The sequence below is a fragment of the Spea bombifrons genome, chromosome 5 (genome assembly GCF_027358695.1).
Source record: "Spea bombifrons isolate aSpeBom1 chromosome 5, aSpeBom1.2.pri, whole genome shotgun sequence".
NCBI lineage: Eukaryota > Metazoa > Chordata > Amphibia > Anura > Pelobatidae > Spea > Spea bombifrons.
The window spans coordinates 3070823-3140178 of NC_071091.1; the positions used below are offsets into that span (position 1 = coordinate 3070823).

Sequence of the window (69356 nt, forward strand, 5' to 3'; positions counted from 1 at the left end):
ACGTTGGAAGCCTGTGTGAAACCGTCATTGCCGCCCCATGCGTGAGCTGTCCCCTACAATATATATATATATATATATATATATATATATATATATAGTGTATATGTACCGTTTTATAATTGGCCCCCCTACTTTGGTTCCTGGCCCCCCATGTGCCCCCCTAAATATGAAAGATGGAGACGCCACTGCTTGCGGATGATTTTGACCGCTACCATAGAGTCTCTTCTAGGTACAGAAGCCAATATGACTTTTCCAAACGCCCCTTCACCCAGCACTGAATGGAACAAAGAGAGTAGCAGTACTGAGGAAGAAAGAGGGAGAGTGAGGAAGAGGACCAAGCGTACTTCTAATGAGAGGGAGGAGAGCAGTCTGTGTCTCAGGGCAAGGAAGACAAAAAGACGCCCAAGAACCAACACATTCTCTCTCCCGCTCCTCCTCTCCCCCGGGCACCGCAGACCTAAGCTGACAGAGGGAGCCTCTTATTAAAGTCGACGGACGGAGTGCGAATCTATAAGTTTTATTACCAATTCGGATAAAATGAGGAAACACAAGGGTTAAGACTCCGTGGGCTCCTGGCCATTAAAGGGACATCCAGAACCTAAATTATTCCAACCCCCCAACTGGCCCAAAATGTCAAATAAACTGCATCAGCCCTGCGTTCTCCAAACCCGGGGCTCATCGGGGGACGGCAGATACGGGTTCTCTGCTCCTATTAATGGAGGAATTCGGAAAATCGGTGAATATCTCGGCAGATATCCGGTCGCAAAACAGAAAGAAAAACCAACATTATGGTTTAGATGCTGCCAAGTAGAGAGAGACATCGAGAAACAACTTCATTTTCTTTTGATAAAAGTATCGAAACTTTGAACGCTAGAAAATCTCAATAATCATTTTAAATCAGGGCTGGAAAAAGTTCTATTTTTCTCAATTTTGCATCCAGTTTTGAAAGCAAAGAGAATTCCGCAGAGATGGCCGATTCTCCGTGGCCGGAGCGCAGGGAAGTGCATAACATGATCCGTCTCCAGGCTGAGGAGACATCATAGAGACGGGGCGGCCAAAAGAAATTCCCAGTCTGCAGGAGACGGTAACCGGAACGTTACTTACAGAAGTATCCAGATCTAGGAAGTCATTTTTGTTACGTTGTTATATTGCGTGATAAGCGTTACTTCTGGTGCTGGGGTCCAAATCCACCGGGTCCTTTTCTGTTGTTGATGTGGAACCCTGTGACCCCTATTATTATAGCACTGAGTGTAAAGTGTATTAACCATTTGTGTACACAGTACATGCCTCACCTCGCCTGCCATATGTAGCAGGATAACGAGCACTAAGCCGTGTAGAAGCAATGGGAGCCTGGCCGCCAGGCTAGTAGCGTACCTAAAGGAGGGAGGTCCGCCCCGGGCGTCACTTATCAGGGGGGGCCGCAACGACCGCCTAACGTGGGCCTGGAACTCACTGCTGTGGCCCCCGCGCAGGGGCAGCAGGAACCTGTGCGGGGAAAGAGTTTCCCCAAACAGTGAATTAGGCTGCCGTCAGGCTGCATAGACGTCTGCGTGGCTCCAGTGATGATCAGCCGGCCCCCGGACCAGTGAAATCTGCAAGGGAGGTAAAGGGGGTGCAGGAAAGTGAATGAATGAATGAATGAAGTGAGTAAGTGTTTAGGGGCAGAAATGGGACAGGCAGGTTGCTTCACAGGCAGCGGTGGCACGGGGAGGCTGTTCTATTGGCAGCTATGGCACAGCCAGGCTGTTTTAGGGGCAACGGTGGCACAGACAGGCTGTTTAAAGGGGCAGCGGTGGCACAGTGGGGTTGTTTTATGGGCAGCTGTGGCACGGGGAGGCTGTTTTAGGGGCAGAGGCGTACCACTGCGTTACTGTCAATGTCTGGCTCAGTATATTGTAATGGGAGTTATGCTGTACCATATCTTTTCAGTTAATGTTATTTATTTTCTATATATTTATATATTTATATTTATATATTTTCTATCCCATGCATGTTTAATACACTCACTGTATTACTCTCTACCACTTCTGCTGGGAGGCAGTCCCACCTATATTCCACGCTCTCTCTTACATCAACTCTTCTGTGATAGATCGGATGTTTTGGAAGCTGGGACCAGGAGCTGAACCCAGAATTTCCAAACTTTTTGCAGCTTGGGAAACCCTTGAATGTTTTTGGCAAAAGCCTTAGCGATGCGTAAGGATCTCAGGGGCTCAGCGGCGGAGTCGCCCGGATTTATTTTAGTGAAAGACCTGAACTCATTATTCTAAGCGCGTGCCGGCGGCGAGCGATCGGCAACAGCACCAATGTTTAAAGCCAACGAGCCGGTGGGCATTGATTGCTAAACCCATATAGAGACTTCAATGCCTTTACAGTAGGGGCACCTATATATAAATGGCGCGTCGCTGCTCACCGTCACCGGGTGGCAATCCGTGCAAAGTTGTTTATCCCTCTAAATACAAAATGTCACCTCTTCGCTCCAATGTACAAAAATCTTTGTTTAAATTTAACCGACCTCTGAACCCCCGCAGAGAAACCGGATCTCTCTCTTTCTTTCTAAGCTCTACCGGCCCGTTTGCTTCTCTAAAATTTATAAAACCCAATTTCTGTTCGGAATTCTAGAACGGAACCGAGAAGGCGCTGAGACAATCGATTTGTCTTCTGATGTAAACCTCCCCACCTCACCTCTGCCATCAGCCAATGAAGTACACCTGTGGGCCAAGCTGGTGCCGTGCCCTTTAACCCCTGATGGCGAAGCTACGGATTTCCTCTTCCGTCAACCCCTGCGATGCTGCGTAGAGAAGGTAGGCTACATGGGGAAGGGACCAGGGAGATTAGGACAGGGCTTAACAAATTTGTTTTAAATCTAGGAGCCAGCTAAAAAAGTTAGTAGCCAGGATTTTTTTTACCCTGCACATTGTACTCGCACACCCCAGATATGCGCTCGCTCCAAGTAGCAGAAACATTTCTGCGGGCAGCTGACAAATACTTAGGCGCCAGGACAAAATTCTCAGTCGCCATGGCGACCTGGCGCCATGGTATTTGTCGAGCCCTGGATTATTAGACGAAGACGAACACGTGTTGCGTGTCTTCGTCTACGTGTTCGTTTTCATGTTCGCCCAAAAACGAATGCACAAGTCTACGAGTTACGGCCCCCGAAGCCATTTGTGTAATTAGCGGACTTTAAATGCCCGCGTTCAGCCTCTTTACTCTGCGTGTACTCAACACCCTCTACCCTCAGAAACGTGTGAATGCCCATAGAATCTGCAGCAACGGAAAAAGTCACTTATTCCCTGGATTTACCATTTCTGGTTTGTTTTTTGATACCATTTGCCCCCCCATGAATGACCAAACTGACCACAGAGGAATTGCCCTAACCCCTAACTTATCATTTATTTAAGAGCTGTTATAACAGCTTTTTTAACAACCAACTTAACAACTAACTTAGCAACTAACTTAGCAACTAACTTAGCAACTAACTTAACGTCTATCTTAATAGCTATTCCAATAGCTTTCTAAGAACAGTCTCTGTCTGTAACAGTCTGATTGCAGTCTCTTATCGAGCTGATTGTTCTTTAGCAGCCATGAGAATCTTCTGCAAAGCGTTTTTGGTCGGCCGCCCGTTAGATGTCATGGTTATGAACATCTGTTTCAGTTTGTCGATGGTGTTTGGTGGCGCGGCCGTCTTTGCAGGACGTGCGGGCTCCGTCTCACGCGCACGTTTCTCACGCTGCATTGGAATCGCACGCTGCGCCGGCCGCGTCCGCGGTCTCCGTTGCGCAGGCTGCGTGCCAGGTGTCCTCTGCGCAGGCATTGTCCATGTCGCCCGTTGCGCCGGCCGCGTCCGCGGTTTCCGTTGCGCAGGCTGCGTGCCAGGTGTCCTCTGCGCAGGCATTGTCCATGTCGCCCGTTGCGCCGGCCGCGTCCGCGGTCTCCGTTGCGCAGGCTGCGTGCCAGGTGTCCTCTGCGCAGGCATTGTCCATGTCGCCCGTTGCGCCGGCCGCGTCCGCGGTTTCCGTTGCGCAGGCTGCGTGCCAGGTGTCCTCTGCGCAGGCATTGTCCATGTCGCCCGTTGCGCCGGCCGCGTCCGCGGTCTCCGTTGCGCAGGCTGCGTGCCAGGTGTCCTCTGCGCAGGCATTGTCCATGTCGCCCGTTGCGCCGGCCGCGTCCGCGGTTTCCGTTGCGCAGGCTGCGTGCCAGGTGTCCTCTGCGCAGGCATTGTCCATGTCGCCCGTTGCGCCGGCCGCGTCCGCGGTTTCCGTTGCGCAGGCTGCGTGCCAGGTGTCCTCTGCGCAGGCATTGTCCATGTCGCCCGTAGCGCCGGCCGAGTCCGCGGTTTCCGTTGCGCAGGCTGCGTGCCAGGTGTTCTCTGTGCAGGCATTGTCCATGTCGCCCGTTGCGCCGGCCTCGTCCGCGGTTTCCGTTGCGCAGGCTGCGTGCCAGGTGTTCTCTGCGCAGGCATTGTCCATGTCGCCCGTTGCGCCGGCCGCGTCCGCGGTTTCCGTTGCGCAGGCTGCGTGCCAGGTGTCCAGGTGCCAGGTGTCCATGCCGCCTGTTGCGCAGGCTGTGTCTGCCGTGCCGGTCGCACGGTTGTTGTCTGAGGTGGAGGTCGCGTGGTCGCTGGCCGTGTTGGTTTTGGCCGCAGTGGAGGATATAGAGATGACAGCCGGAACGGTGGTCTTGTAGGTTTGCTTGTACCACTCAAGCTTGGGGTCCCAGCGGCTTCATTCAGCGCAGGAGATGGGGTTCCCATTGTTTTGAGGATCCACTCACGGTAGTATTGAGTGTTGGAATACACTCCTGGCTTTTTTGATTTGCCGCATCCCTCACCCCAGCTTGTCACTCCGATGACGTTATACGTGGAGCTGTCCGGGTCCCTGCACATAAATGGCCCTCCGCTGTCTCCCTACAGGAGTAAAGTATAGAGGAAGGTTAATTCTCCTTGGTTTGTAACAAACTGCAGCCTCAGCTGCGCATCCCCAGTAAAAGCTCTGCGGTTTATTCACTAAAGAGCGAGTTGCCCGAGGTGTGGATATAATGACCGTTCTGTGACACTGTGGCCTGAATCCCAGAAAAATCCCCAGAAGATGACATGGTGGCCCAGATTGTCTCTTTTTATCCATTTTTTTCTATTATATCCGAAAAATCCACAAATATTTGTATCCAGTCGGTGTAAGCGCGCTCCGACATCCCGGGGTATGGTCATAAACCTCCTGGGATCTCTTTGTCGGAGCCATGTGACTGGTTTAACCCGTCTCTGTACCAAGACATATAGCCTTCCTCGTCTTGGTGCCACAAACAGTTTCTACTATTGTCTTAGCGGCGCATGTTCGCAGGGAGAAGATGTGCGCAAAATACCATCTCCAGCAGACAGAATTGGTTTTAGAAACCGCACTTAAATAGAGATTTGTTTTCTTACCTGGCAGCTATCGATGCCTCCCTCCTCGTAGCCGGCACAGAGATTGTAGTCGTGGACTTCTCCGTTATACCACGCCGAGCCGTTGCACCTCTCCAGAGGAATCTGGTTTACTTTGGCCTCTTGGAGGATGTCGGCCGTTTGGACGGCTGCCGAGACATCAAAGATGAAATTAATTAATATCACCGGACGCACAGACGCCAGCGATGGATAGGAGAAGAGACTTAAATAAACTATTCATGGAGTCCATGTAAGAGTGATGTGTGTGCGGCTGAGTGTGGTGAGTGTGATTGGGAGCAGTTAGTGGGGTGAGTTTTGGTGAGGTCGGTGTGTTTGGGTTTACATCCGTTTGGCTAGACGCGCAACGACCCCCTTACGAAAAACATATTCCCCGTTTATAACCCGAGAGGAGGATTCTCCCCTGTGAAAGACACAGAATTTCGGGACGTGGGAGAGAAGCAGTGACACAGTTTGGTGTCTGTTTGCCGATAGCGAACTATCAGACCATCTAGGGGTATGTAAAAGTTATTGCCCCTAATGTCAAACCCAATCATAGATTTATCAGAGGCAGACTTGGTTTTGGCCCAAATAAAGCTGAGTAATGTTGGTCGTTGCCGTCAGATTGAAGTAGTCGGCACAGAAGGTTCCAAAGTCCCATTGCGGACATCCCGGAACACACCAGGAAAATGTCTGTGATGCATATCAGTCTGTAAGGGGTTAAACTACCATTCCCGGGGTGTCCGGGGGTCTAAGTTACTCACTTTTATCTTTAGTGACGCCCCAGCCGCTGATGTAGCAGTGATCCATGGCGTGAATGTCCGTGGTGGCGCTCGGCAGGCAGGCCGGCTGCACGAAGTCGGTGAATCTCACGGGCTGGTTGAGTTTGATCAGCGCCACGTCGTTCCGCTCAGTCCGGGGATTGTAATGCTCGTGCTGAACGTACGAGTCGATGGATCTGATCTGGACGTCACTTCGCGATGGATCCGACAGTTGGAATCCTCCGAGTATAATTTGCCATTTGGAAACGACCCTGGATAATGAGAGACAGACGTTAGCGGACATGCGGCTTAGCGGGAATCCATCCATTATCAATCTTATCAGAAACACGTTGAGCTCTATTTATACAGAGGAATCCCGGGGCAAAGATGTGAAATCGATACAAACAGGAGATGTAACATTAACCAGGCAGAGGTTTACAATGTAACGCGTGATGGCTTTGTCAGGTTATAATAGTGAGGGTAAAGCGAATGGTAACATTTCTGCCCCTCACAATCCCATTATGCACAGCCAGCATTCTTACCCCCCTCCCCCATCCTTACCTCTTCATGGTCTTGAAGCAGTGAGCCGCTGTTAGGACCCACTGCTCATCGATTAAAGTGCCTCCGCAGGAGTGGCGATGTCCGGCCCCGGAAGGCACTTGGATGCTGACCAGCCATGGCCAAGCACCAGGCTGCGCATCAACTCCTCCAACGATCCTTGAGCTGCCATATTCTGACATAAGCGGGCGTCTGCCGCAGCCTGAAAGAGAGGGGCAAGAGGGGCAAAAGGGGCAAAAATCAACAAACCGCGTCGGGCAGGAGACTGTTATGTAAGACAGCGACAATGTGTTTAATATATATAAAGACAGAAGAAAAACGGTTAAAACCAGTATGGGGCTCGGGGGGTTACAGGGCGATTCTCCCGTCAGGTACCTGTCTGCACTACACACAATAAAAGGATGGTTTAGTGGCAGCGATGTAGCAGGGCGGTGGATGGGAGTGATGGGTGTACTTACTGTTTGAGTCAGATGGATGCAGGGCGGTGAGGATCAGAATCATCAGAAGTTGGATGAGATTTATCTGTTTTGAAGCCATCGTTGCTCCTTCACTTCTACACTGAACTACTGCTGGAATGTCAGGGCCCTTTACAGCCTCCATGACATCATCACCTATTGTGATGTCACCTGTGTATTGTGACATCACAAAGGCAGCAGCTGTTAGGAGCAAGAGGCTGTACACTACTGGAATACTAATACTAATAATAATAATAATAATAATATATATAATAGGTATTTAGTGTCATATTAAAGAATATACAGCCTGTGCGGGTCTATATCTGCTTTATTAACCTTTTAAGGGTGAAAGCTATTTTTTTCTTTTTTACCCATTAGGGTTGAATGGTTTTGAGCCGTTTGCGATGTGTTTTTCAGCCGGATCTTCCCCGTCTCCCATTTATTTTCCCCACAAATGTTATATTAGGTTTTTCAGGACATGCAGGGCTTCTGAAAGCGTCCATATAAAGATCATTTAGTAACAACCAATAAAATGAGAATCCTAAAATAAACACTATTACATCACACATGGAGGGATTAGTGAGGTCATTAGGTGACTCGGATGTTAATGATAATGTTATCTATTTGCGTGAAATAAACTTAAATTCTGAATTAAATTCAAGACCGGATCCTGTCATTCAAATTTAAAACGGTTAAAACCAGTATGGGGCTCGGGGGGTTACAGGGCGATACTCCCGTCAGGTACCTGTCTGCACTACACACAATAAAAGGATGGTTTAGTGGCAGCGATGTAGCAGGGCGGTGATGGATGGGAGTGATGGGTGTACTTACTGTTTGAGTCAGATGGATGCAGGGCGGTGAGGATCAGAATCATCAGAAGTTGGATACGATTTATCTGTTTTGAAGCCATCGTTGCTCCTTCACTTCTACACTGAACTACTGCTGGAATGTCAGGGCCTTTTATAGCCTTCGTGACATCATCACTTATTGTGTATTGTGACATCACAAAGGCAGCAGGAGCAGGAGGCTGTACACTACTGGAATACCTACAAAACTCAATTATTTATGGATAATTTCTGTAGGTATTCCAGTAATATACAGTTTCTGACTTTCATGCGCCTATTGCCTTTGTCCCATTTGTTTACCCCACAGAAATGATGTCTTACGGTTTTTGAGGCGTGCAGGGCTTTTGGAACCATCCATGTACTCATGTACACCAGTTCTTATTAATGCCGCCTCCATGGACTTTTTCCAGACAGAAGGACCAAGATTGCCCTGCATTATTGTTACTTACAAAAGTATCTGGATGTAGGAAGTCATATTTGTTACATTGTTATATTGCGTGATAAGTGTTACTGTATGTTGTAGCTTTTGGGGGGAGGGGCAGTTGGAGTCCAGTATGTCTCTTGCCCTCCACGTTGATTTTGTGTGAATTGGAACCAATCCGGCTGAATGTCCCCCTTACATTTTCGGGTGATTCTTGTGTATCTGGAGGGACTTCAGCAGCAGGACATCTAATGCCGTGACAGTCTATCGATCGCGGCTCACAAGGTGAAGCTACGGCAGGAGAAGCCAACAGGCGACGGTCCGGGTGGTTTTGTTACGATGTTTCCCATGATGCCGAGATGGAAGATAAGAAACACTCAGCCCCTCTTTTCTGCCCATTTTTCCTATGTAATTAGCTTCCGATCATAGTCTAGTCATATCCCACGCATGCTTACATTCCCTTGCTGTATTGATCTACCACCTCTCAGTAAGGTAGAGGAAGAAGCCCCCCGGCTCCAGCTCCACAGGTGATGTTAACGATCTCTGGAAGACCCCAGCACTGCAGGTATGTATATGTGTGTGTGTGTACGGGCGGTGTATGTATATGTGTGTGTACGGGCAGTGTATGTATATGTGTGTGTGTACGGGCGGTGTATGTATATGTGTGTGTACGGGCAGTGTATGTATATGTGTGTGTGTACGGGCGGTGTATGTATGTGTGTGTGTACGGGCGGTGTACCTCCTTCAGTAGGTACAGGGGCTTTATGGCTTTCTTGCGGACAGTGGCGTCGGCAGGGGGGGGCCAGAGGGGGCCATGGCCCCCCCTACATCATGCTGTGCCCACCGGTGTGCCCCCCCAATTGAAACGCCGTCTTTTTTTTTTTTTAATAGACCCGGAGGAGAGAGAGAGGCGGCGAGCGGTCGCTGAGGAATAAGTTCTCAGCAACCGTTCGGCACCTCTCCCTCTTCTCTGCGACCGCGAGGCCTCTGCCTTAGTCGCAGTGCCGGCATTTCAAGCCGAGCGCTGGTATATGTCGTCATATCCGGCGCCCAGCAGTGAAGCCGCGCACACTGCGGCAGAACCAGGGATGCAGAGACCTCGCGATCTCACCGCTGGACTTCTACAAGCCCAAGGTAAGTGAACTTCAAAGGAGGAGGGGGGGTTAGAAAGTTAGGAGGGGGTTAGAGAGTGAGAAGAGGTAGATAGGAAGTGAGAAGAGGTAGAAAGGGATAGATTGGGAGGGAGAGGGGATAGATGGGATAGATTGGGAGGGAGAGGGGGTAGATGGGATAGATTGGGAGGGAGAGGGGGTAGATAAGTGTCGGGGTTCCACCCTACTAGCCCGGACCATGGATGATTTATTTTGCTGTAATGTCCTGCTGCTTCCACTAGTGGCCACCCTCCCCCTCCCTCTGGAGTGCTCAGGATCAGATTACCAGGTCAGCTGAGTCTGATCACCTGAGTGAAGCCCTGCCTTTATTAACCTGCCCTGCCCTTTAGTCAGGGCCTTTGCATTGAAGTGCATGGACTGCTCTGCTTTGGCCCTGTACCGTGAGCTACCCGTGTCTTGTTCCTGAGCTACCTGCCTGTACCTGAGCTAACCGCCTGCCCTGCCAGTGGGCTTCCTGTCGTCAGCCCTGCCAGTGGGCTTCCTGCCGTCAGCCCACCCAGTGGGCCTCCGTACCAGTCAGCCCACCCAGTGGGCCTGCATAACCGTCAGCCCACCCAGTGGGCCTGCGTACCCGTCAGCCCTGCCAGTGGGCTTCCTGCCGTCAGCCCACCCAGTGGGCCTTCGTACCCGTCAGCCCTGCCAGTGGGCTTCCTGCTGTCAGCCCACCCAGTGGGCCTGCGTGCCAGTCAGCCCTGCCAGTGGGCTTCCTGCCGTCACCTCACCCAGTGGGCCACCGTACCAGTCAGCCCTGCCAGTGGGCTTCCTGCCGTCAGCCCACCCAGTGGGCCTCCGTACCCGTCAGCCCACCCAGTGGGCATCCTGCATAGAGACTACTGCCTTTACTTGCTGGTGATATCCTACATCAATACAGTACCTTTCCTCGTATTCTGTTGTGCCGTGTGTTATTTCGCCTGTCCGTACCACATCACTTACCGTCATGCATCGTGGGGTGCAAACAGAACCCCTTGTATCCCCTGCTACTGGGCTCCTACCCGACCTGCTTACCAGGGTCCTGACAATAGGATAGATTGGGAGGGAGAGGGGGTAGATAGGATAGATTGGGAGGGAGAGGGGGTAGATAGGATAGATTGTGAGGGAGGGGGGTAGATAGGATAGATTGGGAGGGAGAGGGGGTAGATAGGATAGATTGGGAGGGAGGGGGGGGGTAGATAGGATAGATTGGGAGGGAGAGGGGGTAGATAGGGAGGGAGAGGGGGTAGATGGGATAGATTTTTCTCTCACCATCTCTCCCCTTTTTTTCCTAAAATTACATCTTATTCAAGTTTATAGTGTATGATTATATTTAATATAAAAAAAAATTGTTATTGTAAACATAAGTAGTTCAAACTACACACACACACACACTTACCCTTTTACTCAATAGTCTCTAGGGTAGGGTGACCACATTTTATTTCTATGAAGCGGTTGAGATCATACACACAGGTGTATATATATATATACTGATTCACATGCACACCATCACATTCACATAAAATACAATATATATCACATACACACTGATTCCTATATACTTTTATATTATATTCCTACCACTATGTGCAGCAAGATGAGCCCATGCAGGGTAGATAGGGAGGGGGAGGGGGGTAGATGGGATAGATTGGGAGGGAGATGGGATTGATTGGGAGGGAGAGGGGGTAGATAGGATTGATTGGGAGGGAGAGGGGGTAGATGGGATAGATTGGGAGGGAGAGGGGGTAGATAGGATTGATTGGGAGGGAGAGGGGGTAGATCGGATAGATTGGGAGGGAGAGGGGGTAGATGGGATTGATTGGGAGGGAGAGGGGGTAGATCGGATAGATTGGGAGGGAGAGGGGGTAGATGGGATTGATTGGGAGGGAGAGGGGGTAGATAGGATAGATTGGGAGGGAGAGGGGGTAGATATAATAGATTAGGAGGGAGAGGTGTTTATGGGACAAACATGGCGTACGTTCAGCTGTTTGGGGACAAAGTTGACACAATGTGTAATTTGGGTGCTGGTCAGGTTCTATGTGGGCAGTGTGGACGCCAGGGCTGGCTTTGGGGTGTGTGACCAGTGATCTATGTCTGTAATTTAGGGGTTTTTATCTATACCTTTAATGCAGAGTTTATATGTAATTTCCAATTGATTTATACCTGCAAAGCTGGGTTTTGTGTCATTCTGTTCATCTGTATCGGCTATATTTCCATACATTATTTATGTTTACCTGCAAATATAGGATTTGTATGTCTTATTCAGTTGATCAATACCTGCAGTGCTGTTTCCATGTGTTGATTATTTGATCTAAACCTTCAGTGCTGAGTGTACATGTGATTTCCAGTTGATATATACCTGCAATGCTAACCTAAATTATTCCATCCTCACCTGGCCCGAAATGTCAAATAAACTGCATCAGCCCTGCGTTCTCCAAACCCGGGGCTCATCGGGGGACGGCAGATACGGGTTCTCTGCTCCTATTAATGGAGGAATTCGGAAAATCGGTGAATATCTCGGCAGATATCCGGTCGCAAAACAGAAAGAAAAACCAACATTATGGTTTAGATGCTGCCAAGTATAGCGAGAGACATCGAGAAACAACTTCATTTTCTTTTAATAAAAGTATCGAAACTTTGAACGCTAGAAAATCTCAATAATCATTTTAAATCAGGCTGGAAAAAGTTCTATTTTTCTCAATTTTGCCTCCAGTTTTGAAAGCGAAGAGAATTCTGCAGAGATGGCCGATTCTCCGTGGCAGGAGCGCAGGGAAGTGCATAACATGATCCGTCTCCAGGCTGAGGAGACATCATAGAGACGGCGCGGCCAAAAGAAATTCCCAGTCTGCAGGAGACGGTAACCGGAACGTTACTTACAGAAGTATCCAGATCTAGGAAGTCATTTTTGTTACGTTGTTATATTGCGTGATAAGCGTTACTTCTGGTGCTGGGGTCCAAATCCACCGGGTCCTTTTCTGTTGTTGATGTGGAACCCTGTGACCCCTATTATTATAGCACTGAGTGTAAAGTGTATTAACCATTTGTGTACACAGTACATGCCTCACCTCGCCTGCCATATGTAGTAGGATAATAATTATTATTATTATTATCCTTTATTTATATAGCACCAACAGTTTACGCAGCGCTTAATACAATACATAAATTCAAGGGATATGACAAGACAAGAATTGACAGACTAAAACAAACCAATACATTTGGTGGAGAGAGCCCTGCTCGCAAGCATACAATCTAGAGGGAAAATGGGGTGATAAACATAAGGCATAGAGAAAGGGTGAGGGGTATTGTGGGGGTATCAATGACAAGGATGTTCTAGCAGCTAAGATGGTTCGGCTTCTCTGAAGAAGTGGGTTTTTAGATGTTTCTTGAATGTCGGGAGGGAGGGTGAATTCTGAAGGTTCCTTGGGAGCAGATTCCAGAGATATGGGGCAGCTCGAGTGAAATCTTGTAGACGGGAAAAGGAAGAGGTGACGAGTGTGGTGGAGAGCCTTAGCCCATGGGAGGAACGTAGGGATCGAGTAGTGGTTAGTAGGAGAGATAGTTGTGTTGTTAATGGTGATAGAGAATTCAGGTAGTGGAGTGGAGATGGAGGGAGGGAAGATAATGAGTTCCGTTTTAGAAAGATTAAGTTTCAGGTAGTGTTGTGACATCCATGAAGAAATAGCAGACAAGCAGCTGGTGATCCGGGACAGGAGAGATGGAGAGAGATCAGGAGAAGACAGGTAGATTTGGGTATCATCTGCATATAGATGATACTGGAGGCCAAATGAGTTGATTAGTTTGCCAAGAGAGGAAGTATAAAGAGAGAGAACAGCAGAGGGCCAAGGACTGAACCTTGGGGGACACCAACCGAAAGAGGAAGGGGCGATGATGTGTTGCCTGAGAAGTTGACAGAGAAGGAACGGTTAGACAGATATGAGGAGATCCAGGAGAGAGCTGTATCTCGAATGCCCATAGAAGCAAGTGAGTCAAGAAGAAGGTGGTGATCAACAGTATCGAAAGCAGCAGAGAGATCCAGTAGAATTAGAATAGAGTAGTGACCTTTAGCTTTGGCAGAGAGCGAGGCATTGGAGACTTTTGTTAGAGCTGTTTCAGTAGAGTGAAGGGGTTTGAAACCAGACTGTAGAGGGTCAAGGAGGGAATTAGAGGAGAGGAAGTTAGTGAGGCGATTGTACACAATCCGTTCAAGCAGCTTAGAGGTAAAAGGAAGCAGGGAGATAGGGCGGTAGTTAGTCAAACAGACGGGGTCTGAGGAAGGATTCTTTAGAATTGGTGTGATTAGCGCATGCTTGAAGGCAGATGGTACAGATCCAGATGATAGAGAGAGATTAAATAGGTGGGTAAGTGATGGACCAAGGGATGGACATAGAGACTTTGTGAGGTGTGAAGGGATGGGGTCAAGGGGACAGGTTGTTGGGTGAGAGGAAGAAAGAAGAGTGGCTATCTCTTCTTCGGTTGTAGGGGAAAAGGCAGTTAGTATAGTAGGAGTAGAGAGGGTGGTGTTGAGTGGTGTAGGAGGGAGTTGTAAGGAAGAGAGGTCTTTTCTAATAGTCTCGATCTTCTCTTTGAAGTGGGTAACAAGATCTTGGGCAGTGAGAGAGGTTTGTGGTGTGGGTGTGGAGGGACAGAGAAGGGAGTTGAAAGTAGAAAAAAGGCGTCGTGGGTTGGAAGAAAGAGAGGATATGAGAGTGGAGAAGTAGAGCTGTTTGGCGAGAGAGAGGGCAGAGTTGTAGGTGTGAAGCATGAATTTATAATGAGTAAAGTCTTCGCTGGATTTTGATTTTCTGAAGTAGCGCTCAGCTGTGAGGATCTCAGGGGCTCAGCGACGGAGTCGCCCGGATTTATTTTAGTGAAAGACCTGAACTCATTATTCTAAGCGCGTGCCGGCGGCGAGCGATCGGCAACAGCGCCAATGTTTAAAGCCAACGAGCCGGTGGGCATTGATTGCTAAACCCATATAGAGACTTCAATGCCTTTACAGTAGGGGCACCTATATATAAATGGCGCGTCGCTGCTCACCGTCACCGGGTGGCAATCCGTGCAAAGTTGTTTATCCCTCTAAATACAAAATGTCACCTCTTCTCTCCAATGTACAAAAATCTTTGTTTAAATTTAACCGACCTCTGAACCCCCGCAGAGAAACCGGATCTTTCTCTTTCTTTCTAAGCTCTGCCGGCCCGTTTGCTTCTCTAAAATTTATAAAACCCAATTTATGTTCGGAATTCTAGAACGGAACCGAGAAGGCGCTGAGACAATCGATTTGTCTTCTGATGTAAACCTCCCCATCTCACCTCTGCCATCAGCCAATGAAGTACACCTGTCGGCCAAGCTGGTGCCGTGCCCTTTAACCCCTGATGGCGAACCTACGGATTTCCTCTTCCGTCAACCCCTGCGATGCTGCGTAGAGAAGGTAGGATAGATGGGGAAGGGACCAGGGAGATTAGGACAGGGCTTAACAAATTTGTTTTAAATCTAGGAGCCAGCTAAAAAAGTTAGTAGCCAGGATTTTTTTTACCCTGCACATTGTACTCGCACACCCCAGATATGCGCTCGCTCCAAGTAGCAGAAACATTTCTGCGGGCAGCTGACAAATACTTAGGCGCCAGGACAAAATTCTCAGTCGCCATGGCGACCTGGCGCCATGGTATTTGTCGAGCCCTGGATTAGTAGACGAAGACGAACACGTGTTGCGTGTCTTCGTCTACGTGTTCGTTTTCATGTTCGCCCAAAAACGAATGCACAAGTCTACGAGTTACGACCCCCGAAGCCATTTGTGTAATTAGCGGACTTTAAATGCCCGCGTTCAGCCTCTTTACTCTGCGTGTACTCAACACCTTCTACCCTCAGAAACGTGTGAATGCCCATAGAATCTGCAGCACCGGAAAAAGTCACTTATTCCCTGGATTTACCATTTCTGGTTTGTTTTTTGATACCATTTGCCCCCCCCCATGAATGACCAAACTGACCACAGAGGAATTGCCCTAACCCCTAACTTATCATTTATTTAAGAGCTGTTATAACAGCTTTTTTAACAACCAACTTAACAACTAACTTAGCAACTAACTTAGCAACTAACTTAGCAACTAACTTAACGTCTATCTTAATAGCTATTCCAATAGCTTTCTAAGAACAGTCTCTGTCTGTAACAGTCTGATTGCAGTCTCTTATCGAGCTGATTGTTCTTTAGCAGCCATGAGAATCTTCTGCAAAGCGTTTTTGGTCGGCCGCCCGTTAGATGTCATGGTTATGAACATCTGTTTCAGTTTGTCGATGGTGTTTGGTGGCGCGGCCGTCTTTGCAGGAAGTGCGGGCTCCGTCTCACGCGCACGTTTCTCACGCTGCATTGGAATCGCACGCTGCGCCGGCCGCGTCCGCGGTCTCCGTTGCGCAGGCTGCGTGCCAGGTGTCCTCTGCGCAGGCATTGTCCATGTCGCCCATTGCGCCGGCCGCGTCCGCGGTTTCCGTTGCGCAGGCTGCGTGCCAGGTGTCCTCTGCGCAGGCATTGTCCATGTCGCCCGTTGCGCCGGCCGCGTCCGCGGTTTCCGTTGCGCAGGCTGCGTGCCAGGTGTCTTCTGCGCAGGCATTGTCCATGTCGCCCGTTGCGCCGGCCGCGTCCGCGGTCTCCGTTGCGCAGGCTGCGTGCCAGGTGTCCTCTGCGCAGGCATTGTCCATGTCGCCCGTTGCGCCGGCCGCGTCCGCGGTCTCCGTTGCGCAGGCTGCGTGCCAGGTGTCCTCTGCGCAGGCATTGTCCATGTCGCCCATTGCGCCGGCCGCGTCCGCGGTTTCCGTTGCGCAGGCTGCGTGCCAGGTGTCCTCTGCGCAGGCATTGTCCATGTCGCCCGTTGCGCCGGCCGCGTCCGCGGTCTCCGTTGCGCAGGCTGCGTGCCAGGTGTCCTCTGCGCAGGCATTGTCCATGTCGCCCGTTGCGCCGGCCGCGTCCGCGGTCTCCGTTGCGCAGGCTGCGTGCCAGGTGTCCTCTGCGCAGGCATTGTCCATGTCGCCCGTTGCGCCGGCCGCGTCCGCGGTTTCCGTTGCGCAGGCTGCGTGCCAGGTGTTCTCTGCGCAGGCATTGTCCATGTCGCCCGTTGCGCCGGCCGCGTCCGCGGTTTCCGTTGCGCAGGCTGCGTGCCAGGTGTCCTCTGCGCAGGCATTGTCCATGTCGCCCGTTGCGCCGGCCGCGTCCGCGGTTTCCGTTGCGCGGGCTGCGTGCCAGGTGTCCTCTGCGCAGGCATTGTCCATGCCGCCTGTTGCGCAGGCTGTGTCTGCCGTGCCGGTCGCACGGTTGTTGTCTGAGGTGGAGGTCGCGTGGTCGCTGGCCGTGTTGGTTTTGGCCGCAGTGGAGGATATAGAGATGACAGCCGGAACGGTGGTCTTGTAGGTTTGCTTGTACCACTCAAGCTTGGGGTGACAGCGGCTTCATTCAGCGCAGGAGATGGGGTTCCCATTGTCTTCAGGATCCACTCGCGGAAGTATTGAGTGTTGGAATACACTCCTGGCTTTTTGGATTTCCCACATCCCTCACCCCAGCTTGTCACTCCGATGACGTTATACGTGGAGCTGTCCGGGTCCCTGCACATAAATGGCCCTCCGCTGTCTCCCTACAGGAGTAAAGTATAGAGGAAGGTTAATTCTCCTTGGTTTGTAACAAACTGCAGCCTCAGCTGCGCATCCCCAGTAAAAGCTCTGCGGTTTATTCACTAAAGAGCGAGTTGCCCGATGTCTGGATATAATGACCGTTCTGTGACACTGTGGCCTGAATCCCAGAATAATCCCCAGAAGATGACATGGTGGCCCAGATTGTCTCTTTTTATCCATTTTTTTCTATTACATCCGAAAAATCCCCAAATATTTGTATCCAGTCGGTGTAAGCGCGCTCCGACATCCCAGGGTATGGTCATAAACCTCCTCGGGTCTCTTTGTCGGAGCCATGTGACTGGTTTAACCCGTCTCTGTACCAAGACATATAGCCTTCCTCGTCTTGGTGCCACAAACAGTTTCTACTATTGTCTTAGCGGCGCATGTTCACGGGGAGAAGATGTGCGCAAAATACCATCTCCAACAGACAGAATTGGTTTTAGAAACCGCACTTAAATAGAGATTTGTTTTCTTACCTGGCAGCTATCGATGCCTCCCTCCTCGTAGCCGGCACAGAGATTGTAGTCGTGGACTTCTCCGTTATACCACGCGGAGCCGTTGCACCTCTCCAGAGGAATCTGGTTTACTTTGGCCTCTTGGAGGATGTCGGCCGTTTGGATGGCTGCCGAGACATCAAAGATTAAATGAATTAATATCACCGGACGCACAGACGCCAGCGATGGATAGGAGAAGAGACTTAAATAAACTAATCATGGAGTCCATGTAATAGTGATGTGTGTGCGGCTGAGTGTGGTGAGTGTGACTGGGAGCAGTTAGTGGGGTGAGTTTTGGTGAGGTCGGTGTGTTTGGGTTTACATCCGTTTGGTTAGACGCGCAATGACCCCCTTCCGAAAAAACTATTCCCCGTTTATAACCCGAGAGGAGGATTCTCCCCTGTGAAAGACACAGAATTTCGGGACGTGGGAGAGAAGCAGTGACACAGTTTGGTCTCTGTGTCCTTTGCGGATACTGAAATATCAGACCATCTAGGGGTATGTAAAAGTTATTGCCCCTAATGTCAAACCCAATCATAGATTTATCAGGGGCAGACTTGGTTTTGGCCCAAATAAAGCTGAGTAATGCCGGTCCTTGCCGTCAGATTGAAGTAGTCGGCAGAGAAGGTTCCAAAGTCCCATTGCGGACATCCCGGAACACACCAGGAAAATGTCTGTGATGCATATCAGTCTGTAAGGGGTTAAACTACCATTCCCGGGGTGTCCGGGGGTCTAAGTTACTCACTTTTATCTTTGGTGACGCCCCAGCCGCTGATGAAGCAGTGATCCATGGCGTGAATGTCCGTGGTGGCGCTCGGCAGGCAGGCCGGCTGCACGAAGTCGGTGAATCTCACGGTCTGGTTGAGTTTGATCAGCGCCACGTCGTTCCGCTCAGTCCGGGGATTGTAATGCTCGTGCTGAACGTACGAGTCGATGGATCTGATCTGGACGTCACTTCGCGATGGATCCGACAGTTGGAATCCTCCGAGTATAATTTGCCATTTGGAAACGAGCCTGGATAATGAGAGACAGACGTTAGCGGACATGCGGCTTAGCGGGAATCCATCCATTATCAATCTTATCAGAAACACGTTGAGCTCTATTTATAAAGAGGAATTCCGGGGCAAAGATGTGAAATCGATTCACAAACAGGAGATGTAACATTAACCAGGCAGAGGATTACAATGTAACGCGTGATGGCTTTGTCAGGTTATAATAGTGAGGGTAAAGCGAATGGTAACATTTCTGCCCCTCACAATCCCATTATGCACAGCCAGCATTCTTACCCCTCCCCCATCCTTACCTCTTCATGGTCTTGAAGCAGTGAGCCGCTGTTAGGACCCACTGCTCATCGATTAAAGTCCCTCCGCAGGAGTGGCGATGTCCGGCCCCGGAAGGCACTTGGATGCTGACCAGCCATGGCCAAGCACCAGGCTGCGCATCAACTCCTCCAACAATCCGCGAGCTGGCATATTCTGACATGAGCGGGCGTCTGCCGCAGCCTGAAAGAGAGGGGCAAAAGGGGCAAAAATCAACAAACCGCGTGGCACAGAGACTGTTATGTAAGACAACGACAGAAAACGACAGAAGACAAAGGGTTAAAACCAGTATGGGGCGCGGGGGAGTTACAGGGCGATAATCCCGTCAGGCACCTGTCTGCACTACACACAATAAAAGGATGGTTTAGTGGCAGTGATGCAGCAGGGCGGTGGTGGATGGGAGTGATGGGTGTACTTACTGTTTGAGTCAGATGGATGCAGGGCGGTGAGGATCAGAATCATTAGAAGTTGGATACGATTTATCTGTTTTGAAGCCATCGTTGCTCCTTCACTTCTACACTGAACTACTGCTGGAATGTCAGGGCCCTGTATAGCCTCCGTGACATCATCACCTACTGTGATGTCACCTGTGTATTGTGACATCACAAAGGCAGCAGCTGTTAGGAGCAAGAGGCTGTACACTACTGGAATACTAATACTAATAATAATAATAATAATAATAATAATATATATAATAGGTATTTAGTGTCATATTAAAGAATATACAGCCTGTGCGGGTCTATATCTGCTTTATTAACCTTTTAAGGGTGAAAGCTATTTTTGTCTTTTTTACCCATTAGGGTTGAATGGTTTTGAGCCGTTTGCGATGTATTTTTCAGCCGGATCTTCCCCGTCTCCCATTTATTTTCCCCACAAATGTTATATTAGGTTTTTCAGGACATGCAGGGCTTCTGAAAGCATCCATATAACGATCATTTAGTAACAACCAATAAAATGAGAATCCTAAAATAAACACTCTTACATCACACATGGAGGGATTAGTGAGGTCATTAGGTGACTCGGATGTTAATGATACTGTTATCTATTTGCGTGAAATAAACTTAAATTCTGAATTAAATTCAAGACCGGATCCTGTCATTCAAATTAAAAAGGGTTAAAACCAGTATGGGGCTCGGGGGGTTACAGGGCGATACTCCCGTCAGGCACCTGTCTGCACTACACACAATAAAAGGATGGTTTAGTGGCAGTGGTGTAGCAGGGCGGTGATGGATGGGAGTGATGGGTGTACTTACTGTTTGAGTCAGATGGATGCAGGGCGGTGAGGATCAGAATCATTAGAAGTTGGATGAGATTTATCTGTTTTGAAGCCATCGTTGCTCCTTCACTTCTACACTGAACTACTGCTGGAATGTCAGGGCCCTGTATAGCCTTCGTGACATCATCACCTATTGTGCATTGTGACATCACAAAGGCAGCAGGTGCAAGGAGCAGGAGGCTGTACACTACTGGAATACCTACAAAACTCAATTATTTATCGATAATTTCTGTAGGTATTCCAGTAATATACAGTTTCTGACTTTCATGCGCCTATTGCCTTTGTCCCATTTATTTACCCCACAGAAATGATGTCTTACGGTTTTTGAGGCGTGCAGGGCTTTTGGAACCATCCATGTAGTCATGTGCACCAGGTCTTATCAATGCCGCCTTCATGGACTTTGTCCAGGCAGAAGGACCAAGATTGCCCTGCATTATTGTTACTTACAAAAGTATCTGGATGTAGGAAGTCATATTTGTTACATTGTTATATTGCGTGATAAGTGTTACTGTATGTTGTAGCTGTGGAGGAGGAGCGGCAGTTGGAGTCCAGTATGTCTCTTGCCCTCCACGTTGATTTTGTGTAAATTGGAACCAATCCGGCTGAATGTCCCCCTTACATTTTCGGGGTGATTCTTGTGTATCTGGAGGGACTTCAGCATCCGGACATCTAATGCCGTGACAGTCTATCGATCGCGGCTCACAAGGTGAAGCTGCGGCAGGAGAAGCCAAGAGGCGACGGCCCCGGTGGTTTTGTTACGATGGTTCCCACGATGCCGAGATGGAAGATAAGAAACACTCAGCCCCTCTTTTCTGCCCATTTTTCCTATGTAATTAGCTTCTGATCATAGTCTAGTCATATCCCACGCATGCTTACATCCCCTTGCTGTATTGATCTACCACCTCTCAGTAAGGTAGAGGAAGAAGCCCCCCGGCTCCAGCTCCACAGGTGATGTTAACGATCTCTGGAAGACCCCAGCACTGCAGGTATGTATATGTGTGTGTGTGTACGGGCGGTGTATGTATATGTGTGTGTACGGGCGGTGTATGTATATGTGTGTGTGTACGGGCGGTGTATGTATATGTGTGTGTGTACGGGCGGTGTACCTCCTTCAGTAGGTACAGGGGCTTTATGGCTTTTTTGCGGACAGTGGCGTCGGCAGGGGGGGGCAGAGGGGGCCATGGCCCCCCCTACATCATGCTGTGCCCCCCGGTGTGCCCCCCCAATTGAAACGCCGTCTTTTTTTATTTTTTAACAGACCCGGAGGAGAGAGAGAGGCAGCGAGCGGTCGCTGAGGAATAAGTTCTCAGCAACCGTTCGGCACCTCTCCCTCTTCTCTGCGACCGCGAGGCCTCTGCCTTAGTCGCAGTGCCGGCATTTCAAGCCGAGCGCTGGTATATGTCGTCATATCCGGCGCCCAGCAGTGAAGCCGCGCACACTGCGGCAGAACCAGGGATGCAGAGACCTCGCGATCTCACTGCTGGACTTCTACAAGCCCAGGGTAAGTGAACTTCAAAGGAGGAGGGGGGGTTAGAAAGATAGGAGGGGGTTAAAGAGTGAGAAGAGGTAGATAGGAAGTGAGAAGAGGTAGATAGGGATATATTGGGAGGGAGAGGGGGTAGATAGGATAGATTGGGAGGGGGGGTAGATAGGATAGATTGAGAGGGAGATGGGGTAGATAGGATAGATTGGGAGGGAGATGGGGTAGATGGGATAGATAGGGAGGGAGAGGGGGGTAGATAGGGAGGGAGAGGGGGGTAGATAGGGAGGGAGAGGGGGTAGATGGGATAGATTTTTCTCTCACCATCTCTCCCCCTTTTTTTCCTTAAATTACATCTTATTCAAGTTTATAGTGTATGATTATATTTAATATAAGAAAAATTGTTATTGTAAACATAAGTAGTTCAAACTACACACACACACACACTTACCCTTTTACTCAATAGTCTCTAGGGTAGGGTGACCACATTTTATTTCTATGAAGCGGTTGAGATCATACACACAGGTGTATATATATATATACTGATTCACATGCACACCATCACATTCACATAAAATACAATATATATCACATACACACTGATTCCTATATACTTTTATATTATATTCCTACCACTATGTGCAGCAAGATGAGCCCATGCAGGGTAGATAGGGAGGGGGAGGGGGTAGATAGGATAGATTGGGAGGGAGAGGGAGGTAGATAGGATAGATTAGGAGGGAGATGGGGTAGATAGGATAGATTAGGAGGGAGAGGGGGTAGATAGGATAGATTGGGAGGGAGAGGGGAGTAGATAGGATAGATTAGGAGGGAGATGGGGTAGATAGGATAGATTAGGAGGGGGAGGGGGTAGATAGGATAGATTGGGAGGGAGAGGGGGGTAGATAGGATAGATTAGGAGGGAGATGGGGTAGATAGGATAGATTAGGAGGGAGAGGGGGTAGATGGGATAGATTGGGAGGGAGAGGGGGTAGATGGGATAGATTGGGAGGGAGAGGGGGTAGATGGGATAGATTGGGAGGGAGAGGGCGTAGATGGGATTGATTGGGAGGGAGAGGGGGTAGATAGGATAGATTAGGAGGGAGAGGTGTTTATGGGACAAACATGGCGTACGTTCAGCTGTTTGGGGACAAAGTTGACACAATGTGTAATTTGGGTGCTGGTCAGGTTCTATGTGGGCAGTGAGGACGCCAGGGTTGGCTTTGGGGTGTGTGACGAGTGATCTATGCCTGTAATTTAGGGGTTTTTATCTATACCTTTAATGCAGAGTTTATATGTAATTTCCAATTGATATATACCTGCAAAGCTGGGTTTTGTGTCATTCTGTTCATCTGTATCGGCTATATTTCCATTAGGGCTGAAACAACTAATCGATAAAATCGATAATAATCGATAATGAAAATCGTTGGCAACGAATTTCATCATCGATTAATCGGATCGATTTTTATCGATTATAAAAAGAGGTTTTTTTCAGAGCAAATGCTCTGAAAAACTCCTCTCCTTATATAATCTGACCTCAAACAGAGATCGGATTATAACACCGGAATCCAGATCCCCCGCTACTGTCGGCCGGTCTCTCACTTCCGTTTTATCTCATTCAGTTGCATGTGCTGTTTCCATGTGTTGTTTATTTGATCTATACCTGAACTACAGGGTGTAAGTAAAATTCCTGGTATGGTTTAGTGAATGAGGGGATAAAGGGACTCTGGGGATGATTACAGGGGAGAGGACCACTCAATGTCATGGTGCAGGACTGACTCTCATGGTCTTCCCCTCATCTGCAGTCAGTGTGGCAGCGGATGGAGTGATTGCATGCAAGGAAGCGTTGAGCGGGGCCCAAGGAAATGCTTTGGTAGGGTCCAATTTTTTCACTATAAAATATATTGGCAGCAGGGTCTAATATTTATATATATATTGGCAGCAGGGGCAAATATTTATATATGTTTTGGCAGCAGGGGCTAATATTTATTTATATATTGGCAACAGGGTCTAATATTTATTTATATATTGACAGCAGTGTTTAATATTTATATATATTGGCAGCAGCGTCTAATATTAATATATATTGGCTGCAGGGGCTAATATTAATATATATAGGAAGCAGGGGCTAATATATATTGGCAGCAGGAGCTAATATTAATATTTATTGGCAGCAGGGTCTAGTATTTATATTCATATTGGCAGCAGGGGCTAGTATTTATATATATATCGGCAGCAGGGGCTAATATTAATATATATTGGCTGCAGGGGCTAATTTTATATATATTGGCAGTAGGGGCTAATATTAATATATACTGGTAGCAGGGTCAAATATTAATATATATCGGCAGCAGGGGTTAATATTAATATATATCAGAAGCAGGGTGTAATAAGTGCATATTATGTAGTTAAAAATGCACGTCTAACGTGTATATATATATATATATATATATATATATATATATAGTGTATATGTACCGTTTTATAATTGGCCCCCCTACTTTAGTTCCTGGCCCCCCATGTGCCCCCCTAAATATGAAAGATGGAGACGCCACTGCTTGCGGATGATTTTGACCGCTACCATAGAGTCTCTTCTAGGTACAGAAGCCAATATGACTTTTCCAAACGCCCCTTCACCCAGCACTGAATGGAAGAAAGAGAGTAGCAGTACTGAGGAAGAAAGAGGGAGAGTGAGGAAGAGGACCAAGCGTACTTCTAATGAGAGGGAGGAGAGCAGTCTGTGTCTCAGGGCAAGGAAGACAAAAAGACGCCCAAGAACCAACACATTCTCTCTCCCGCTCCTCCTCTCCCCCGGGCACCGCAGACCTAAGCTGACAGAGGGAGCCTCTTATTAAAGTCGACGGACGGAGTGCGAATCTATAAGTTTTATTACCAATTCGGATAAAATGAGGAAACACAAGGGTTAAGACTCCGTGGGCTCCTGGCCATTAAAGGGACATCCAGAACCTAAATTATTCCAACCCCCCAACTGGCCCAAAATGTCAAATAAACTGCATCAGCCCTGCGTTCCCCAAACCCGGGGCTCATCGGGGGACGGCAGATACGGGTTCTATTAATGGAGGAATTCGGAAAATCGGTGAATATCTCGGCAGATATCCGGTCGCAAAACAGAAAGAAAAACCAACATTATGGTTTAGATGCTGCCAAGTAGAGAGAGACATCGAGAAACAACTTCATTTTCTTTTAATAAAAGTATCGAAACTTTGAACGCTAGAAAATCTCAATAATCATTTTAAATCAGGGCTGGAAAAAGTTCTATTTTTCTCAATTTTGCCTCCAGTTTTGAAAGCGAAGAGATTTCCGCAGAGATGGCCGATTCTCCGTGGCAGGAGCGCAGGGAAGTGCATAACATGATCCGTCTCCAGGCTGAGGAGACATCATAGAGATGGCGCGGCCAAAAGAAATTCGCAGTCTGGAGGAGACGGTAACCGGAACGTTACTTACAGAAGTATCCAGATCTAGGAAGTCATTTTTGTTACGTTGTTATATTGCGTGATAAGCGTTACTTCTGGTGCTGGGGTCCAAACCCACCGGGTCCTTTTCTGTTGTTGATGTGGAACCCTGTGACCCCTATTATTATAGCACTGAGTGTAAAGTGTATTAACCATTTGTGTACACAGTACATGCCTCACCTCGCCTGCCATATGTAGCAGGATAACGAGCACTAAGCCGTGTAGAAGCAATGGGAGCCTGGCCGCCAGGCTAGTAGCGTACCTAAAGGAGGGAGGTCCGCCCCGGGCGTCACTTATCAGGGGGGGCCGCAACGACCGCCTAACGTGGGCCTGGAACTCACTGCTGTGGCCCCCGCGCAGGGGCAGCAGGAACTTGTGCGGGGAAAGAGTTTCCCCAAACAGTGAATTAGGCTGCCGTCAGGCTGCATAGACGTCTGCGTGGCTCCAGTGATCAACAGTGAAATCTGCAAGGGAGGTAAAGGGGGTGCAGGAAAGTGAATGAATGAATGAATGAAGTGAGTAAGTGTTTAGGGGCAAAAATGGGACAGGCAGGTTGCTTCACAGGCAGCGGTGGCACGGGGAGGCTGTTCTATTGGCAGCTATGGCACAGCCAGGCTGTTTTAGGGGCAACGGTGGCACAGACAGGCTGTTTAAAGGGGCAGCGGTGGCACAGTGGGGTTGTTTTATGGGCAGCTGTGGCACGGGGAGGCTGTTTTAGGGGCAGAGGCGTACCACTGCGTTACTGTCAATGTCTGGCTCGGTATATTGTAATGGGAGTTATGCTGTACCATATCTTTTCAGTTAATGTTATTTATTTTCTATATATTTATAAATTTATATTTATATATTTTCTATCCCATGCATGTTTAATACACTCACTGCATTACTCTCTACCACTTCTGCTGGGAGGCAGTCCCACCTATATTCCACGCTCTCTCTTGCATCAACTCTTCTGTGATAGATCGGATGTTTTGGAAGCTGGGACCAGGAGCTGAACCCAGAATTTCCAAACTTTTTGCAGCTTGGGAAACCCTTGAATGTTTTTGGCAAAAGCCTTAGCGATGCGTAAGGATCTCAGGGGCTCAGCGGCGGAGTCGCCCGGATTTATTTTAGTGAAAGACCTGAACTCATTATTCTAAGCGCGTGCCGGCGGCGAGCGATCGGCAACAGCACCAATGTTTAAAGCCAACGAGCCGGTGGGCATTGATTGCTAAACCCATATAGAGACTTCAATGCCTTTACAGTAGGGGCACCTATATATAAATGGCGCGTCGCTGCTCACCGTCACCGGGTGGCGATCCGTGCAAAGTTGTTTATCCCTCTAAATACAAAATGTCACCTCTTCTCTCCAATGTACAAAAATCTTTGTTTAAATTTAACCGACCTCTGAACCCCCGCAGAGAAACCGGATCTTTCTCTTTCTTTCTAAGCTCTACCGGCCCGTTTGCTTCTCTCAAATTTATAAAACCCAATTTATGTTCGGAATTCTAGAACGGAACCGAGAAGGCGCTGAGACAATCGATTTGTCTTCTGATGTAAACCTCCCCATCTCACCTCTGCCATCAGCCAATGAAGTACACCTGTCGGCCAAGCTGGTGCCGTGCCCTTTAACCCCTGATGGCGAAGCTACGGATTTCCTCTTCCGTCAACCCCTGCGATGCTGCGTAGAGAAGGTAGGCTACATGGGGAAGGGACCAGGGAGATTAGGACAGGGCTTAACAAATTTGTTTTAAATCTAGGAGCCAGCTAAAAAAGTTAGTAGCCAGGATTTTTTTTACCCTGCACATTGTACTCACACACCCCAGATATGCGCTCGCTCCAAGCAGCAGAAACATTTCTGCGGGCAGCTGACAAATACTTAGGCGCCAGGACAAAATTCTCAGTCGCCATGGCGACCTGGCGCCATGGTATTTGTCGAGCCCTGGATTATTAGACGAAGACTAACACGTGTTGCGTGTCTTCGTCTACGTGTTCGTTTTCATGTTCGCCCAAAAACGAATGCACAAGTCTACGAGTTACGGCCCCCGAAGCCATTTGTGTAATTAGCGGACTTTAAATGCCCGCGTTCAGCCTCTTTACTCTGCGTGTACTCAACACCTTCTACCCTCAGAAACGTGTGAATGCCCATAGAATCTGCATCACCGGAAAAAGTCACTTATTCCCTGGATTTACCATTTCTGGTTTGTTTTTTGATACCATTTGCCCCCCCATGAATGACCAAACTGACCACAGAGGAATTGCCCTAACCCCTAACTTATCATTTATTTAAGAGCTGTTATAACAGCTTTTTTAACAACCAACTTAACAACTAACTTAACAACTAACTTAGCAACTAACTTAGCAACTAACTTAGCAACTAACTTAACGTCTATCTTAATAGCTATTCCAATAGCTTTCTAAGAACAGTCTCTGTCTGTAACAGTCTGATTGCAGTCTCTTATCGAGCTGATTGTTCTGTAGCAGCCATGAGAATCTTCTGCAAAGCGTTTTTGGTCGGCCGCCCGTTAGATGTCATGGTTATGAACATCTGTTTCAGTTTGTCGATGGTGTTTGGTGGCGCGGCCGTCTTTGCAGGACGTGCGGGCTCCGTCTCACGCGCACGTTTCTCACGCTGCATTAGAATCGCACGCTGCGCCGGCCGCGTCCGCGGTTTCCGTTGCACAGGCTGCGTGCCAGGTGTCCTCTGCGCAGGCATTGTCCATGTCGCCCGTTGCGCCGGCCGCGTCCGCGGTTTCCGTTGCGCAGGCTGCGTGCCAGGTGTCCTCTGCGCAGGCATTGTCCATGTCGCCCGTTGCGCCGGCCGCGTCCGCGGTTTCCGTTGCGCAGGCTGCGTGCCAGGTGTCCTCTGCGCAGGCATTGTCCATGTCGCCCGTTGCGCCGGCCGCGTCCGCGGTTTCCGTTGCGCAGGCTGCGTGCCAGGTGTCCTCTGCGCAGGCATTGTCCATGTCGCCCGTTGCGCCGGCCGCGTCCGCGGTTTCCGTTGCGCAGGCTGCGTGCCAGGTGTCCTCTGCGCAGGCATTGTCCATGTCGCCCGTTGCGCCGGCCGCGTCCGCGGTTTCCGTTGCGCAGGCTGCGTGCCAGGTGTCCTCTGCGCAGGCATTGTCCATGTCGCCCGTTGCGCCGGCCGCGTCCGCGGTTTCCGTTGCGCAGGCTGCGTGCCAGGTGTCCTCTGCGCAGGCATTGTCCATGTCGCCCGTTGCGCCGGCCGCGTCCGCGGTTTCCGTTGCGCAGGCTGCGTGCCAGGTGTTCTCTGCGCAGGCATTGTCCATGTCGCCCGTTGCGCCGGCCGCGTCCGCGGTTTCCGTTGCGCAGGCTGCGTGCCAGGTGTCCAGGTGCCAGGTGTCCATGCCGCCTGTTGCGCAGACTGTGTCTGCCGTGCCGGTCGCACGGTTGTTGTCTGAGGTGGAGGTCGCGTGGTCGCTGGCCGTGTTGGTTTTGGCCGCAGTGGAGGATATAGAGATGACAGCCGGAACGGTGGTCTTGTAGCTTTGCTTGTACCACTCAAGCTTGGGGTGACAGCGGCTTCATTCAGCGCAGGAGATGGGGTTCCCATTGTTTTGAGGATCCACTCGCGGTAGTATTGAGTGTTGGAATACACTCCTGGCTTTTTGGATTTCCCGCATCCCTCACCCCAGCTTGTCACTCCGATGACGTTATACGTGGAGCTGTCCGGGTCCCTGCACATAAATGGCCCTCCGCTGTCTCCCTACAGGAGTAAAGTATAGAGGAAGGTTAATTCTCCTTGGTTTGTAGCAAACTGCAGCCTCAGCTGCGCATCCCCAGTAAAAGCTCTGCGGTTTATTCACTAAAGAGCGAGTTGCCCGAGGTGTGGATATAATGACCGTTCTGTGACACGGTGGCCTGAATCCCAGAAAAATCCCCAGAAGATGACATGGTGGCCCAGATTGTCTCTTTTTATCCATTTTTTTCTATTATATCCGAAAAATCCACAAATATTGGTATCCAGTCGGTGTAAGCGCGCTCCGACATCCCAGGGTATGGTCATAAACCTCCTGGGATCTCTTTGTCGGAGTCATGTGACTGGTTTAGGGCTGCAACTAACGATTATTTTAATAATCGATTAGTTGGCCGATTATTTTTTCGATTAATCGATTAATCGGATAAAAAAAATGAATGTAAATTTTTCATTTATTTAAAATAATTTACTAAACAAATGATGTTAAATACAAACAGCAGAATAAAAAAACTTTGATAATACATTTCTTGTCTTTATTTCCCAACCAGCCCCCCAATATATGCACATTTCAGCCCAGGCTTGCTACGCTGCCTCCCAGACATGCCATGCTGCCCCCCCCACATATGCCACGCTGCCTACCACAGCACTCCACACTGCCTCCCACATATACCACACCACGCTGCCTCCCACATATGCCACTCCACGCTGCCTTCCACATATACCACACCACGCTGCCTCCCACATCTGCCACTCCACGCTGCCTCCCACATCTGCCACTCCACGCTGCCTCCCACATCTGCCACTCCACGCTGCCTCCCACATCTGCCACTCCACGCTGCCTCCCACATCTGCCACTCCACGCTGCCTCCCACATATACCACTCCATGCTGCCTCCCACATCTGCCACTCCACGCTGCCTCCCACATCTGCCACTCCACGCTGCCTCCCACATCTGCCACTCCACGCTGCCTCCCACATCTGCCACTCCACGATGCCTCCCACATCTGCCACTCCACGATGCCTCCCACATCTGCCACTCCACTCTACCCCCCACATGCCACTGTGCCTGATACGCCTTATACCCCCTGAAACACCACTCCATCCTCCCCAGACATGCCACCCTGCCCTCCCCACATATGCCACGCCATGCTGCCTCCCACATCTGCCACTCCACGCTGCCTCCCACATATGCCACTCCACGCTGCCTCCCACATCTGCCACTCCACGCTGCCTCCCACATCTGCCACTCCACATCTGCCACTGTGCCTGATACGCCTTTTTTCCCCTGATACCCCACTCCATCCTCCCCAGACATGCCACCCTGCCTCCCAGACATGCCACTTCTCTACCCCCAGATATGCCTTATACACCCTGATACACCACTCCGTCCTCCCCAGACATGCCACACTGCCCTCCCCACATATGCCTTATATACTGTATATGCCTTATACCCCCAGATATGTCACTTCACTGCCCCCAGGATTTAGATTCCCCTAAATTAACCCTAAACTCCCCATTAACCATAACTGCCCCTAAATTAACCCTTAACACCCCCTTAACCACAGCATCCCCTAAATTAACCCTAAAGACCCCATCAACCACAGCATCCCCTAAATTAACCCTAAACACACCATTAACCACAACTGCCTCAAATTAACCCCAAACACCCCATTAACCACAGCTGCTCCTAAATTAACCCTAAACACCCTATTAACATAACTGCCCCTAAATTAACCCTAAACACCCAATTAACCATAACTGCCCCTAAATTAACCCTAAACACCCCACTAACCATAACTGCCCCTAAATTAACCCCTAACTTTCAGTAGCCCAAATATATATATATATATCTTACATACATATATACACACACACATACATACATACATATATATATACATATACTTACAGTTAGATGAGTGTCACAGCCATGTGGTTCTGGCCTGGAGAAGGAAGGGGCGGGGCCAGTTGTCACAGTGATTACAGGGAGGGGGAGTAAGTAGGAGCTGCTGCAGTGAGACGGTGAGTCAGACTAAACGGATTATATAATGAGGGGGATTTTTCAGAGCGTTTGCTCTGAAAAAACCCTCATTTTATAATCGATAACAATCGATTCAACTAATCGATAATGAAATTCGTTGGCAACGAATTTCATTATCGATTATTATCGATTTTATCGATTAGTTGTTTCAGCCCTAGACTGGTTTAACCCGTCTCTGTACCAAGACATATAGCCTTCCTCGTCTTGGTGCCACAAACAGTTTCTACTATTGTCTTAGCGGCGCATGTTCACGGGGAGAAGATGTGCGCAAAATACCATCTCCAACAGACAGAATTGGTTTTAGAAACCGCACTTAAATAGAGATTTGTTTTCTTACCTGGCAGCTATCGATGCCTCCCTCCTCGTAGCCGGCACAGAGATTGTAGTCGTGGACTTCTCCGTTATACCACGCCGAGCCGTTGCACCTCTCCAGAGGAATCTGGTTTACTTTGGCCTCTTGGAGGATGTCGGCCGTTTGGACGGCTGTCGAGACATCAAAGATGAAATTAATTAATATCACCGGACGCACAGACGCCAGCGATGGATAGGAGAAGAGACTTAAATAAACTAATCATGGAGTCCATGTAAGAGTGGTGTGTGTGCGGCTGAGTGTGGCGAGTGTGACTGGGAGCAGTTAGTGGGGTGAGTTTTGGTGAGGTCGGTGTGTTTGGGTTTACATCCGTTTGGTTAGACGCGCAACGACCCCCTTACGAAAAACATATTCCCCGTTTATAACCCGAGAGGAGGATTCTCCCCTGTGAAAGACACAGAATTTCGGGACGTGGGAGAGAAGCAGTGACACAGTTTGGTCTCTGTGTCCTTTGCGGATACTGAAATATCAGACCATCTAGGGGTATGTAAAAGTTATTGCCCCTAATGTCAAACCCAATCATAGATTTATCAGGGGCAGACTTGGTTTTGTCCCAAATAAAGCTGAGTAATGCCGGTCCTTGCCGTCAGATTGAAGTAGTCGGCAGAGAAGGTTCCAAAGTCCCATTGCGGACATCCCGGAACACACCAGGAAAATGTCTGTGATGCATATCAGTCTGTAAGGGGTTAAACTACCATTCCCGGGGTGTCCGGGGGTCTAAGTTACTCACTTTTATCTTTGGTGACGCCCCAGCCGCTGATGAAGCAGTGATCCATGGCGTGAATGTCCGTGGTGGCGCTCGGCAGGCAGGCCGGCTGCACGAAGTCGGTGAATCTCACGGTCTGGTTGAGTTTGATCAGCGCCACGTCGTTCCGCTCAGTCCGGGGATTGTAATGCTCGTGCTGAACGTACGAGTCGATGGATCTGATCTGGACGTCACTTCGCGATGGATCCGACAGTTGGAATCCTCCGAGTATAATTTGCCATTTGGAAACGACCCTGGATAATGAGAGACAGACGTTAGCGGACATGCGGCTTAGCGGGAATCCATCCATTATCAATCTTATCAGAAACACGTTGAGCTCTATTTATAAAGAGGAATTCCGGGGCAAAGATGTGAAATCGATTCACAAACAGGAGATGTAACATTAACCAGGCAGAGGTTTACAATGTAACGCGTGATGGCTTTGTCAGGTTATAATAGTGAGGGTAAAGCGAATGGTAACATTTCTGCCCCTCCCAATCCCATAATGCACAGCCAGCATTCTCACCCCCCCCATCCTTACCTCTTCATGGTCTTGAAGCAGTGAGCCGCTGTTAGGACCCACTGCTCATCGATTAAAGTCCCTCCGCAGGAGTGGCGATGTCCGGCCCCGGAAGGCACTTGGATGCTGACCAGCCATGGCCAAGCACCAGGCTGCGCATCAACTCCTCCAACAATCCGCGAGCTGCCATATTCTGACATGAGCGGGCGTCTGCCGCAGCCTGAAAGAGAGGGGCAAAAGGGGCAAAAATCAACAAACCGCGTCGGGCAGGAGACTGTTATGTAAGACAACGACAATGTGTTTAATATATATAAAGACAGAAGAAAAACGGTTAAAACCAGTATGGGGCTCGGGGGGTTACAGGGCGATTCTCCCGTCAGGCACCTGTCTGCACTACACACAATAAAAGGATGGTTTAGTGGCAGCGATGTAGCAGGGCGGTGATGGATGGGAGTGATGGGTGTACTTACTGTTTGAGTCAGATGGATGCAGGGCGGTGAGGATCAGAATCATTAGAAGTTGGATGCGATTTATCTGTTTTGAAGCCATCGTTGCTCCTTCACTTCTACACTGAACTACTGCTGGAATGTCAGGGCCCTGTATAGCCTCCGTGACATCATCACCTACTGTGATGTCACCTGTGTATTGTGACATCACAAAGGCAGCAGCTGTTAGGAGCAAGAGGCTGTACACTACTGGAATACTAATACTACTACTACTAATAATAATAATAATAATATATATAATAGGTATTTAGTGTCATATTAAAGAATATACAGCCTGTGCGGGCCTATATCTGCTTTATTAACCTTTTAAGGGTGAAAGCTATTTTTTTCTTTTTTACCCATTAGGGTTGAATGGTTTTGAGCCGTTTGCGATGTGTTTTTCAGCCGGATCTTCCCCGTCTCCCATTTATTTTCCCCACAAATGTTATATTAGGTTTTTCAGGACATGCAGGGCTTCTGAAAGCGTCCATATAAAGATCATTTAGTAACAACCAATAAAATGAGAATCCTAAAATAAACACTATTACATCACACATGGAGGGATTAGTGAGGTCATTAGGTGACTCGGATGTTAATGATAATGTTATCTATTTGCGTGAAATAAACTCAAATACTGAATTAAATTCAAGACCGGATCCTGTCATTCAAATTAAAAAGGGTTAAAACCAGTATGGGGCTCGGGGGGTTACAGGGCGATTCTCCCGTCAGGCACCTGTCTGCACTACACACAATAAAAGGATGATTTAGTGGCAGTGGTGTAGCAGGGCGGTGATGGATGGGAGTGATGGGTGTACTTACTGTTTGTGTCAGATGGATGCAGGGCGGTGAGGATCAGAATCATCAGAAGTTGGATGAGATTTATCTGTTTTGAAGCCATCGTTGCTCCTTCACTTCTACACTGAACTACTGCCGGAATGTCAGGGCCCTGTATAGCCTTCGTGACATCATCACCTATTGTGCATTGTGACATCACAAAGGCAGCAGGTGCAAGGAGCAGGAGGCTGTACACTACTGGAATACCTACAAAACTCAATTATTTATGGATACTTTCTGTAGGTATTCCAGTAATATACAGTTTCTGACTTTCATGCGCCTATTGCCTTTGTCCCATTTATTTACCCCACAGAAATGATGTCTTACGGTTTTTAAGTCATGCGGGGCTTTTGGAGCCATCCATGTAGTCATGTACACCAGGTCTTATCAATGCCGCCTTCATGGACTTTGTCCAGGCAGAAGGACCAAGATTGCCCTGCATTATTGTTACTTACAAAAGTATCTGGATGTAGGAAGTCATATTTGTTACATTGTTATATTGCGTGATAAGTGTTACTGTATGTTGTAGCTGTGGAGGAGGAGCGGCAGTTGGAGTCCAGTATGTCTCTTGCCCTCCACGTTGATTTTGTGTAAATTGGAACCAATCCGGCTGAATGTCCCCCGTACATTTTCGGGGTGATTCTTGTGTATCTGGAGGGACTTCAGCATCTGGACATCTAATGCCGTGACAGTCTATCGATCGCGGCTCACAAGGTGAAGCTGCGGCAGGAGAAGCCAAGAGGCGACGGCCCCGGTGGTTTTGTTACGATGGTTCCCGCGATGCCGAGATGGAAGATAAGAAACACTCAGCCCCTCTTTTCTGCCCGTTTTTCCTATGTAATTAGCTTCCGATCATAGTCTAGTCATATCCCACGCATGCTTACATTCCCTTGCTGTATTGATCTACCACCTCTCAGTAAGGTAGAGGAAGAAGCCCCCCGGCTCCAGCTCCACAGGTGATGTTAACGATCTCTGGAAGACCCCAGCACTGCAGGTATGTATATGTGTGTGTGTGTACGGGCGGTGTATGTATATGTGTGTGTACGGGCGGTGTATGTATATGTGTGTGTGTACGGGCGGTGTATGTATATGTGTGTTTGTACGGGCGGTGTACCTCCTTCAGTAGGTACAGGGGCTTTATGGCTTTTTTGCGGACAGTGGCGTCGGCAGGGGGGGGCAGAGGGGGCCATGGCCCCCCCTACATCATGCTGTGCCCCCCGGTGTGCCCCCCCAATTGAAACGCCGTCTTTTTTTATTTTTTAACAGACCCGGAGGAGAGAGAGAGGCGGCGAGCGGTCGCTGAGGAATAAGTTCTCAGCAACCGTTCGGCACCTCTCCCTCTTCTCTGCGACCGCGAGGCCTCTGCCTTAGTCGCAGTGCCGGCATTTCAAGCCGAGCGCTGGTATATGTCGTCATATCCGGCGCCCAGCAGTGAAGCCGCGCACACTGCGGCAGAACCAGGGATGCAGAGACCTCGCGATCTCACTGCTGGACTGCTACAAGCCCAGGGTAAGTGAACTTCAAAGGAGGAGGGGGGGTTAGAAAGATAGGAGGGGGTTAAAGAGTGAGAAGAGGTAGATAGGAAGTGAGAAGAGGTAGAAAGGGATAGATTGGGAGGGAGAGGGGGTAGATAGGATAGATTGGGAGGGGGGGTAGATAGGATAGATTGAGAGGGAGATGGGGTAGATAGGATAGATTGGGAGGGAGATGGGGTAGATGGGATAGATTGGGAGGGAGAGGGGGTAGATAGGGAGGGAGAGGGGGGTAGATAGGGAGGGAGAGGGGGTAGATGGGATAGATTTTTCTCTCACCATCTCTCCCCCTTTTTTTCCTTAAATTACATCTTATTCAAGTTTATAGTGTATGATTATATTTAATATAAGAAAAATTGTTATTGTAAACATAAGTAGTTCAAACTACACACACACACACACTTACCCTTTTACTCAATAGTCTCTAGGGTAGGGTGACCACATTTTATTTCTATGAAGCGGTTGAGATCATACACACAGGTGTATATATATATATACTGATTCACATGCACACCATCACATTCACATAAAATACAATATATATCACATACACACTGATTCCTATATACTTTTATATTATATTCCTACCACTATGTGCAGCAAGATGAGCCCATGCAGGGTAGATAGGGAGGGGGAGGGGGTAGATAGGATAGATTGGGAGGGAGAGGGAGGTAGATAGGATAGATTAGGAGGGAGATGGGGTAGATAGGATAGATTAGGAGGGAGAGGGGGTAGATAGGATAGATTGGGAGGGAGAGGGGGGTAGATAGGATAGATTAGGAGGGAGATGGGGTAGATAGGATAGATTAGGAGGGAGATGGGGTAGATAGGATAGATTAGGAGGGGGAGGGGGTAGATAGGATAGATTGGGAGGGAGAGGGGGGTAGATAGGATAGATTAGGAGGGAGATGGGGTAGATAGGATAGATTAGGAGGGAGAGGGGGTAGATGGGATAGATTGGGAGGGAGAGGGGGTAGATGGGATAGATTGGGAGGGAGAGGGCGTAGATGGGATTGATTGGGAGGGAGAGGGGGTAGATAGGATAGATTAGGAGGGAGAGGTGTTTATGGGACAAACATGGCGTACGTTCAGCTGTTTGGGGACAAAGCTGACACAATGTGTAATTTGGGTGCTGGTCAGGTTCTATGTGGGCAGTGAGGACGCCAGGGTTGGCTTTGGGGTGTGTGACCAGTGATCTATGCCTGTAATTTAGGGGTTTTTATCTATACCTTTAATGCAGAGTTTATATGTAATTTCCAATTGATATATACCTGCAAAGCTGGGTTTTGTGTCATTCTGTTCATCTGTATCGGCTATATTTCCATTAGGGCTGAAACAACTAATCGATAAAATCGATAATAATCGATAATGAAAATCGTTGGCAACGAATTTCATCATCGATTAATCGGATCGATTTTTATCGATTATAAAAAGAGGTTTTTTTCAGAGCAAATGCTCTGAAAAACTCCTCTCCTTATGTAATCCAACCTCAAACAGAGATCGGATTATAACACCGGAATCCAGATCCCCCGCTACTGTCGGCCGGTCTCTCACTTCCGTTTTATCTCATTCAGTTGCATGTGCTGTTTCCATGTGTTGTTTATTTGATCTATACCTGAACTACAGGGTGTAAGTAAAATTCCTGGTATGGTTTAGTGAATGAGGGGATAAAGGGACCCTGGGGATGATTACAGGGGAGAGGACCACTCAATGTCATGGTGCAGGACTGACTCTCATGGTCTTCCCCTCATCTGCAGTCAGTGTGGCAGCGGATGGAGTGATTGCATGCAAGGAAGCGTTGAGCGGGGCCCAAGGAAATGCTTTGGTAGGGTCCAATTTTTTCACTATAAAATATATTGGCAGCAGGGTCTAATATTTATATATATATTGGCAGCAGGGGCAAATATTTATATATGTTTTGGCAGCAGGGGCTAATATTTATTTATATATTGGCAACAGGGTCTAATATTTATTTATATATTGACAGCAGTGTTTAATATTTATATATATTGGCAGCAGCGTCTAATATTAATATATATTGGCTGCAGGGGCTAATATTAATATATATAGGAAGCAGGGGCTAATATATATTGGCAGCAGGAGCTAATATTAATATTTATTGGCAGCAGGGTCTAGTATTTATATTCATATTGGCAGCAGGGGCTAGTATTTATATATATATCGGCAGCAGGGGCTAATATTAATATATATTGGCTGCAGGGGCTAATTTTATATATATTGGCAGTAGGGGCTAATATTAATATATACTGGTAGCAGGGTCAAATATTAATATATATCGGCAGCAGGGGTTAATATTAATATATATCAGAAGCAGGGTGTAATAAGTGCATATTATGTAGTTAAAAATGCACGTCTAACGTGTATATATATATATATATATATATATATATATAGTGTATATGTACCGTTTTATAATTGGCCCCCCTACTTTGGTTCCTGGCCCCCCATGTGCCCCCCTAAATATGAAAGATGGAGACGCCACTGCTTGCGGATGATTTTGACCGCTACCATAGAGTCTCTTCTAGGTACAGAAGCCAATATGACTTTTCCAAACGCCCCTTCACCCAGCACTGAATGGAAGAAAGAGAGTAGCAGTACTGAGGAAGAAAGAGGGAGAGTGAGGAAGAGGACCAAGCGTACTTCTAATGAGAGGGAGGAGAGCAGTCTGTGTCTCAGGGCAAGGAAGACAAAAAGACGCCCAAGAACCAACACATTCTCTCTCCCGCTCCTCCTCTCCCCCGGGCACCGCAGACCTAAGCTGACAGAGGGAGCCTCTTATTAAAGTCGACGGACGGAGTGCGAATCTATAAGTTTTATTACCAATTCGGATAAAATGAGGAAACACAAGGGTTAAGACTCCGTGGGCTCCTGGCCATTAAAGGGACATCCAGAACCTAAATTATTCCAACCCCCCAACTGGCCCAAAATGTCAAATAAACTGCATCAGCCCTGCGTTCTCCAAACCCGGGGCTCATCGGGGGACGGCAGATACGGGTTCTCTGCTCCTATTAATGGAGGAATTCGGAAAATCGGTGAATATCTCGGGAGATATCCGGTCGCAAAACAGAAAGAAAAACCAACATTATGGTTTAGATGCTGCCAAGTAGAGAGAGACATCGAGAAACAACTTCATTTTCTTTTAATAAAAGTATCGAAACTTTGAACGCTAGAAAATCTCAATAATCATTTTAAATCAGGGCTGGAAAAAGTTCTATTTTTCTCAATTTTGCCTCCAGTTTTGAAAGCAAAGAGAATTCCGCAGAGATGGCCGATTCTCCGTGGCCGGAGCGCAGGGAAGTGCATAACATGATCCATCTCCAGGCTGAGGAGACATCATAGAGACGGCGCGGCCAAAAGAAATTCGCAGTCTGCAGGAGACGGTAACCGGAACGTTACTTACAGAAGTATCCAGATCTAGGAAGTCATTTTTGTTACGTTGTTATATTGCGTGATAAGAGTTACTTCTGGTGCTGGGGTCCAAATCCACCGGGTCCTTTTCTGTTGTTGATGTGGAACCCTGTGACCCCTATTATTATAGCACTGAGTGTAAAGTGTATTAACCATTTGTGTACACAGTACATGCCTCACCTCGCCTGCCATATGTAGCAGGATAACGAGCACTAAGCCGTGTAGAAGCAATGGGAGCCTGGCCGCCAGGCTAGTAGTGTACCTAAAGGAGGGAGGTCCGCCCCGGGCGTCACTTATCAGGGGGGGCCGCAACGACCGCCTAACGTGGGCCTGGAACTCACTGCTGTGGCCCCCGCGCAGGGGCAGCAGGAACTTGTGCGGGGAAAGAGTTTCCCCAAACAGTGAATTAGGCTGCCGTCAGGCTGCATAGACGTCTGCGTGGCTCCAGTGATCAACAGTGAAATCTGCAAGGGAGGTAAAGGGGGTGCAGGAAAGTGAATGAATGAATGAATGAAGTGAGTAAGTGTTTAGGGGCAGAAATGGGACAGGCAGGTTGCTTCACAGGCAGCGGTGGCACGGGGAGGCTGTTCTATTGGCAGCTATGGCACAGCCAGGCTGTTTTAGGGGCAACGGTGGCACAGACAGGCTGTTTAAAGGGGCAGCGGTGGCACAGTGGGGTTGTTTTATGGGCAGCTGTGGCACGGGGAGGCTGTTTTAGGGGCAGAGGCGTACCACTGCATTACTGTCAATGTCTGGCTCAGTATATTGTAATGGGAGTTATGCTGTACCATATCTTTTCAGTTAATGTTATTTATTTTCTATATATTTATATATTTATATTTATATATTTTCTATCCCATGCATGTTTAATACACTCACTGTATTACTCTCTACCACTTCTGCTGGGAGGCAGCCCCACCTATATTCCACGCTCTCTCTTGCATCAACTCTTCTGTGATAGATCGGATGTTTTGGAAGCTGGGACCAGGAGCTGAACCCAGAATTTCCAAACTTTTTGCAGCTTGGGAAACCCTTGAATGTTTTTGGCAAAAGCCTTAGCGATGCGTAAGGATCTCAGGGGCTCAGCGGCGGAGTCGCCCGGATTTATTTTAATGAAGGACCTGAACTCATTATTCTAAGCGCGTGCCGGCGGCGAGCGATCGGCAACAGCGCCAATGTTTAAAGCCAACGAGCCGGTGGGCATTGATTGCTAAACCCATATAGAGACTTCAATGCCTTTACAGTAGGGGCACCTATATATAAATGGCGCGTCGCTGCTCACCGTCACCGGGTGGCAATCCGTGCAAAGTTGTTTATCCCTCTAAATACAAACTGTCACCTCTTCGCTCCAATGTACAAAAATCTTTGTTTAAATTTAACCGACCTCTGAACCCCCGCAGAGAAACCGGATCTTTCTCTTTCTTTCTAAGCTCTGCCGGCCCGTTTGCTTCTCTCAAATTTATAAAACCCAATTTATGTTCGGAATTCTAGAACGGAACCGAGAAGGCGCTGAGACAATCGATTTGTCTTCTGATGTAAACCTCCCCATCTCACCTCTGCCATCAGCCAATGAAGTACACCTGTGGGCCAAGCTGGTGCCGTGCCCTTTAACCCCTGATGGCGAAGCTACGGATTTCCTCTTCCGTCAACCCCTGCGATGCTGCGTAGAGAAGGTAGGCTACATGGGGAAGGGACCAGGGAGATTAGGACAGGGCTTAACAAATTTGTTTTAAATCTAGGAGCCAGCTAAAAAAGTTAGTAGCCAGGATTTTTTTTACCCTGCACATTGTACTCGCACACCCCAGATATGCGCTCGCTCCAAGCAGCAGAAACATTTCTGCGGGCAGCTGACAAATACTTAGGCGCCAGGACAAAATTCTCAGTTGCCATGGCGACCTGGCGCCATGGTATTTGTCGAGCCCTGGATTATTAGACGAAGATGAACACGCGTTGCGTGTCTTCGTCTACGTGTTTGTTTTCATGTTCGCCCAAAAACGAATGCACAAGTCTACGAGTTACGGCCCCCGAAGCCATTTGTGTAATTAGTGGACTTTAAATGCCCGCGTTCAGCCTCTTTACTCTGCGTGTACTCAACACCTTCTACCCTCAGAAACGTGTGAATGCCCATAGAATCTGCAGCACCGGAAAAAGTCACTTATTCCCTGGATTTACCATTTCTGGTTTGTTTTTTGATACCATTTGCCCCCCCATGAATGACCAAACTGACCACAGAGGAATTGCCCTAACCCCTAACTTATCATTTATTTAAGAGCTGTTATAACAGCTTTTTTAACAACCAACTTAACAACTAACTTAACAACTAACTTAACAACTAACTTAACGTCTATCTTAATAGCTATTCCAATAGCTTTCTAAGAACAGTCTCTGTCTGTAACAGTCTGATTGCAGTCTCTTATCGAGCTGATTGTTCTATAGCAGCCATGAGAATCTTCTGCAAAGCTTTTTTGGTCGGCCGCTCGTTAGATGTCATGGTTATGAACATCTGTTTCAGTTTGTCGATGGTGTTTGGTGGCGCGGCCGTCTTTGCAGGACGTGCGGGCTCCGTCTCACGCGCACGTTTCTCACGCTGCATTGGAATCGCACGCTGCGCCGGCCGCGTCCGCGGTCTCCGTTGCGCAGGCTGCGTGCCAGGTGTCCTCTGCGCAGGCATTGTCCATGTCGCCCGTTGCGCCGGCCGCGTCCGCGGTTTCCGTTGCGCAGGCTGCGTGCCAGGTGTCCTCTGCGCAGGCATTGTCCATGTCGCCCGTTGCGCCGGCCGCGTCCGCGGTTTCCGTTGCGCAGGCTGCGTGCCAGGTGTCCTCTGCGCAGGCATTGTCCATGTCGCCCGTTGCGCCGGCCGCGTCCGCGGTTTCCGTTGCGCAGGCTGCGTGCCAGGTGTCCTCTGCGCAGGCATTGTCCATGTCGCCCGTTGCGCCGGCCGCGTCCGCGGTCTCCGTTGCGCAGGCTGCGTGCCAGGTGTCCTCTGCGCAGGCATTGTCCATGTCGCCCGTTGCGCCGGCCGCGTCCGCGGTTTCCGTTGCGCAGGCTGCGTGCCAGGTGTTCTCTGCGCAGGCATTGTCCATGTCGCCCGTTGCGCCGGCCGCGTCCGCGGTTTCCGTTGCGCAGGCTGCGTGCCAGGTGTCCAGGTGCCAGGTGTCCATGCCGCCTGTTGCGCAGGCTGTGTCTGCCGTGCCGGTCGCACGGTTGTTGTCTGAGGTGGAGGTCGCGTGGTCGCTGGCCGTGTTGGTTTTGGCCGCAGTGGAGGATATAGAGATGACAGCCGGAACGGTGGTCTTGTAGGTTTGCTTGTACCACTCAAGCTTGGGGTGACAGCGGCTTCATTCAGCGCAGGAGATGGGGTTCCCATTGTTTTGAGGATCCACTCGCGGTAGTATTGAGTGTTGGAATACACTCCTGGCTTTTTTGATTTGCCGCATCCCTCACCCCAGCTTGTCACTCCGATGACGTTATACGTGGAGCTGTCCGGGTCCCTGCACATAAATGGCCCTCCGCTGTCTCCCTACAGGAGTAAAGTATAGAGGAAGGTTAATTCTCCTTGGTTTGTAACAAACTGCAGCCTCAGCTGCGCATCCCCAGTAAAAGCTCTGCGCTTTATTCACTAAAGAGCGAGTTGCCCGAGGTGTGGATATAATGACCGTTCTGTGACACTGTGGCCTGAATCCCAGAAAAATCCCCAGAAGATGACATGGTGGCCCAGATTGTCTCTTTTTATCCATTTTTTTCTATTATATCCGAAAAATCCACAAATATTTGTATCCAGTCGGTGTAAGCGCGCTCCGGGGATCTCTTTGTCGGAGCCATGTGACTGGTTTAACCCGTCTTCGTAACAAGGCATATAGCCTTCCTCGTCTTGGTGCCACAAACAGTTTCTACTATTGTCTTAGCGGCGCATGTTCACGGGGAGAAGATGTGCGCAAAATACCATCTCCAACAGACAGAATTGGTTTTAGAAACCGCACTTAAATAGAGATTTGTTTTCTTACCTGGCAGCTATCGATGCCTCCCTCCTCGTAGCCGGCACAGAGATTGTAGTCGTGGACTTCTCCGTTATACCACGCGGAGCCGTTGCACCTCTCCAGAGGAATCTGGTTTACTTTGGCCTCTTGGAGGATGTCGGCCGTTTGGACGGCTGTCGAGACATCAAAGATGAAATGAATTAATATCACCGGACGCACAGACGCCAGCGATGGATAGGAGAAGAGACTTAAATAAACTATTCATGGAGTCCATGTAAGAGTGGTGTGTGTGCGGCTGAGTGTGGTGAGCGTGACTGGGAGCAGTTAGTGGGGTGAGTTTTGGTGAGGTCGGTGTGTTTGGGTTTACATCCGTTTGGCTAGACGCGCAACGACCCCCTTACGAAAAACATATTCCCCGTTTATAACCCGAGAGGAGGATTCTCCCCTGTGAAAGACACAGAATTTCGGGACGTGGGAGAGAAGCAGTGACACAGTTTGGTCTCTGTGTCCTTTGCGGATACTGAAATATCAGACCATCTAGGGGTATGTAAAAGTTATTGCCCCTAATGTCAAACCCAATCATAGATTTATCAGGGGCAGACTTGGTTTTGGCCCAAATAAAGCTGAGTAATGCCGGTCCTTGCCGTCAGATTGAAGTAGTCGGCAGAGAAGGTTCCAAAGTCCCATTGCGGACATCCCGGAACACACCAGGAAAATGTCTGTGATGCATATCAGTCTGTAAGGGGTTAAACTACCATTCCCGGGGTGTCCGGGGGTCTAAGTTACTCACTTTTATCTTTGGTGACGCCCCAGCCGCTGATGAAGCAGTGATCCATGGCGTGAATGTCCGTGGTGGCGCTCGGCAGGCAGGCCGGCTGCACGAAGTCGGTGAATCTCACGGCCTGGTTGAGTTTGATCAGCGCCACGTCGTTCCGCTCAGTCCGGGGATTGTAATGCTCGTGCTGAACGTACGAGTCGATGGATCTGATCTGGACGTCACTTCGCGATGGATCCGACAGTTGGAATCCTCCGAGTATAATTTGCCATTTGGAAACGAGCCTGGATAATGAGAGACAGACGTTAGCGGACATGCGGCTTAGCGGGAATCCATCCATTATCAATCTTATCAGAAACACGTTGAGCTCTATTTCTAAAGAGGAATTCCGGGGCAAAGATGTGAAATCGATTCACAAACAGGAGATGTAACGTTAACCAGGCAGAGGATTACAATGTAACGCGTGATGGCTTTGTCAGGTTATAATAGTGAGGGTAAAGCGAATGGTAACATTTCTACCCCTCACAATCCCATTATGCACAGCCAGCATTCTTACCCCCCTCCCCCATCCTTACCTCTTCATGGTCTTGAAGCAGTGAGCCGCTGTTAGGACCCACTGCTCATCGATTAAAGTGCCTCCGCAGGAGTGGCGATGTCCGGCCCCGGAAGGCACTTGGATGCTGACCAGCCATGGCCAAGCACCAGGCTGCGCATCAACTCCTCCAACGATCCTTGAGCTGCCATATTCTGACATAAGCGGGCGTCTGCCGCAGCCTGAAAGAGAGGGGCAAGAGGGGCAAAAGGGGCAAAAATCAACAAACCGCGTCGGGCAGGAGACTGTTATGTAAGACAGCGACAATGTGTTTAATATATATAAAGACAGAAGAAAAACGGTTAAAACCAGTATGGGGCTCGGGGGGTTACAGGGCGATACTCCCGTCAGGCACCTGTCTGCACTACACACAATAAAAGGATGGTTTAGTGGCAGTGGTGTAGCAGGGCGGTGGTGGATGGGAGTGATGGGTGTACTTACTGTTTGAGTCAGATGGATGCAGGGCGGTGAGGATCAGAATCATCAGAAGTTGGATGCGATTTATCTGCTTTGAAGCCATCGTTGCTCCTTCACTTCTACACTGAACTACTGCTGGAATGTCAGGGCCCTTTACAGCCTCCATGACATCATCACCTATTGTGATGTCACCTGTGTATTGTGACATCACAAAGGCAGCAGCTGTTAGGAGCAAGAGGCTGTACACTACTGGAATACTAATAACTACTACTACTAATAATAATAATAATAATATATATAATAGGTATTTAGTGTCATATTAAAGAATATACAGCCTGTGCGGGTCTATATCTGCTTTATTAACCTTTTAAGGGTGAAAGCTATTTTTTTCTTTTTTACCCATTAGGGTTGAATGGTTTTGAGCCGTTTGCGATGTATTTTTCAGCCGGATCTTCCCCGTCTCCCATTTATTTTCCCCACAAATGTTATATTAGGTTTTTCAGGACATGCAGGGCTTCTGAAAGCGTCCATATAAAGATCATTTAGTAACAACCAATAAAATGAGAATCCTAAAATAAACACTATTACATCACACATGGAGGGATTAGTGAGGTCATCCAGTGACTCAGATGATAATGAAAATGTTATCTATTTGCGTGAAATAAACTCAAATACTGAATTAAATTCAAGACCGGATCCTGTCATTCAAATTAAAAAGGGTTAAAACCAGTATGGGGCTCGGGGGGTTACAGGGCGATTCTCCCGTCAGGCACCTGTCTGCACTACACACAATAAAAGGATGATTTAGTGGCAGTGGTGTAGCAGGGCGGTGATGGATGGGAGTGATGGGTGTACTTACTGTTTGTGTCAGATGGATGCAGGGCGGTGAGGATCAGAATCATCAGAAGTTGGATGAGATTTATCTGTTTTGAAGCCATCGCTGCTCCTTCACTTCTACACTGAACTACTGCTGGAATGTCAGGGCCTTTTATAGCCTTCGTGACATCATCACTTATTGTGTATTGTGACATCACAAAGGCAGCAGGAGCAGGAGGCTGTACACTACTGGAATACCTACAAAACTCAATTATTTATGGATAATTTCTGTAGGTATTCCAGTAATATACAGTTTCTGACTTTCATGCGCCTATTGCCTTTGTCCCATTTGTTTACCCCACAGAAATGATGTCTTACGGTTTTTAAGTCATGCGGGGCTTTTGGAACCATCCATGTAGTCATGTGCACCAGGTCTTATTAATGCCGCCTCCATGGACTTTTTCCAGACAGAAGGACCAAGATTGCCCTGCATTATTGTTACTTACAAAAGTATCTGGATGTAGGAAGTCATATTTGTTACATTGTTATATTGCGTGATAAGTGTTACTGTATGTTGTAGCTTTTGGGGGGAGGGGCAGTTGGAGTCCAGTATGTCTCTTGCCCTCCACGTTGATTTTGTGTAAATTGGAACCAATCCGGCTGAATGTCCCCCTTACATTTTCGGGTGATTCTTGTGTATCTGGAGGGACTTCAGCAGCAGGACATCTTATGCCGTGACAGTCTATCGATCGCGGCTCACAAGGTGAAGCTACGGCAGGAGAAGCCAACAGGCGACGGTCCGGGTGGTTTTGTTACGATGGTTCCCACGATGCCGAGATGGAAGATAAGAAACACTCTGCCCCTCTTTTCTGCCCATTTTTCCTATGTAATTAGCTTCCGATCATAGTCTAGTCATATCCCATGCATGCTTACATTCCCTTGCTGTATTGATCTACCACCTCTCAGTAAGGTAGAGGAAGAAGCCCCCCGGCTCCAGCTCCACAGGTGATGTTAACGATCTCTGGAAGACCCCAGCACTGCAGGTATGTATATGTGTGTGTGTGTACGGGCGGTGTATGTATATGTGTGTGTACGGGCAGTGTATGTATATGTGTGTGTGTACGGGCGGTGTATGTATATGTGTGTGTGTACGGGCGGTGTATGTATATGTGTGTGTGTACGGGCGGTGTATGTATATGTGTGTGTGTACGGGCGGTGTATGTATATGTGTGTGTGTACGGGCGGTGTACCTCCTTCAGTAGGTACAGGGGCTTTATGGCTTTCTTGCGGACAGTGGCGTCGGCAGGGGGGGGCCAGAGGGGGCCATGGCCCCCCCTACATCATGCTGTGCCCCCCGGTGTGCCCCCCCAATTGAAACGCCGTCTTTTTTTTTTTTTAATAGACCCGGAGGAGAGAGAGAGGCGGCGAGCGGTCGCTGAGGAATAAGTTCTCAGCAACCGTTCGGCACCTCTCCCTCTTCTCCGCGACTGCGAGGCCTCTGCCTTAGTCGCAGTGCCGGCATTTCAAGCCGAGCGCCGGTATATGTCGTCATATCCGGCGCCCAGCAGTGAAGCCGCGCACACTGCGGCAGAACCAGGGATGCAGAGACCTCGCGATCTCACCGCTGGACTTCTACAAGCCCAAGGTAAGTGAACTTCAAAGGAGGAGGGGGGGTTAGAAAGTTAGGAGGGGGTTAGAGAGTGAGAAGAGGTAGATAGGAAGTGAGAAGAGGTAGAAAGGGATAGATTGGGAGGGAGAGGGGATAGATGGGATAGATTGGGAGGGAGAGGGGATAGATGGGATAGATTGGGAGGGAGAGGGGGTAGATAGGTGTGGGGGTTCCACCCTACTAGCCCGGACCATGGATGATTTATTTTGCTGTAATGTCCTGCTGCTTCCACTAGTGGCCACCCTCCCCCTCCCTCTGGAGTGCTCAGGATCAGATTACCAGGTCAGCTGAGTCTGATCACCTGAGTGAAGCCCTGCCTTTATTAACCTGCCCTGCCCTTTAGTCAGGGCCTTTGCATTGAAGTGCATGGACTGCTCTGCTTTGGCCCTGTACCGTGAGCTACCCGTGTCTTGTTCCTGAGCTACCTGCCTGTACCTGAGCTAACCGCCTGCCCTGCCAGTGGGCTTCCTGTCGTCAGCCCTGCCAGTGGGCTTCCTGCCGTCAGCCCACCCAGTGGGCCTCCGTACCAGTCAGCCCACCCAGTGGGCCTGCATAACCGTCAGCCCACCCAGTGGGCCTGCGTACCCGTCAGCCCTGCCAGTGGGCTTCCTGCCGTCAGCCCACCCAGTGGGCCTCCGTACCCGTCAGCCCTGCCAGTGGGCTTCCTGCTGTCAGCCCACCCAGTGGGCCTGCGTGCCAGTCAGCCCTGCCAGTGGGCTTCCTGCCGTCAGCTCACCCAGTGGGCCACCGTACCAGTCAGCCCTGCCAGTGGGCTTCCTGCCGTCAGCCCACCCAGTGGGCCTCCGTACCCGTCAGCCCACCCAGTGGGCATCCTGCATAGAGACTACTGCCTTTACTTGCTGGTGATATCCTACATCAATACAGTACCTTTCCTCGTATTCTGTTGTGCCGTGTGTTATTTCGCCTGTCCGTACCACATCACTTACCGTCATGCATCGTGGGGTGCAAACAGAACCCCTTGTATCCCCTGCTACTGGGCTCCTACCCGACCTGCTTACCAGGGTCCTGACAATAGGATAGATTGGGAGGGAGAGGGGGTAGATAGGATAGATTGGGAGGGAGAGGGGGTAGATAGGATAGATTGTGAGGGAGGGGGGTAGATAGGATAGATTGGGAGGGAGAGGGGGTAGATAGGATAGATTGGGAGGGAGGGGGGGTAGATAGGATAGATTGGGAGGGAGAGGGGGTAGATAGGGAGGGAGAGGGGGGTAGATAGGGAGGGAGAGGGGGTAGATGGGATAGATTTTTCTCTCACCATCTCTCCCCTTTTTTTCCTAAAATTACATCTTATTCAAGTTTATAGTGTATGATTATATTTAATATAAAAAAAAATTGTTATTGTAAACATAAGTAGTTCAAACTACACACACACACACACTTACCCTTTTACTCAATAGTCTCTAGGGTAGGGTGACCACATTTTATTTCTATGAAGCAGTTGAGATCATACACACAGGTGTATATATATATATATACTGATTCACATGCACACCATCACATTCACATAAAATACAATATATATCACATACACACTGATTCCTATATACTTTTATATTATATTCCTACCACTATGTGCAGCAAGATGAGCCCATGCAGGGTAGATAGGGAGGAGGAGGGGGGTAGATGGGATAGATTGGGAGGGAGATGGGATTGATTGGGAGGGAGAGGGGGTAGATAGGATTGATTGGGAGGGAGAGGGGGTAGATGGGATAGATTGGGAGGGAGAGGGGGTAGATAGGATTGATTGGGAGGGAGAGGGGGTAGATGGGATAGATTGGGAGGGAGAGGGGGTAGATGGGATAGATTGGGAGGGAGAGGGCGTAGATGGGATTGATTGGGAGGGAGAGGGGGTAGATATAATAGATTAGGAGGGAGAGGTGTTTATGGGACAAACATGGCGTACGTTCAGCTGTTTGGGGACAAAGCTGACACAATGTGTAATTTGGGTGCTGGTCAGGTTCTATGTGGGCAGTGAGGACGCCAGGGTTGGCTTTGGGGTGTGTGACCAGTGATCTATGCCTGTAATTTAGGGGTTTTTATCTATACCTTTAATGCAGAGTTTATATGTAATTTCCAATTGATTTATTATTATTATTATTATTATTATTATCTTTTATTTATATAGCGCCAACAGTTTACGCAGCGCTTAATACAATACATAAATTCAAGGGATATGACAAGACAAGAATTGACAGAATAAGACAAACCGATACATTTGGTGGAGAGAGCCCTGCTCGCAAGCTTACAATCTAGAGGGAAAATGGGGTGATAAACAAACATAAGGCATAGAGAAAGGGTGAGAGGTATTGTGGGGGTATCAATGACAAGGATGTTCTAGCAGCTAAGATGGTGCGGCTTCTCTGAAGAAGTGGGTTTTTAGATGTTTCTTGAATGTCGGGAGGGAGGGTGAAAGCTGAAGGTTCCTTGGGAGCAGATTCCAGAGATATGGGGCAGCTCGAGTGAAATCTTGTAGACGGGAAAAGGAAGAGGTGATGAGTGAGGAGGAGAGCCTTAGCCCATGGGAGGAACGTAGGGATCGAGTAGGAGAGTATTTGCTAATGAGGTCAGAAATGTACGGAGGAGCAGTATTGTGGATGGCCTTATATGTCAGTACCAGGATCTTAAATTTAATTCTAAAGGTAATTGGGAGCCAGTGGAGGGATTCACAGAGGGGGGAAGCAGAAGAGGAGCGACGTGCAAGGAAGATGAGCCTAGCAGCGGCATTAAGGATAGACTGTAGTGGAGAGAGTCGAGACAGTGGAATGCCAACCAGAAGAGTGTTGCAGTAGTCAAGACGGGAAATGATAAGTGAATGAACCAGAGTTTTTGTGGATTCTTGGGTGAGGAATGGGCGGATACGAGAGATGTTTTTTAGGTGCAGGCGGCAGGATCTGGCGAGGGACTGAATGTGAGGGATGAAGGAGAGGTTTGAGTCAAGGATGACCCCAAGGCATCGGGCCTGGTTAGTAGGAGAGATAGTTGTGTTGTTAATGGTGATAGAGAATTCAGGTAGTGGAGTGGAGATGGAGGGAGGGAAGATAATGAGTTCCGTTTTAGAAAGATTAAGTTTCAGGTAGTGTTGTGACATCCATGAAGAAATAGCAGACAAGCAGCTGGTGATCCGGGACATGAGAGATGGAGAGAGATCAGGAGAAGACAGGTAGATTTGGGTATCATCTGCATATAGATGATACTGGAGGCCAAATGAGTTGATTAGTTTGCCAAGAGAGGAAGTATAAAGAGAGAACAGCAGAGGGCCAAGGACTGAACCTTGGGGGACACCAACCGAAAGAGGAAGGGGCGATGATGTGTTGCCTGAGAAGTTGACAGAGAAGGAACGGTTAGACAGATATGAGGAGATCCAGGAGAGAGCTGTATCTCGAATGCCCATAGAAGCAAGTGAGTCAAGAAGAAGGTGGTGATCAACAGTATCGAAAGCAGCAGAGAGATCCAGTAGAATTAGAATAGAGTAGTGACCTTTAGCTTTGGCAGAGAGCGAGGCATTGGAGACTTTTGTTAGAGCCGTTTCAGTAGAGTGAAGGGGTTTGAAACCAGACTGTAGAGGGTCAAGGAGGGAATTAGAGGAGAGGAAGTTAGTGAGGCGATTGGACACAATCCGTTCAAGCAGCTTAGAGGTAAAAGGAAGCAGGGAGATAGGGCGGTAGTTAGTCAAACAGACGGGGTCTGAGGAAGGATTCTTTAGAATTGGTGTGATTAGCGCATGCTTGAAGGCAGATGGTACAGATCCAGATGATAGAGAAAGATTAAATAGGTGGGTAAGTGATGGACCAAGGGATGGACATAGAGACTTTGTGAGGTGTGAAGGGATGGGGTCAAGGGGACAGGTTGTTGGGTGAGAGGAAGAAAGAAGAGTGGCTATCTCTTCTTCGGTTGTAGGGGAAAAGGCAGTTAGTATAGTAGGAGTAGAGAGGGTGGTGTTGAGTGGTATAGGAGGAGTAGAGAGGGTGGTGGTGAGTGGTGTAGGAGGGAGTTGTAAGGAAGAGAGGTCTTTTCTAATAGTCTCGATCTTCTCTTTGAAGTGGGTTGCAAGATCTTGGGCAGTGAGAGAGGTTTGTGGTGTGGGTGTGGAGGGACAGAGAAGGGAGTCGAAAGTAGAAAAAAGGCGTCGTGGGTTGGAAGAAAGAGAGGATATGAGAGTGGAGAAGTAGAGCTGTTTGGCGAGAGAGAGGGCAGAGTTGTAGGTGTGAAGCATGAATTTATAATGAGTAAAGTCTTCGCTGGATTTTGATTTTCTGAAGTAGCGCTCAGCTGTGCGGCAGCACTTCTGAAGATACCGTGTGGTTTTGGTATGCCATGGTTGGCGTTTAAATTGTCGGGGGTAACTTGTAGTAATTGGAGCTATGGTGTCGAGGGATGAAGCAAGTGTGTTGTTGTAAAAAGAGGCTGCTGTGTCTGGGCACTAAGCCGTGTAGAAGCAATGGGAGCCTGGCCGCCAGGCTAGTAGTGTACCTAAAGGAGGGAGGTCCGCCCCGGGCGTCACTTATCGGGGGGGCTGCAACAACTGCCTAACGTGGGCCTGCAACTCACTGCTGTGTCCCCCGCGCAGGGGCAGCAGGAACCTGTGCGGGGAAAGAGTTTCCCCAAACAGTGAATTAGGCTGCCGTCAGGCTGCATAGACGTCTGCGTGGCTCCAGTGATGATCAGCCGGCCCCCGACCAGTGAAATCTGCAAGAGAGGTAAAGGGGGTGCAGGAAAGTGAATGAATGAATGAAGTGAGTAAGTATTTAGGGGCAAAAATGGGACAGGCAGGTTGCTTCACAGGCAGCGGTGGCACGGGTAGGCTGTTCTAGGGGCAGCTATGGCACAGACAGGCTGTTTAAAGGGGTAGCAGTGGCACAGTGGGGTTGTTTTATGGGCAGCTGTGGCACGGGGAGGCTGTTTTAGGGGCAGAGGCGTACCACTGCGTTACTGTCAATGTCTGGCTCAGTATATTGTAATGGGAGTTATGCTGTACCATATCTTTTCATATATTTATATTTTTTCTATCCCATGCATGTTTAATACACTCACTGCCTTACTCTCTACCACTTCTGCTGGGAGGCAGCCCCACCTATATTCCACGCTCTCTCTTGCACCAACTCTTCTGTGATAGATCGGATGTTTTGGAAGCTGGGACCAGGAGCTGAACCCAGAATTTCCAAACTTTTTGCAGCTTGGGAAACCCTTGAATGTTTTTGGCAAAAGCCTTAGCGATGCGTAAAGATCTCAGGGGCTCAGCGGCGGAGTCGCCCGGATTTATTTTAGTGAAAGACCTGAACTCATTATTCTAAGCGCGTGCCGGCGGCGAGCGATCGGCAACAGCACCAATGTTTAAAGCCAACGAGCCGGTGGGCATTGATTGCTAAACCCATATAGAGACTTCAATGCCTTTACAGTAGGGGCATCTATATATAAATGGCGCGTCGCTGCTCACCGTCACCGGGTGGCGATCCGTGCAAAGTTGTTTATCCCTCTAAATACAAAATGTCACCTCTTCGCTCCAATGTACAAAAATCTTTGTTTAAATTTAAGCGACCTCTGAACCCCCGCAGAGAAACCGGATCTTTCTCTTTCTTTCTAAGCTCTACCGGCCCGTTTGCTTCTCTCAAATTTATAAAACCCAATTTATGTTCGGAATTCTAGAACGGAACCGAGAAGGCGCTGAGACAATCGATTTGTCTTCTGATGTAAACCTCCCCATCTCACCTCTGCCATCAGCCAATGAAGTACACCTGTCGGCCAAGCTGGTGCCGTGCCCTTTAACCCCTGATGGCGAAGCTACGGATTTCCTCTTCCGTCAACCCCTGCGATGCTGCGTAGAGAAGGTAGGCTACATGGGGAAGGGACCCAGGAGATTAGGACAGGGCTTAACAAATTTGTTTTAAATCTAGGAGCCAGCTAAAAAAGTTAGTAGCCAGGATTTTTTTTACCCTGCACATTGTACTCGCACACCCCAGATATGCGCTCGCTCCAAGTAGCAGAAACATTTCTGCGGGCAGCTGACAAATACTTAGGCGCCAGGACAAAATTCTCAGTTGCCATGGCGACCTGGCGCCATGGTATTTGTCGAGCCCTGGATTATTAGACGAAGATGAACACGCGTTGCGTGTCTTCGTCTACGTGTTCGTTTTTATGTTCGCCCAAAAACGAATGCACAAGTCTACGAGTTACGGCCCCCGAAGCCATTTGTGTAATTAGCGGACTTTAAATGCCCGCGTTCAGCCTCTTTACACTGCGTGTACTCAACACCTTCTACCCTCAGAAACGTGTGAATGCCCATAGAATCTGCAGCACCGGAAAAAGTCACTTATTCCCTGGATTTACCATTTCTGGTTTGTTTTTTGATACCATTTGCCCCCCCCCCATGAATGACCAAACTGACCACAGAGGAATTGCCCTAACCCCTAACTTATCATTTATTTAAGAGCTGTTATAACAGCTTTTTTAACAACCAACTTAACAACTAACTTAGCAACTAACTTAGCAACTAACTTAGCAACTAACTTAACGTCTATCTTAATAGCTATTCCAATAGCTTTCTAAGAACAGTCTCTGTCTGTAACAGTCTGATTGCAGTCTCTTATCGAGCTGATTGTTCTGTAGCAGCCATGAGAATCTTCTGCAAAGCGTTTTTGGTCGGCCGCCCGTTAGATGTCATGGTTATGAACATCTGTTTCAGTTTGTCGATGGTGTTTGGTGGCGCGGCCGTCTTTGCAGGACGTGCGGGCTCCGTCTCACGCGCACGTTTCTCACGCTGCATTGGAATCGCCCGTTGCGCCGGCCGCGTCCGCGGTTTCCGTTGCGCAGGCTGCGTGCCAGGTGTTCTCTGCGCAGGCATTGTCCATGTCGCCCGTTGCGCCGGCCGCGTCCGCGGTCTCCGTTGCGCAGGCTGCGTGCCAGGTGTCCTCTGCGCAGGCATTGTCCATGTCGCCCGTTGCGCCGGCCGCGTCCGCGGTTTCCGTTGCGCAGGCTGCGTGCCAGGTGTCCTCTGCGCAGGCATTGTCCATGTCGCCCGTTGCGCCGGCCGCGTCCGCGGTTTCCGTTGCGCAGGCTGCGTGCCAGGTGTTCTCTGCGCAGGCATTGTCCATGTCGCCCGTTGCGCCGGCCGCGTCCGCGGTTTCCGTTGCGCAGGCTGCGTGCCAGGTGTCCTCTGCGCAGGCATTGTCCATGTCGCCCGTTGCGCCGGCCGCGTCCGCGGTTTCCGTTGCGCAGGCTGCGTGCCAGGTGTTCTCTGCGCAGGCATTGTCCATGTCGCCCGTTGCGCCGGCCGCGTCCGCGGTTTCCGTTGCGCAGGCTGCGTGCCAGGTGTCCTCTGCGCAGGCATTGTCCATGTCGCCCGTTGCGCAGGCCGCGTCCGCGGCTTACGCTGCGCGGGCATTGTCCATGCCGCCTGTTGCGCAGGCTGTGTCTGCCGTGCCGGTCGCACGGTTGTTGTCTGAGGTGGAGGTCGCGTGGTCGCTGGCCGTGTTGGTTTTGGCCGCAGTGGAGGATATAGAGATGACAGCCGGAACGGTGGTCTTGTAGGTTTGCTTGTACCACTCAAGCTTGGGGTGACAGCGGCTTCATTCAGCGCAGGAGATGGGGTTCCCATTGTCTTCAGGATCCACTCGCGGTAGTATTGAGTGTTGGAATACACTCCTGGCTTTTTGGATTTCCCGCATCCCTCACCCCAGCTTGTCACTCCGATGACGTTATACGTGGAGCTGTCCGGGTCCCTGCACATAAATGGCCCTCCGCTGTCTCCCTACAGGAGTAAAGTATAGAGGAAGGTTAATTCTCCTTGGTTTGTAACAAACTGCAGCCTCAGCTGCGCATCCCCAGTAAAAGCTCTGCGGTTTATTCACTAAAGAGCGAGTTGCCCGATGTCTGGATATAATGACCGTTCTGTGACACTGTGGCCTGAATCCCAGAAAAATCCCCAGAAGATGACATGGTGGCCCAGATTGTCTCTTTTTATCCATTTTTTTCTATTATATCCGAAAAATCCACAAATATTTGTATCCAGTCGGTGTAAGCGCGCTCCGACATCCCGGGGTATGGTCATAAACCTCCTGGGATCTCTTTGTCGGAGCCATGTGACTGGTTTAACCCGTCTTTGTACCAAGACATATAGCCTTCCTCGTCTTGGTGCCACAAACAGTTTCTACTATTGTCTTAGCGGCGCATGTTCACGGGGAGAAGATGTGCGCAAAATACCATCTCCAACAGACAGAATTGGTTTTAGAAACCGCACTTAAATAGAGATTTGTTTTCTTACCTGGCAGCTATCGATGCCTCCCTCCTCGTAGCCGGCACAGAGATTGTAGTCGTGGACTTCTCCGTTATACCACGCGGAGCCGTTGCACCTCTCCAGAGGAATCTGGTTTACTTTGGCCTCTTGGAGGATGTCGGCCGTTTGGACGGCTGTCGAGACATCAAAGATGAAATGAATTAATATCACCAGACGCACAGACGCCAGCGATGGATAGGAGAAGAGACTTAAATAAACTAATCATGGAGTCCATGTAAGAGTGATGTGTGTGCGGCTGAGTGTGGTGAGTGTGATTGGGAGCAGTTAGTGGGGTGAGTTTTGGTGAGGTCGGTGTGTTTGGGTTTACATCCGTTTGGTTAGACGCGCAACGACCCCCTTACGAAAAACATATTCCCCGTTTATAACCCGAGAGGAGGATTCTCCCCTGTGGAAGACACAGAATTTCGGGACGTGGGAGAGAAGCAGTGACACAGTTTGCTGTCTGTGTCCTTTGCGGATACTGAAATATCAGACCATCTAGGGGTATGTAAAAGTTATTGCCCCTAATGTCAAACCCAATCATAGATTTATCAGGGGCAGACTTGGTTTTGGCCCAAATAAAGCTGAGTAATGCCGGTCCTTGCCGTCAGATTGAAGTAGTCGGCAGAGAAGGTTCCAAAGTCCCATTGCGGACATCCCGGAACACACCAGGAAAATGTCTGTGATGCATATCAGTCTGTAAGGGGTTAAACTACCATTCCCGGGGTGTCCGGGGGTCTAAGTTACTCACTTTTATCTTTGGTGACGCCCCAGCCGCTGATGAAGCAATGATCCATGGCGTGAATGTCCGTGGTGGCGCTCGGCAGGCAGGCCGGCTGCACGAAGTCGGTGAATCTCACGGGCTGGTTGAGTTTGATCAGCGCCACGTCGTTCCGCTCAGTCCGGGGATTGTAATGCTCGTGCTGAACGTACGAGTCGATGGATCTGATCTGGACGTCACTTCGCGATGGATCCGACAGTTGGAATCCTCCGAGTATAATTTGCCATTTGGAAACGAGCCTGGATAATGAGAGACAGACGTTAGCGGACATGCGGCTTAGCGGGAATCCATCCATTATCAATCTTATCAGAAACACGTTGAGCTCTGTTTATAAAGAGGAATTCCGGGGCAAAGATGTGAAATCGATTCACAAACAGGAGATGTAACGTTAACCAGGCAGAGGATTACAATGTAACGCGTGATGGCTTTGTCAGGTTATAATAGTGAGGGTAAAGCGAATGGTAACATTTCTGCCCCTCACAATCCCATTATGCACAGCCAGCATTCTTACCCCTCCCCCATCCTTACCTCTTCATGGTCTTGAAGCAGTGAGCCGCTGTTAGGACCCACTGCTCATCGATTAAAGTCCCTCCGCAGGAGTGGCGATGTCCGGCCCCGGAAGGCACTTGGATGCTGACCAGCCATGGCCAAGCACCAGGCTGCGCATCAACTCCTCCAACGATCCTTGAGCTGCCATATTCTGACATAAGCGGGCGTCTGCCGCAGCCTGAAAGAGAGGGGCAAGAGGGGCAAAAGGGGCAAAAATCAACAAACCGCGTCGGGCAGGAGACTGTTATGTAAGACAGCGACAATGTGTTTAATATATATAAAGACAGAAGAAAAACGGTTAAAACCAGTATGGGGCTCGGGGGGTTACAGGGCGATTCTCCCGTCAGGTACCTGTCTGCACTACACACAATAAAAGGATGGTTTAGTGGCAGCGATGTAGCAGGGCGGTGGATGGGAGTGATGGGTGTACTTACTGTTTGAGTCAGATGGATGCAGGGCGGTGAGGATCAGAATCATTAGAAGTTGGATACGATTTATCTGCTTTGAAGCCATCGTTGCTCCTTCACTTCTACACTGAACTACTGCTGGAATGTCAGGGCCCTGTATAGCCTCCGTGACATCATCACCTACTGTGATGTCACCTGTGTATTGTGACATCACAAAGGCAGCAGGTGCAAGGAGCAGGAGGCTGTACACTACTGGAATACCTACAAAACTCAATTATTTATCGATAATTTCTGTAGGTATTCCAGTAATATACAGTTTCCGACTTTCATGCGCCTATTGCCTTTGTCCCATTTATTTACCCCACAGAAATTATGTCTTGCGTTTTTTTAAGTCATGCGGGGCTTTTGGAGCCATCCATGTAGTCATGTGCACCAGGTCTTATCAATGCCGCCTCCATGGACTTTTTCCAGACAGAAGGACCAAGATTGCCCTGCATTATGCAGATGTTGGAAGTAATTTTTGTTACATTGTTATATTGCGTGATAAGTGTTACTGTATGTTGTAGCTTTTGGGGGGAGGGGCAGTTGGAGTCCAGTATGTCTCTTGCCCTCCAAGTTGTGTAAATTGGAACCAATCCGGCTGAATGGCCCCCTTACATTTTCGGGTGATTCTTGTGTATCTGGAGGGACTTCAGCATCCGGACATCTTATGCCGTGACAGTCTATCGATCGCGGCTCACAAGGTGAAGCTATGCAGGAAAAGCCAAGAGGCGACGGTCCGGGTGGTTTTGTTACGATGGTTCCCACGATGCCGAGATGGAAGATAAGAAACACTCTGCCCCTCTTTTCTGCCCATTTTTCCTATGTAATTAGCTTCTGATCATAGTCTAGTCATATCCCACGCATGCTTACATCCCCTTGCTTGTAAGGTAAGGAAGGTAGAGGAAGTGGTGAGTACATAATGTATTTTTTTGGGGGGGTGTAGGGGCCCCAGTGCGTCGCTTTGCCCAGGGCATAAAATGCTGTTAAGACAGCCCTGGGTATTTTACACATGGAGTCCAAAGAAGAACTAATACTTTGCATGCTTTCCAGGATAAAAAGTATTTGGAAAGACTCGGATAAAATACGTTTGCCCACTAAGTGGCGCCGGAGTAACATTTTCTGGACCCACCGGGTCCTTTTCTGTTGTTGATGTGGAACCCTGTGACCCCTATTATTATAGCACTGAGTGTAAAGTGTATTAACCATTTGTGTACACAGTACATGCCTCACCTCGCCTGCCATATGTAGCAGGATAACGAGCACTAAGCCGTGTAGAAGCAATGGGAGCCTGGCCGCCAGGCTAGTAGTGTACCTAAAGGAGGGAGGTCCGCCCCGGGCGTCACTTATCAGGGGGGGCCGCAACGACCGCCTAACGTGGGCCTGGAACTCACTGCTGTGGCCCCCGCGCAGGGGCAGCAGGAACTTGTGCGGGGAAAGAGTTTCCCCAAACAGTGAATTAGGCTGCCGTCAGGCTGCATAGACGTCTGCGTGGCTCCAGTGATCAACAGTGAAATCTGCAAGGGAGGTAAAGGGGGTGCAGGAAAGTGAATGAATGAATGAATGAATGAAGTGAGTAAGTGTTTAGGGGCAAAAATGGGACAGGCAGGTTGCTTCACAGGCAGCGGTGGCACGGGGAGGCTGTTCTATTGGCAGCTATGGCACAGCCAGGCTGTTTTAGGGGCAACGGTGGCACAGACAGGCTGTTTAAAGGGGCAGCGGTGGCACAGTGGGGTTGTTTTATGGGCAGCTGTGGCACGGGGAGGCTGTTTTAGGGGCAGAGGCGTACCACTGCGTTACTGTCAATGTCTGGCTCAGTATATTGTAATGGGAGTTATGCTGTACCATATCTTTTCAGTTAATGTTATTTATTTATTTTCTATATATTTATATATTTATATTTATAGATTTTCTATCCCGCGCATGTTTAATACACTCACTGCATTACTCTCTACCACTTCTGCTGGGAGGCAGTCCCACCTATATTCCACGCTCTCTCTTGCATCAACTCTTCTGTGATAGATCGGATGTTTTGGAAGCTGGGACCAGGAGCTGAACCCAGAATTTCCAAACTTTTTGCAGCTTGGGAAACCCTTGAATGTTTTTGGCAAAAGCCTTAGCGATGCGTAAGGATCTCAGGGGCTCAGCGGCGGAGTCGCCCGGATTTATTTTAGTGAAAGACCTGAACTCATTATTCTAAGCGCGTGCCGGCGGCGAGCGATCGGCAACAGCGCCAATGTTTAAAGCCAACGAGCCGGTGGGCATTGATTGCTAAACCCATATAGAGACTTCAATGCCTTTACAGTAGGGGCATCTATATATAAATGGCGCGTCGCTGCTCACCGTCACCGGGTGGCAATCCGTGCAAAGTTGTTTATCCCTCTAAATACAAAATGTCACCTCTTCGCTCCAATGTACAAAAATCTTTGTTTAAATTTAACCGACCTCTGAACCCCCGCAGAGAAACCGGATCTTTCTCCTTCTTTCTAAGCTCTGCCGGCCCGTTTGCTTCTCTAAAATTTATAAAACCCAATTTCTGTTCGGAATTCTAGAACGGAACCGAGAAGGCGCTGAGACAATCGATTTGTCTTCTGATGTAAACCTCCCCATCTCACCTCTGCCATCAGCCAATGAAGTACACCTGTCGGCCAAGCTGGTGCCGTGCCTTTTAACCCCTGATGGTGAACCTACGGATTTCCTCTTCCGTCAACCCCTGCGATGCTGCGTAGAGAAGGTAGGCTACATGGGGAAGGGACCAGGGAGATTAGGACAGGGCTTAACAAATTTGTTTTAAATCTAGGAGCCAGCTAAAAAAGTTAGTAGCCAGGATTTTTTTTGCCCTGCACATTGTACTCACACACCCCAGATATGCGCTCGCTCCAAGTAGCAGAAACATTTCTGCGGGCAGCTGACAAATACTTAGGCGCCAGGACAAAATTCTCAGTCGCCATGGCGACCTGGCGCCATGGTATTTGTCGAGCCCTGGATTAGTAGACGAAGACGAACACGCGTTGCGTGTCTTCGTCTACGTGTTCGTTTTCATGTTCGCCCAAAAACGAATGCACAAGTCTGCGAGTTACGGCCCCCGAAGCCATTTGTGTAATTAGCGGACTTTAAATGCCCGCGTTCAGCCTCTTTACTCTGCGTGTACTCAACACCTTCTACCCTCAGAAACGTGTGAATGCCCATAGAATCTGCAGCACCGGAAAAAGTCACTTATTCCCTGGATTTACCATTTCTGGTTTGTTTTTTGATACCATTTGCCCCCCCATGAATGACCAAACTGACCACAGAGGAATTGCCCTAACCCCTAACTTATCATTTATTTAAGAGCTGTTATAACAGCTTTTTTAACAACCAACTTAACAACTAACTTAGCAACTAACTTAACAACTAACTTAGCAACTAACTTAACGTCTATCTTAATAGCTATTCCAATAGCTTTCTAAGAACAGTCTCTGTCTGTAACAGTCTGATTGCAGTCTCTTATCGAGCTGATTGTTCTTTAGCAGCCATGAGAATCTTCTGCAAAGCGTTTTTGGTCGGCCGCTCGTTAGATGTCATGGTTATGAACATCTGTTTCAGTTTGTCGATGGTGTTTTGTGGCTCGGCCGTCTTTGCAGGACGTGCGGGCTCCGTCTCACGCGCACGTTTCTCACGCTGCATTGGAATCGCACGCTGCGCCGGCCGCGTCCGCGGTTTCCGTTGCGCAGGCTGCGTGCCAGGTGTCCTCTGCGCAGGCATTGTCCATGTCGCCCATTGCGCCGGCCGCGTCCGCGGTTTCCGTTGCGCAGGCTGCGTGCCAGGTGTCCTCTGCGCAGGCATTGTCCATGTCGCCCGTTGCGCCGGCCGCGTCCGCGGTTTCCGTTGCGCAGGCTGCGTGCCAGGTGTCCTCTGCGCAGGCATTGTCCATGTCGCCCGTTGCGCCGGCCGCGTCCGCGGTTTCCGTTGCGCAGGCTGCGTGCCAGGTGTCCTCTGCGCAGGCATTGTCCATGTCGCCCGTTGCGCAGGCCGCGTCCGCGGCTTACGCTGCGCGGGCATTGTCCATGCCGCCTGTTGCGCAGGCTGTGTCCGCCGTGCCGGTCGCACGGGTGGTGTTCGGCGTGCGGGTCGCACGGTTGTTGTCTGAGGTGGAGGTCGCGTGGTCGCTGGCCGTGTTGGTTTTGGCCGCAGTGGAGGATATAGAGATGACAGCCGGAACGGTGGTCTTGTAGGTTTGCTTGTACCACTCAAGCTTGGGGTGACAGCGGCTTCATTCAGCGCAGGAGATGGGGTTCCCATTGTTTTGAGGATCCACTCGCGGAAGTATTGAGTGTTGGAATACACTCCTGGCTTTTTTGATTTGCCGCATCCCTCACCCCAGCTTGTCACTCCGATGACGTTATACGTGGAGCTGTCCGGGTCCCTGCACATAAATGGCCCTCCGCTGTCTCCCTACAGGAGTAAAGTATAGAGAAAGGTTAATTCTCCTTGGTTTGTAACAAACTGCAGCCTCAGCTGCGCATCCCCAGTAAAAGCTCTGCGGTTTATTCACTAAAGAGCGAGTTGCCCGAGGTGTGGATATAATGACCGTTCTGTGACACTGTGGCCTGAATCCCAGAAAAATCCCCAGAACCTGACATGGTGGCCCAGATTGTCTGTTTTTATCTATTTTTTCTATTATATCCGAAAAATCCCCAAATATTTGTATCCAGTCGGTGTAAGCGCGCTCCGACATCCCGGGGTATGGTCATAAACCTCCTGGGATCTCTTTGTCGGAGCCATGTGACTGGTTTAACCCGTCTTTGTACCAAGACATATAGCCTTCCTCGTCTTGGTGCCACAAACAGTTTCTACTATTGTCTTAGCGGCGCATGTTCACGGGGAGAAGATGTGCGCAAAATACCATCTCCAACAGACAGAATTGGTTTTAGAAACCGCACTTAAATAGAGATTTGTTTTCTTACCTGGCAGCTATCGATGCCTCCCTCCTCGTAGCCGGCACAGAGATTGTAGTCGTGGACTTCCCCGTTATACCACGCGGAGCCGTTGCACCTCTCCAGAGGAATCTGGTTTACTTTGGCCTCTTGGAGGATGTCGGCCGTTTGGATGGCTGCCGAGACATCAAAGATTAAATGAATTAATATCACCGGACGCACAGACGCCAGCGATGGATAGGAGAAGAGACTTAAATAAACTAATCATGGAGTCCATGTAAGAGTGATGTGTGTGCGGCTGAGTGTGGTGAGTGTGACTGGGAGCAGTTAGTGGGGTGAGTTTTGGTGAGTTTTGGTGAGGTCGGTGTGTTTGGGTTTACATCCGTTTGGCTAGACGCGCAACGACCCCCTTACGAAAAACATATTCCCCGTTTATAACCCGAGAGGAGGATTCTCCCCTGTGGAAGACACAGAATTTCGGGACGTGGGAGAGAAGCAGTGACACAGTTTGGTCTCTGTGTCCTTTGCGGATACTGAAATATCAGACCATCTAGGGGTATGTAAAAGTTATTGCCCCTAATGTCAAACCCAATCATAGATTTATCAGGGGCAGACTTGGTTTTGGCCCAAATAAAGCTGAGTAATGCCGGTCCTTGCCGTCAGATTGAAGTAGTCGGCAGAGAAGGTTCCAAAGTCCCATTGCGGACATCCCGGAACACACCAGGAAAATGTCTGTGATGCATATCAGTCTGTAAGGGGTTAAACTACCATTCCCAGGGTGTCCGGGGGTCTAAGTTACTCACTTTTATCTTTGGTGACGCCCCAGCCGCTGATGAAGCAATGATCCATGGCGTGGATGTCCGTGGTGGCGCTCGGCAGGCAGGCCGGCTGCACGAAGTCGGTGAATCTCACGGTCTGGTTGAGTTTGATCAGCGCCACGTCGTTCCGCTCAGTCCGGGGATTGTAATGCTCGTGCTGAACGTACGAGTCGATGGATCTGATCTGGACGTCACTTCGCGATGGATCCGACAGTTGGAATCCTCCGAGTATAATTTGCCATTTGGAAATGAGCCTGGATAATGAGAGACAGACGTTAGCGGACATGCGGCTTAGCGGGAATCCATCCATTATCAATCTTATCAGAAACACGTTGAGCTCTATTTATAAAGAGGAATTCCGGGGCGAAGATGTGAAATCGATTCACAAACAGGAGATGTAACGTTAACCAGGCAGAGGTTTACAATGTAACGCGTGATGGCTTTGTCAGGTTATAATAGTGAGGGTAAAGCGAATGGTAACGTTTCTACCCCTCACAATCCCATAATGCACAGCCAGCATTCTCACCCCCCCCCCATCCTTACCTCTTCATGGTCTTGAAGCAGTGAGCCGCTGTTAGGACCCACTGCTCATCGATTAAAGTGCCTCCGCAGGAGTGGCGATGTCCGGCCCCGGAAGGCACTTGGATGCTGACCAGCCATGGCCAAGCACCAGGCTGCGCATCAACTCCTCCAACAATCCGCGAGCTGCCATATTCTGACATAAGCGGGCGTCTGCCGCAGCCTGAAAGAGAGGGGCAAAAGGGGCAAAAATCAACAAACCGCGTCGGATGGGAGACTGTTATGTAAGACAACGACAGAAAACGACAGAAGACAAAGGGTTAAAACCAGTATGGGACTCGGGGGGTTACAGGGCGATACTCCCATCAGGCACCTGTCTGCACTACACACAATAAAAGGATGGTTTAGTGGCAGTGATGCAGCAGGGCGGTGGTGGATGGGAGTGATGGGTGTACTTACTGTTTGTGTCAGATGGATGCAGGGCGGTGAGGATCAGAATCATTAGAAGTTGGATGCGATTTATCTGTTTTGAAGCCATCGTTGCTCCTTCACTTCTACACTGAACTACTGCCGGAATGTCAGGGCCCTTTACAGCCTCCGTGACATCATCACCTATTGTGATGTCATCTGTGTATTGTGACATCGCAAAGGCAGCAGGTGCAAGGAGCAGGAGGCTGTATACTACTGGAATACTAATACTACTAATAATAATAATAATACCAATAATAATAGTAATACTAATACTAATAATTATAGTAATAATAACAATGTGTTTTTCAGCCGGATCTTCCCCGTCTCCCTTTTATTTCCCCACAAATGTTATATTAGGTTTTTAAGGATACGCAGGGCTTCTGAAACCATCCATTTAACAATCATTTAGTAACAACCAATAAAATGAGAATCCTAAAATAAACACTCTTACATCATACATGGAGGGATTAGTGAGGTCATTAGGTGACTCGGATGTTAATGATAATGTTATCTATTTGCGTGAAATAAACTCAAATTTCCCTTTAAATTCAAGACCGGATCCTGTCATTCAAATTAAAAACGGTTAAAACCAGTATGGGGCTCGGGGGGTTACAGGGCGATTCTCCCGTCAGGTACCTGTCTGCACTACACACAATAAAAGGATGGTTTAGTGGCAGCGATGTTGCAGGGCGGTGGTGGATGGGAGTGATGGGTGTACTTACTGTTTGAGTCAGATGGATGCAGGGCGGTGAGGATCAGAATCATTAGAAGTTGGATGCGATTTATCTGTTTTGAAGCCATCGTTGCTCCTTCACTTCTACACTGAACTACTGCTGGAATGTCAGGGCCCTGTATAGCCTCCGTGACATCATCACCTATTGTGATGTCACCTGTGTATTGTGACATCACAAAGGCAGCAGGTGCAAGGAGCAGGAGGCTGTATACTACTGGAATACCTACAAAACTCAATTATTTATGGATAATTTCTGTAGGTATTCCAGTAGTATACAGTTTCCGACTTTCATGCGCCTATTGCCTTTGTCTCATTTATTTATCCCGCAGAAATTATGTCTTGCGTTTTTTTAAGTCATGCGGGGCTTTTGGAACCATCCATGTAGTCATGTGCACCAGGTCTTATCAATGCCGCCTCCATGGACTTTTTCCAGACAGAAGGACCAAGATTGCCCTGCATTATGCAGATGTTGGAAGTAATTTTTGTTACATTGTTATATTGCGTGATAAGTGTTACTGTATGTTGTAGCTTTTGGGGGGAGGGGCGGTTGGAGTCCAGTATGTCTCTTGCCCTCCAAGTTGTGTAAATTGGAACCAATCCGGCTGAATGTCCCCCTTACATTTTCGGGTGATTCTTGTGTATCTGGAGGGACTTCAGCATCTGGACATCTTATGCCGTGACAGTCTATCGATCGCGGCTCACAAGGTGAAGCTATGCAGGAGAAGCCAAGAGGCGACGGCCCCGGTGGTTTTGTTACGATGGTTCCCACGATGCCGAGATGGAAGATAAGAAACACTCGGCCCCTCTTTTCTGCCCATTTTTCCTATATAATTAGTAGACTTGGGCACCAGGGGGCTCTTCGTGTTCGTCTTCGTGCTCGTCTTCGGGGGAAAAAAAATCTTCGTATTCCGCGAATATTCGCCCGTTCCTGTCTTCTCTTCGGGCGAATATTCGCGGACATTCTTCGTGCTCGTTTAATCTTCGTTTTCCTCCTGGTTGCCTAGCAGGGGTTAATACGGGGTTAATAACACATCACAGCAGCAGCAGCTGCCGTGAAGGTACGTGTGTGCAGCTCTATTGGTCGTTTCGGCAGGGGGCTGGTCTGGCATCAACGAGTGAATTGCAGAACTGCAGAATGCACTTCATTCGTTGATGGCAGGCGAGCCCCCTGCCGAAACGACCAATAGAGTTGCACACACATACCGAGGTGTACTGTCCATAGATGTTTAATAAAAGAATAGGGAATATTTTACATTTTTAAATTGATTTTGGACCACTTTACATGCCTAACATTTGCTACCTATTTACAATGGCATACTTTGCAACAACCCAACTTACTTATTGGACAGGACTGGAAAATAGCAGGACTGTCCACCAAAATCTTGGGTGTGTTGGCAGGTATGCTGATGGAAAAATGTTGGACAAGAACTAAAAAATAGCTTAGGGTTAATGTACGGTTATGTTTAAGATTAGTAGCAGTGCACTGGTTTGGTTAAAGATGGATTATGTCTAAATAATAATAATTTAATTTTAATGTTTTTTTTAAAAAAAAAAATAGGGGTTTATTTAAATGTATTTTAAAGTTAGATTTATTATTTAGTACTTGATTATATTTATTAAATGTTTATAGTAGCGTTACCTACCAAGCTATAACTACCTATGTGTATTTGCATTTTGCATACCTAGTTTAGCTAAATTAGATGGGACAGGACTGGAAAAAAGCAGGACTGTCCCTGAAAAAGTTGGGTCTGTTGGCAGGTATGTGGATGGAAAAATGTTATAGGGTGAAGTGTGAGTTATAGTGTTAATGTAATGCTATTAGTGAGTGAAGGCCAGGGCAAATAACAAGGAAAAGGTCCTTGTGTTTTGTGCATTGTAAGTGTGTGTGTATGTGTGTTATGTGTGATGTCACTGTGTGTTATATGTGTTATATGTGTTATTGTGTGTGTTATGTTTGGTTGGTTGTGTATCAGAAGGAAAATAATGAAATGGAAAAGGAAATGGGAAAGGCAAATGAGTGGGCAATTGGCGACCCGCTCACCTGTTTCACCCCAGGGCAAAGCACCCAAACACTGTCAGTCTTAGACGTTTGGCAGCAGACTTCCAGAGCTCAGACACTAGGCCCTAGCGTAAGCTGGCCACTCCGGCGGAGGTAGCAGGCGTTGCCACACCGCAAACAGAGGCAGCCAGGGGGGAGAAACTGCCCTTACCATTAGGGACATTTTGGGCATGACTCTAGCCAGGAAGCGAACTGGCAGAGAAGAGATGCTGGCACCACCACCAGCAGCAGCATTGAAAAGGCGAATGAGTGGGCAATTGGCGACCCACTCACCTGTTTCACCCCAGGGCAAAGCACCCAAACACTGTCAGTCTTAGACGTTTGGCAGCAGACTTCCAGAGCTCAGACACAAGGCCCTAGCGTAAGCTGGCCACTCCGGCGGAGGTAGCAGGCGTTGCCACACCGCAGACAGAGGCAGCCAGGGGGGAGAAACTGCCCTTACCATTAGGGACATTTGATTCATGACACTAGCCAGGAAGCGAACTGGCATCGAAGAGACACTGGCACCACCAGCAGCAGCAGCAGCAGCAGAATTGGGAAAGGCGAATGAGTGGGCAATTGGCGACCCACTCACCTGTTTCACCCCAGGGCAAAGCACCCAAACACTGTCAGTCTTAGACGTTTGGCAGCAGACTTCCAGAGCTCAGACACAAGGCCCTAGCGTAAGCTGGCCACTCCGGCGGAGGTAGCAGGCGTTGCCACACCGCAGACAGAGGCAGCCAGGGGGGAGAAACTGCCCTTACAATTAGGGACATTTTGGGCATGACTCTAGCCAGGAAGCGAACTGGCAGAGAAGAGATGCTGGCACCACCACCACCACCACCAGCAGCATTGAAAAATTGGAAAGGCGAATGAGTGGGCAATTGGCGACCCACTCACCTGTTTCACCCCAGGGCAAAGCACCCAAACACTGTCAGTCTTAGACGTTTGGCAGCAGACTTCCAGAGCTCAGACACTAGGCCCTAGCGTAAGCTGGCCACTCCGGCGGAGGTAGCAGGCGTTGCCACACCGCAGACAGAGGCAGCCAGGGGGGAGAAACTGCCCTTACCATTAGGGACATTCGAGGCATGACACTAGCCAGGAAGCGAACTGGCATCGAAGAGACACTGGCACCACCAGCAGCAGCAGCAGCAGCAGAATTGGGAAAGGCGAATGAGTGGGCAATTGGCGACCCACTCACCTGTTTCACCCCAGGGCAAAGCACCCAAACACTGTCAGTCTTAGACGTTTGGCAGCAGACTTCCAGAGCTCAGACACTAGGCCCTAGCGTAAGCTGGCCACTCCGGCGGAGGTAGCAGGCGTTGCCACACCGCAGACAGACGCAGCCAGAGGGGAGAAACTGCCCTTACCACTAGGGACATTTTGGGCATGACTCTAGCCAGGAAGCGAACTGGCAGAGAAGAGATGCTGGCACCACCACCAGCAGCAGCATTGAAAAGGCGAATGAGTGGGCAATTGGCGACCCACTCACCTGTTTCACCCCAGGGCAAAGCATCCAAACACTGTCAGTCCTTGGCGTTTGGGAGCGGACTTCCAGAGCTCAGACACAAGGCCCTAGCGTAAGCTGGCTACATTGGCGGAGGTAGCAGGCGTTGCCACACCGCAGCAAGTGCAACCAGGGGGGAGAAACTGCCCTCACCATCAGGGACATTCGAGGCATGACACTAGCCAGGAAGCGAACTGGCATTGAAGAGAGACACTGGCACCACCACCAGCAGCAGCAGAATTGGGAAAGGCGAATGAGTGGGCAATTGACGACCCGCTCACCTGTTTCACCCCAGGGCAAAGCATCCAAACACTGTCAGTCCTTGGCGTTTGGGAGCGGACTTCCAGAACTCAGACACAAGGCCCTAGCGTAAGCTGGCTACATTGGCGGAGGTAGCAGGCGTTGCCACACCGCAGCAAGTGCAACCAGGGGGGAGAAACTGCCCTTACCATTAGGGACATTTGAGGCATGACACTAGCCAGGAAGCGAACTGGCAGAGAAGAGACACTGGCACCACCACCAGCAGCAGCATTGGAAAAGGCGAATGAGTGGGCAATTGACGACCCGCTCACCTGTTTCACCCCAGGGCAAAGCATCCAAAGACTGTCAGTCCTTGGCGTTTGGGAGCGGACTTCCAGAACTCAGACACAAGGCCCTAGCGTAAGCTGGCTACACCGGCGGAGGTAGCAGGCGTTGCCACACCGCAGCAAGTGCAACCAGGGGGGAGAAACTACCCTCACAATCAGGGACATTCGAGGCATGACACTAGCCAGGAAGCGAACTGGCATTGAAGAGAGACACTGGCACCACCACCAGCAGCAGCAGCAGCAGCATTGGAAAAGGCGAATGAGTGGGCAATTGACGACCCGCTCACCTGTTTCACCCCAGGGCAAAGCATCCAAAAACTGTCAGTCCTTGGCGTTTGGGAGCGGACTTCCAGAACTCAGACACAAGGCCCTAGCGTAAGCTGGCTACACCGGCGGAGGTAGCAGGCGTTGCCACACCGCAGCAAGTGCAACCAGGGGGGAGAAACTACCCTCACAATCAGGGACATTCGAGGCATGACACTAGCCAGGAAGCGAACTGGCATTGAAGAGAGACACTG

The 69356-nt window shown here is 49.2% G+C and overlaps 6 protein-coding genes across 6 annotated transcripts; all 6 read right to left on the reverse strand.

Moving 5' to 3' along the window:
• Positions 1-3136: 3136 nt before the first annotated feature.
• On the reverse strand, positions 3137-7266 carry LOC128496863 (acrosin-like). The gene is made up of 6 exons (XM_053466682.1): positions 7188-7266; positions 6733-6931; positions 6175-6443; positions 5417-5562; positions 4696-4903; positions 3137-3261 (listed from the first exon to the last, which is right to left on the reverse strand). The coding sequence occupies exons 1-6, from the start codon at positions 7264-7266 to the stop codon at positions 3137-3139; spliced, it is 1026 nt and encodes a 341-aa protein (XP_053322657.1).
• An 8089-nt stretch (positions 7267-15355) lies between these two features.
• On the reverse strand, positions 15356-19556 carry LOC128496864 (acrosin-like). Its single transcript, XM_053466683.1, has 6 exons — positions 19478-19556; positions 19043-19241; positions 18485-18753; positions 17722-17867; positions 17001-17208; positions 15356-15480 (listed from the first exon to the last, which is right to left on the reverse strand). Exons 1-6 carry the CDS (start codon positions 19554-19556, stop codon positions 15356-15358), a joined length of 1026 nt encoding a protein of 341 aa, XP_053322658.1.
• A 7736-nt stretch (positions 19557-27292) lies between these two features.
• Positions 27293-33206, reverse strand: LOC128496866 (acrosin-like). Its single transcript, XM_053466684.1, has 6 exons — positions 33128-33206; positions 32679-32877; positions 32123-32391; positions 31360-31505; positions 28783-28990; positions 27293-27417 (listed from the first exon to the last, which is right to left on the reverse strand). Exons 1-6 carry the CDS (start codon positions 33204-33206, stop codon positions 27293-27295), a joined length of 1026 nt encoding a protein of 341 aa, XP_053322659.1.
• A 7739-nt stretch (positions 33207-40945) lies between these two features.
• LOC128496867 (acrosin-like) lies at positions 40946-44801 on the reverse strand. The gene is made up of 6 exons (XM_053466685.1): positions 44723-44801; positions 44265-44463; positions 43705-43973; positions 42942-43087; positions 42250-42457; positions 40946-41070 (listed from the first exon to the last, which is right to left on the reverse strand). The coding sequence occupies exons 1-6, from the start codon at positions 44799-44801 to the stop codon at positions 40946-40948; spliced, it is 1026 nt and encodes a 341-aa protein (XP_053322660.1).
• An 8563-nt stretch (positions 44802-53364) lies between these two features.
• On the reverse strand, positions 53365-57316 carry LOC128496868 (acrosin-like). The gene is made up of 6 exons (XM_053466686.1): positions 57238-57316; positions 56783-56981; positions 56225-56493; positions 55462-55607; positions 54570-54948; positions 53365-53489 (listed from the first exon to the last, which is right to left on the reverse strand). Exons 1-6 carry the CDS (start codon positions 57314-57316, stop codon positions 53365-53367), a joined length of 1197 nt encoding a protein of 398 aa, XP_053322661.1.
• Positions 57317-58719: 1403 nt separating this feature from the next.
• LOC128496870 (acrosin-like) lies at positions 58720-64040 on the reverse strand. The gene is made up of 7 exons (XM_053466689.1): positions 63962-64040; positions 63527-63725; positions 62986-63237; positions 62196-62367; positions 61278-61683; positions 60330-60443; positions 58720-58766 (listed from the first exon to the last, which is right to left on the reverse strand). The coding sequence occupies exons 1-7, from the start codon at positions 64038-64040 to the stop codon at positions 58720-58722; spliced, it is 1269 nt and encodes a 422-aa protein (XP_053322664.1).
• Positions 64041-69356: the final 5316 nt, after the last annotated feature.

Coding starts and splice junctions, on each gene's coding strand:
- LOC128496868 (XM_053466686.1), bottom strand. CDS start 57,316: ATGGCTTCAAAGCAGATAAATCGTATCCAACTTCTAATGATTCTGATC. Junction 55,608..56,224: donor GGGCGTCACCAAAGATAAAA/GTGAGTAACTTA, acceptor ATGTCTCGACAG/CCGTCCAAACGGCCGACATC. Junction 53,490..54,569: donor ATGGACAATGCCCGCGCAGC/GTAAGCCGCGGA, acceptor CCGGTGCTGCAG/ATTCTATGGGCATTCACACG.
- LOC128496864 (XM_053466683.1), bottom strand. CDS start 19,556: ATGGCTTCAAAACAGATAAATCGTATCCAACTTCTAATGATTCTGATC. Junction 19,242..19,477: donor GCATCCATCTGACTCAAACA/GTAAGTACACCC, acceptor CCTCTCTTTCAG/GCTGCGGCAGACGCCCGCTC. Junction 17,868..18,484: donor GGGCGTCACCAAAGATAAAA/GTGAGTAACTTA, acceptor ATGTCTCGGCAG/CCATCCAAACGGCCGACATC.
- LOC128496867 (XM_053466685.1), bottom strand. CDS start 44,801: ATGGCTTCAAAGCAGATAAATCGCATCCAACTTCTGATGATTCTGATC. Junction 43,974..44,264: donor TGCTTCAAGACCATGAAGAG/GTAAGGATGGGG, acceptor CTCATTATCCAG/GCTCGTTTCCAAATGGCAAA. Junction 41,071..42,249: donor TGTCACCCCAAGCTTGAGTG/GTACAAGCAAAC, acceptor CCGGTGCTGCAG/ATTCTATGGGCATTCACACG.
- LOC128496870 (XM_053466689.1), bottom strand. CDS start 64,040: ATGGCTTCAAAACAGATAAATCGCATCCAACTTCTAATGATTCTGATC. Junction 60,444..61,277: donor ATGGACAATGCCCGCGCAGC/GTAAGCCGCGGA, acceptor CCGGTGCTGCAG/ATTCTATGGGCATTCACACG. Junction 58,767..60,329: donor CACAAATGGCTTCGGGGGCC/GTAACTCGCAGA, acceptor CCTCCCTTGCAG/ATTTCACTGTTGATCACTGG.
- LOC128496863 (XM_053466682.1), bottom strand. CDS start 7,266: ATGGCTTCAAAACAGATAAATCTCATCCAACTTCTGATGATTCTGATC. Junction 5,563..6,174: donor GGGCGTCACTAAAGATAAAA/GTGAGTAACTTA, acceptor ATGTCTCGGCAG/CCGTCCAAACGGCCGACATC. Junction 4,904..5,416: donor GAGGCATCGATAGCTGCCAG/GTAAGAAAACAA, acceptor TTACTCCTGTAG/GGAGACAGCGGAGGGCCATT.
- LOC128496866 (XM_053466684.1), bottom strand. CDS start 33,206: ATGGCTTCAAAACAGATAAATCGCATCCAACTTCTAATGATTCTGATC. Junction 32,392..32,678: donor TGCTTCAAGACCATGAAGAG/GTAAGGATGGGG, acceptor CTCATTATCCAG/GGTCGTTTCCAAATGGCAAA. Junction 31,506..32,122: donor GGGCGTCACCAAAGATAAAA/GTGAGTAACTTA, acceptor ATGTCTCGACAG/CCGTCCAAACGGCCGACATC.